At 38.3% G+C, this 72089-nt stretch overlaps 1 protein-coding gene across 1 annotated transcript; it reads right to left on the bottom strand.

Annotated features, from left to right (window-relative positions):
- Positions 1-7196: 7196 nt before the first annotated feature.
- LOC127804754 (chromatin assembly factor 1 subunit FAS2) lies at positions 7197-29551 on the bottom strand. Its single transcript, XM_052341730.1, has 12 exons — positions 29211-29551; positions 28498-28609; positions 10588-10614; positions 10407-10479; positions 9720-9823; positions 9419-9633; positions 9233-9329; positions 8480-8552; positions 8164-8252; positions 7933-8071; positions 7758-7852; positions 7197-7673 (listed from the first exon to the last, which is right to left on the bottom strand). The coding sequence occupies exons 1-12, from the start codon at positions 29322-29324 to the stop codon at positions 7438-7440; spliced, it is 1374 nt and encodes a 457-aa protein (XP_052197690.1). The 5' UTR covers positions 29325-29551; the 3' UTR covers positions 7197-7437.
- Positions 29552-72089: the final 42538 nt, after the last annotated feature.

The following is a 72089-nucleotide window of genomic DNA, read 5'->3' on the forward strand; positions in this document are numbered from 1 at the left end:
TATAAAATGTGATAATACTAGTGCTATAGCTTTAACAAAAAATCCTATATTTCATGCAAGAACCAAGCACATTGAGGTAAAACATCATTTTATTAGAAACCATGTTAAAAAATGAGATATAAGTCTACAATTTATTGATACAAATCATCAAATAGCTGATATTTTTACAAAGTCTCTTGACAAAGAAAAATTTGAATTCTTTAGAAGTGAATTAGGATTAATTATGTTGTGACTGATGATCTCTGAGTTTTTTATATCTTGTGCTCTCCGAAAATCATTTTATGATATAATTTAAATGTTATATGTATATGAGTGATTCCACGGCCAAGTATCAGAATTTGTCGTCAAAATAAGATAATTTGTCGACAGAGTGTTCATCGGCCAAAATTTCATATGATAAAAGCATCTCTATTTGTCGACAAAATTTCTAAGTTAGTTGACTAAATGTCATCTATCGGTCGACCAAGCATATGTTTTCTTTTCTGTTGGTCGACAAAAAGCCTAGCATCGGTCGACCAAGTCTATGTTTTCTCTTCTGTTGGTCGACAGAAGCCTAACATCGGTTGACCAAGCTTGCGTTTTTTATTCTGTTGATCGACAAAACAATCAATGTTGGTCGACCAAGTGGGTCGATTTGTTTAAGGGTTAGGTGACCATTCGCATTCCAAACCCTAGCCTTCTTTTAAATTCGACCGATTTTTCCCCTCTCTCGCTCTCTTGATCGATTTTTTCCCTTCCTTATGTCATTTCTATCCATTCTCGGTCATCTCAATTTTTTTTCCTTTTCCTTTCCCTTCCATCTTTCATCTCTTTGATTTTCTTTCCTTCGATTGTCTCGGACAATCCCATGCCAAGGGCATCCATTCCATTTCTCATAGCAAGAACAAATAATCTGAGAAAGGACAAACGGAAAGGCAAGGAACCTGCATCTTCAAGCCATCCACCGCCTCCATCTATACCTCGAATTCGTCCCTTCATCTCTGCAAGTCAACAAGAAAGGTATTCTACGAATTTTATCCAGGGAAATTATGGCAGGACGATACTTGGATATAGGGTTTTTGGAATCAACTGGTTTTCCATATATTGAAACCTTTAAGGAATTTGGTTGGTGGAATTTTTTGATTATCCATAGAAGTATCTATGAGGATCTAGTCAGGGCTTTTTATTCAAATGCCAACAATACGTATCATAAACGTTAATCAGATAAGAAATTCAAGACAAATATAGGGGATACAAATTTTGAAATTACTACTCTTGTGATCCATAACAAGTTTGGAATTCCATTGGATGGTGAAGATTATGCCTCTTGGTCCCAGGATTATGTTAAGGCTAGTCAAAAAGTCACTAGAGATGACACCCCCACTACTAGAATCACTGACACAAACCTGATGGACTTGAACACTCGGCTCTTACATCTTATTTGTTGCCAGATGATATATCCTAGAAATGGTAGTTTTTCATTTGTCACTAGAATGGATTTATGGCTGTTACAATGCATTAAGGTGAAAAGAAGGCTAAATTTGTGTCTGTTGATGATCCACTTGATGATAGAATCATTTTCAGGGAAAAATAGATCTTTGCCCTATGGTATGGCTATTAGTGAATTATTGGATAAAGATGTGGGTAATCTGGACAATGAGAGAAAAACCTATTTAACTCCATTTCAACACATCACAAGAAACATAGCCATTAGAATTGGATATCATAGGGTGAAAGAAGTCTAGGTAAAATCTGTGAAGGCAGAGAATAATGAGAAAAAGAAGAGAAAAACATATGAAGGACCATCAGTAGATTCTCAAGATGAGACAGTGATTTAGGGACTAGTAGATCTCAAGTTGGATATTGCAAGAGTGAACCATAACTTTTCAGAATTTAGGGATGAAGTCAGAGCTGATTTGCAGAGCCTGCATCAGTAGCAGCAGGAGATGTCATCCTAGTTGGGCAGTTTAGTACAAATGATGCTCAGGCAGTTTCCTCCTTCTCCTACTTCATCCGCATCTCTGTCGTCTGCTTCTCCTCATCCATTAGATCCATCCTCTTCTTCCTCCATTTCCCTTGATCCTTAGATGTTGCTTTTATCAGACATTTAGCTCTATGTATATTTATCTTTGGTACTTCAGCTTAATGCATACTCTTAGAGATATTTTGTATCTTGACTGCATGACTTTTGACTTTACATCGTGAATGGTAGTTGTCTTTTATTTCATTGTTATGAAATGTAGCCTTTCCTGTTTGCCAATCTTTTTGCAACCTTATCATAAGGGGAAGTCTGTCTTTTTATACATAGTTCTTTTTGATTATGACAAAAAAGGGGAGACATATTTAGTTAAATAGTTAAAAATGGAAATTGATTTTTTTGTGTTTTGTCATATTTTTTTGTGTTTTGTCATCATCAAAAAGGGGGAGATTGATATCTCTTATGATCTATGACAAGGTTTTGATAATGAAAAATCTAATGACAAATAATATAAGATTCATTATGATTGGAAATTAACATATTTAATGATTCTATGTGTTCAAAAATCAATTTCATGAAGTTGTGCAAAAAGAAATGAAGTTGGGCTATGTTATTGTTTTCATCTTAAAGCAATGCAAGTAGTTAAGATTCCAAGTTTTTTTTTAGGAGATTGGTCGACTAACATATCATTTATTCTTCTTTAAAAAAGTTGGCTTGGTCGACTAACCATAAGCCTTGGTCGACTAACAGTATGTTCTCTTTTAAGCCTTGGTCAACCAACCTTAGGCCTTGGTGGACTAACAGTATATCTAATATATCTTGGTCGACTAACTCTTTAATTGGTCGACATAAGGTCAGCCTTGGTCGACTAACTGCTATGCCTGTTTTTGTCTTGGTCGACTAAATGCCTTAGTGCTTTTGTGCCTTGGTCGACTAACCCTCTTTGTTTGTCGACCAAGCTTATTATTTTAACAAATATGTCGACTAACCATTTCTCTTTTGTCGACTAAGTCTCTTGCAAAATTCATAACGGCTAGTTTTTTACTGCATTTAATGCTACCCAACTACCCCAACGGCTCAATTTTTTGTATTTTTCTGCCATCATCTATAAATAGGTGGCTTGAAGGAGTTGAAAGGAGATGAAGAACATTTATTACCATCATCTATTGAGCATACACTTTGCATTTGTGCTTTCAAACTTGTACTTTTTCTCTTGCGTTTCTTTTAGAGGCTTTGCTATCTACTGTTTCATTCATTAACAGCCTCGTATTTATTGTAGAGAGAATTTGTACTAAGAGTATTTAACTCTTAGATTTAGCTTCATTGTATTTATCACAGTTTACCTAGCGCAAGCTAGAAGGCCTATTCGAGTGGGAGGTTTGTAATTTCCTAGTGGAGTACTAGAGGACCTACTTGGTTTGAGTAGGGGGTTAATAGTGAATTTGTTTTTGAATCCTTAGTGGAAAGTTAAGGTAGTGGATTAAGCTTGGAAAGCTGAACCACTATAAATCACTGTCTCTTGATTTTGTGGTTTTTGCTTTGTTTCTCTTTTTAACTTATATATATATATCTTATCAAATTTGTATATTTATCATCTTGCCTATAAAGATTTTATATTCATTACTATCTTAACGAGATTGTCTTCACACAGTTGATACCTCATCGTGCCATTTTAAGGTCGTGAAGTTTATCAAATCCGTGGTCTTTGCAAATGACATCTCTAGTTCCCAATTTTTTTTTATTATACCAATTCACCCCCTTCTTGGTGTGTGTCATAGCAAGCTCAATCCTATCAGCTGGGACTTGATTTCCAACCCTAGTTTGACTAGGGTTTGGGTTTCTCCTCTATTTAAGGTCATGAATAGTCTTTGCCTTTGATGAACAACTTTTGAGAAATGTTGGAATTGCTTCCAAGAAAGTTGAAAAGAGTTTTCAAACAGGTAAAGGTAGTGAATCTTGTGTTCTTGATGTAAGAAGACTTAAGGGGCATGCTTGTTGACATTAATAGAGCTTTTTCTTTAGCGTAGATCACTTATAGAGGCTGGGTGACACCTCGCTGTACAAAGATTCAACTTTTCATGCGTCGAATAACCAAAGGTTGGTTCATCGTTTTGTAATTTATATTCATAAAAGATTATATATATGCAAACTAGATCTAGTCTTTTTGGGTTTCATGATCAGACAAAGAGTTTGGTGGGTTAAAGAATTTTAAATTTTCGCTTGTTTTTGTTTTCTGAAACCCAAAATGCACTCCACCCAATCATGGGTCGAGTAGAGTCTTTTCCACTTAGTTTTGTGGTTCTTTTATCCTTCTTTTCATTTGTGCTTGCTTGAATGGCTTGTTGCTTGGCGAGATCTTCTTCAAAAATGAGTTTGTGGGGCATTGGAATGGTTAAGTCCATGAATGATAGTGTGGGGTGCACCCACTCGACCATGGTTAGGCTCTTGACTTCTTTAGCTTCCACTTGGGCTTTTGGCCTTTTTAGCCTTGGATCTTCCTAGTTTGGTTTTGGCTTGCAGGCCACCTAATCATTTGTAGTTCTATCATTTGGATACTTGCTCATTTGCAACTTTGCCACTTGAATTCCATGGACCTTCCCTAATTATTGGGCATAATAGACATAAAGTTCTTTAAAAATGAATGAATGTATACTCAAGTGATATAATCCGTTTAATATAATCATACTTGAGTTTTGTAAAATTATTTGAAAGTTTTTTAAGGAGTTCAAATTGACTGTTTGATGTTTAGAAGGAAAAACATCAAGTACTTAAGATTTTTAATGTTATGATAAATTTATTCAAATGTTTTGAAATTTTATGATATTTAAAAAAAATATTTGAAGGACTTAAAGTTAAATACTTGTTACTTGATAAGCAGCTGATTCAAGTATTTGAATGATTTAAAATATGATAATCGAGTATTAAATGATTAATACAGAGTATTACTCGAGTAACTTATAAAACTACAAAGAACTTTGAAACATTACTTGAGTAGCACTCAAAATTATTCAAGTAACAAGAACAAATTAATTAGTTAATTAAACCATATTGGGAATTTAAGGTTCAAAGTCTAATCTAAAACATTAATTGACAAATCATCTAACTTGGTCAAGTAAATCAAGTTGTTAATCAAGTATCATATCAAAATACTCGAGTAAGAAAATCGCTTGACATATACATTGAATATTCTCAAAAACTTAATCGATGACAAGTCTATTTTAAATCAAGTAAATATATATATTAGTCAAGTAATTCAATTTGTCGAGTAACCAATGTTAAAACAAAAGCATAATCAACCAAGTATATTAAGTGAATCAAGTAAAGTCTTAAAGGTTTATGTTTCTCAAAGATTAATTGACTATTTGCTAAAAATAGTTGAGAATAGTTGATTAATTATATATGTCTATGAAAGACTTAATCGAGTAAAACCATTAATTAGTTGAGTAATTAGTTTTTTAATCAACAAAAATTTGTATTAGTTGAGTAATTAGAGTTTAATCAACTAAGAATTTGTATTAGTTGAGTAAACAGATTTTTAATCAACAAAAATTTGTATCAGTCAAGTAAATTGAGAGCATTAAAAGTTTTAATCAACTAAAAATTTATATTAATTGAGTAATCAAAATTTTAATTAATTAAAAATTTGTATTAGTTGAGTGAACTGAGAGCAACAGATTTTTTGATCAACTAAAAATTTGTGTTAGTTGAGTAATCTAATTTTTATTCAACTAAAAATTTATATTAATCAAGTAATTATATTTTTAATTAACTAAAAATTTGCATTAGTCGAATAAACAAAGAGCATCAAATTTTTTAATAAACTAACACACAAAGTTAGTCAACTAAATATCTTTCTATTACACAAAGAAAATATAACCGTTGGAGCTAAAATTAATGCTATTGTAATTGCTTTTAAAGTTATTTAAAATAATGTAAGACAATTTTCTATTGAATATATGATTAATTTAATTGAGAATACACATACTAAGCACATATATTGTGCAAAAAGAATGCTCTTCATATATATATATATATATACAAAAAAACTAATTTGACCAATTTTTTTTTTCTAAAGAGTTATTAGAGATTTTAGGTGTCTTAAAATTCAAATTCAAGCTCCTATAAATATCATGGGATGCACAAAATAGCGGGGTGCTGGTATGATGGAAAAATCTTCTTGAGAATAATGAAAAAGAAAAGAAAGAGATGAACTGAAAGTCTTAAATTTTTATTGTTCCTATGTTTTTAAGTTTTTCATACCTAAAGAGAGTAGAGAGTTTTTATTGTTTATCACTCATACTTTTTATTTATATTCTTAAGTCCCTTTATCTCTTTCATATTCTTTTAAAGATGGCTTGTTTTGTGAGCTTCTATTCTATTTTTTTCTCTCTCTAACTATTGTAAGGATTAGTAACTTATCCCCATAAAAGGCTTGAAAAAGTTTATAGTCAAGCCTTGCAAAAGCCATTGTAATAGAAGATAGTATCGTCTATTTAAATAGGCATTAAGTTGTGAATTTTCAAAAATTATTTGTAAGTAACTAAGGTAGCGGAGTAAACTGAATTGAGCTTAAACACTCCAAATTTTGTGTGCTTGCCTCTTCTAAATCTCTTACTTTTAATTTTCATATTTTGAATACTTTCAATTCATGTTTACTTCATTGATTTCAAAGTTATAGAAAGATTCAAAATAATTTTTGTATGAGATCTTTTTCGAACCGAAAATATTTTGAAACACCCAATTCATCCCCTTCTTGAATATATATTCGTACATTTTTCAGCAAATTCCAATTAGGATTTCACATCTGGTTATAGTATGAAATCTCTTATGCATTGTTTCCTTTTCGTTACCTTCTCGTGTGCTGTCATTTCTAGTGACAGTAAGGGACCATGTGACACGTGTTGCACATTCACTAGGTGACTTATCCCAGTTAGCAAGTGTGCCGACAAAGCAATGCTGACATGCACTAATACTGATCTAGTCAACACCAGCTTACCATCTCTAGCAAGGGAATTGCTAGAAAATTCAAAATGTGATCACATTGTAAAGAAAATGTTAATATTAGGTGATACATCAGCAATAAATTGAAGTTTGGTAATGAAAGTAGAAATAACCTATAAATATGGTGACGGTGGGTACCTTTGACCCCCAAGATGACAGGATTGATTTGATTGATTATAATTTTAAAATCTAAGTCCTTATGAAGGACCACAACCAAGCCGGTACCATCAATTGCTACTTAGAAATCAAAAGTGTTGCCTACCATCATATATAATAACTTAAACATAACACCACGGGCAGGCACAAAGAAGCAACCGAAGAAGAGAATAGCTGGCAGTTGAGTTTACTAACTACAAATGAGCCCACATATAAAGAGGGGAAAGGAAAAAGGACAATATAATGCCAGGTGACGCCTAGAAATCACAACTTCTTCAGCTACTGAAATGTACATAATTAGTGTAAAGGCCGACTAACTTTGCTCAATCTATTGCCATAGGAGTAATGCGCCTCTTGGCAGGCCTACTCTGCGAGGGGGTTGCCGCTGGACTCGCTGATGATGGCTGTTGCTGTTCTTCAATTTTAACTGCTGCTGCTGGAGCTGGAGCTGCATTTGTATCAACAGTTCTAATGCCATTGTCTGTAACTTCTCTAATCCCTGTATCCTCTGCTTTCTGACTCGAAATGTCGCTCTCCTCCCCCACAACCTTCTTCCCTTCTGAGCAGATTTGTAGCATAAATTTTTCAAGATCTCAGATAATTGAAGTATAGATGGAGACACACAAGTCATCAGTAACTTTACCAGATACAGGTGTTCCTAGTTCATCATTCTCGAATTCTACAAGAGTGCAGTAACCATCTTGAGAGGACAGTGCTAAATATTTTCCAGTAGGTGACCTGTTAAAACAAAATATAAAGTAACCAATCAAGAACTTCAAAGCACGCTTTGATTATTTGGATAAGAATAAAGACAATACCATGTGATGTCAGTTATTGCTGCATAATGAAGTCCAGCCATGATTGCTATTGGCTGAATGCTTTCTGTGTCGTAGATGTATAAAGAATTCAAAGTAGCCAAAGCGAAAACAAGACGATAAGGGAGCTTGAAGAAAGCAGCTGCTTCACACAAAAGAGTTTAGATTATTACATCATAACCAAGTCACCACACACATCCTCTTGTCAATTTTATCACTAGATTTTTTAAGTACCTGGATTTGAAGCCCTCAGCCTAAATGTCACAGGGCAGAAGCGCATTGCAACCACAGGTTTGCTGGCACCGGGGAGAAGTAGAGCAGGCCTGCATGTTAGAGAGGATCATGAACAGAGACACAAGAGAAATACTAACCTATTCTGAACTTTAAATCATTAATCGAATCTGACTCTCAAAAACACACACATATGTTCTGGCCATCTTATATTACAAGAAATCAGGGTTTTGTCCCAAATGACTTTTCATCACGAAATAAAACTGATTATGTTGAATCTGGTAGTACACAATATGATATTTTGAAGCAAATGCCATACCTCGTAAAATCTTTTCTAGAGAAAACATAGCTGGTGTTAACTGGTTCAGATGCAGGTGAGAATCTGTAAGAACCTGTTTCAAGATTCATTTAAATCATTAAAGTTCATAAGAGACTTAAATAAGAGCCTGAATGTTTGTAAGTGTCCTGACAGATGAGACAAGAGCATAGGCTACTTGGACAAAAATCAATAATTGGCAGGTCATAATGGTGTAAGAAAATACCTTCACTGTCTAGGTAACACAACTGAAAATCAGCCCCCCACACATGAAAATTAAATCAAGAAGGCAACAAACTAAAATTTCAGACAGTTGGAGTTGAAATGTTTCAAGAACTTCCTACAAATATAAAAAAGAACCCAGCTTCCCTACTCAAGGCCTAGTCATCACTACACAGAATGGGTAGATTGAAACCACATAATGATGGAGATAATTGCATCCTTATGATCATGTCAAATAAATTTGTCATCACATGCTAGATTTACATGGTAACTGTAAATGAATCTCAGATACTTGTTCTTAAAATCTTATGTCCATTGGCCATGATATCAGAAAGTATATCCCCTTGGTCTAAATAGCAAAACATGAGCACTAAACAAAATGGAAGAACATTAATGATCACTTGCAACCTCAATTGCTAATTTTCACACTCACAGGCACTGGCATACATCTATGCCAGACTACTGTAACACTAAACATGAGAACTTTATCAAAATAAAAACTTTACCAAACTAGATATCTGTCTAGGCCCATACCTGCAGGCACCAGCAAAAATGATCCGTCATGTGACCAGGCTAGCCTTCGGAAGAAAGATGGTAATGTCTCATCATGAAAGAGATGGTTTTTAACTAACTGCAATACATCCATATCCATATCTTATTATCATATCTAAGCAATCAATCTTTGAAGCAGGGAATATGAAAGATTGACTAATTTCTAACCTTAGACTCATCCATCGTTTGAGGCTCCAACTTGGAGACAACATGCTGACAAACATAATTCATCTTCTCACTTCCTTTTGCTCTAGTTTGAGGCTTGTTGACATATATCCGGCAAGTTCTGTCTGAACTAAGTGAAGCAATGTATTTGGCTAATGGGTCCCACGCCACACCTTGAACATAATGGAGATGAGCATCTAAAATTTGATGAACAGAACCTGAGGAAAAGAAATGCAGAGAATGAAAGTACATTAAAACATGGAATTTTGATAAATAAATGCTAGTCATGGAATTTCTTCCTCACCTTTGTTAACATCCCATATAATGCAAGAATTATCAACTGATCCAGAAACAAGAAATGCACCATCAGAAGACCACTCGAGGTCTAACACATCCTTACGGTGAAACCTGCCCAGCAATTCACTAGTAAATGCAGGATTCATAAACTGTTATGGTGAAGTTGCTGTCGTTCTCCTCAAGATGGCCTAATGCAAGAATTACTGATATGTGGAGAGGCGATAAATGCCCTCAAGTAGACAATCACAGATCAGCCTATTCTTTTTTCCTGATCTAACACAAGTGTCTACCAACAAGTAATGTCTGTCACTCATAGTTTCCCTTAAATAGTCATTGTTATTAACCCAGTATGATTTGTTTTTCGGTTGACAAGGAAACCATACAAAACTGTATGGGATTCAATTTAAGAAAAAGCAAGAAACCAATTCCATTGTTTCATCTCAATCCTTACACTTAGGTAGCAAGTGATGCCATTACACTTGCTGATTTTTAGCCTAGATTAATTGACACGTGGCTCAAATTCACCACCTATATAGATGGATGGCATTTGAATAAAATTATCAAGCACAACTAACAATGATTAGACAGTTTCTTCAGACAGTTTATGGCCTAACTTGAAAATCAACAGTTGCCAACTCCTTGAAAAACCAATTTTGTACTCCTATTAGAAGCTAATTAGAATGAAAGGCCTTACGATAATGTCTTGAGAACTTTCCATGCCCGACCTGGATCGGTTACATGTAATTTCCATATAACCAGTTCACCTCCTACATTCAGAAGAAGTCAATGTAAACATGGGGAAAAAATTGGCAAACACAGAATTAGAAAGTTCCAACATTTTTTAGCAAACATAGGAGATCCCAGTGAATTCATACCATCAGCACTAGAGGCAAGGTATTCCCCTGCATGGGTAAAGAGAACATCATTTCCATCTTTCAAAGATAGTATTATTAAACAATACAAACAAACTATAAATCATTTTAGCAATTATATCAAAAAATTATTTTCAGAGAAAACCATTTACTTCATTAAAAGCTTCATATAATCTATGAAATCTGAGAAACAAATGACAGAGTCAATTTAAACTCATTAGTTGTTGAGTTTGTCTTGAATTCTAATTATGATAATCCAATCCAAATTATGGTAGAAGAGAGGATTTGTATACAAAATCCAAAACTCACTCAGTGTTGGATTAAAACCTATCTTATTCTGTCTAATTAAAGAGCCATATATCTGGTTATCAGATTGTCAGGCACACTGTCACGGCCCCAAGGATTGCAATGATAGATTAGTAAATATAGTAGTAGTTAGCCTACTTGCATTGCACAATAATTGTAATTCTCTTTCCCTTTTTTGATTATAGGGCTTTGTCCTTATCTATAGGCAGTTATGCTTATAGTGTACTGCACATGGGTGCATGTGGGAGGCTGTTAGGCTATATATAAGCCACAGCTGATGATGGGAAGGATTATGTTTGAATTGATGAATGAATTATCTGATTTCCCTCTCTGGAATTCTCTCTCAATCTCCCTCCCATTTCCCTCTGCTCTCTCTCTAATCTCTCCCTTTCTCTGTTCAGATTCCCTCTCCTTGCTATTCTGTTTGTAATCCTTTCCTATTTCTTGCTGCATTTTCCTCCCTATCTGTCTAATTCCCCTCTGATTTCTCTCAATTCCAATCCAACCCTAGGCTAAACCCTAGGTACATGACACACCAATTAGTTGCTTAGATAGTGGTGAATTTGGATGTAATAGGGTTATGGAGTTGAGTGAGGTTTATCTCTTGTTGTAAGCCTGATATTCATATAGTGAATTTTGTTTCTTCTGTCTATGGATGTAGGCACATTGTTGAACCAATCTATGCATCTTTGATTTTGATCTTGTGTGGGCATTGCAGAATTTATTTTTCCGTGTTTTGTGGCGATTTTTCCTGCATTGCAGAATTTATTTTCCTGTGTTTTGTGGTGATTTTTTCCCAATAAGTGGTATTAGAGCCCAAATAATTAGAGATTTTGATTTACACAGAATTTTGGAGAAGGTGCATGTCATGAGGAGACCCTTTCCGAGACTTGAACTTAATTTTTCTGCTTAGCTTAATTGCTGTTAGTTATTAGCTGCTGTTGTTTTTATTCCTTAGAGAAGCTGTGTTTTTCTGTTAGGCTTTCTAGAAGGATTCGGTACAGCTAGGCAGGGAATCCCGAGTTTGTTATGGGAGTAGACCCCACCTGGAAGGGAATCTTCCCCAGGCGTGAGCATATATCCGCTTCCCTTTTACTGAGATACATTATGAATGAACAACAGAATTTCTATTGTTTCCTTCTCCATTTCTCTCATTCCCTCTATTCTTATCCTCTCTGTTCTTTCTTTTCTGATTTCTCTCTCTTCTTCTCTTTTTCTTGCTGGATACTGCTTTTGTGCAAGCATTAAACTATCCTAATTCGCATTAGACTAGGATAAGGCGTGTTGTCTAGCCAAGCTGTGACAATCTTGGTATCAGAGCCCATCGGTTCTTGGCGGAGTCTGCAGCTGGTGAAATGGCGGAGGGCACCCGCATGAAGAACTTTGAGACGCAGTTGCAGCAGGTTAGCTCGACTGTGTCGGAATTTCAAGGGAGAATCGACCAACTAGAGATTCGAGGAGAAAGGAACCATGAAGCGATCGTAGCAATGGATCGCAAGCTGGAAGGATCGTTGGCGGGACTAGAACAAAGGTTGGAAAGATCCATGACGAGGCTACGGGAGGACATGCAGCAGTTTATGCTCATGTTTACACACCAGAATACGGTAAGGATGGCTTCTGACTTTCCTCTGCCTGAGAGGGACAACCTAGTTTTACCGAGGAATAGAACGCACAGGAGGGAAGGTACATCTGAGATTGAGGTAGAGCAAGACGAAGAGTTAGAAGGGGTCGTCGGCAGAGAGAGGATTGAGCAGCCTCACGGCCATCCTCTGGGGTTCACCATGCCTAGGATGGAGATACCCGTGTTCGAAGGAGCTAATCCTCAATGGTGGTTGAGGAAGTGTGAGAGGGTGTTCAGCTAGCACAATATACCCAGAGGGCAGATGGTGCCATTAGCCGCTACTTACTTTAATGTAGCAGTGGATGCCTGGTTCCAAGGATGTCTGAGTGTGAGGGGAGATTATACGTGGGAGGAGTTCTCTGAAAAGCTTTGTGAGCGATTCGGAGAGAGGAGCATGGCAGATACGATAGAAGAGTTCAATAAGCTTAAACAAACGGGAAGTGTAGATGCCTATTTGCAGAAGTTTGAGGAGTTAAGATCATTTATGATCGATCACCACTCATATTTCTCTGAGGCTTACTTCGTGTCAAGCTTCTTGAGCGGCTTGAACGAGGAGCTACGACCAATGGTCAAAATGATGAAGCCGAGGACAGTGGAGCAAGCGTCTGAAAGCGCCCAACTGCAAGAGATGTCGGTGGAGGCATTAATGAGGAAGCAGAGGCTGCAACAGCGGGGAGTGAATATCGGAGCCAACCCTGCCGAGGGAAGGAGTTACCCCCGCGAGGCAGCAAGGGGTAACCAAATGATAAAAGGTGCGGGCGGATCAAGCTCGGTTCCTTCTGGGGAACAATTAAGGGAGCAAAGGAGGTTGGCTGGCCTTTGTTTTCGATGCGGTGACAAGTATCACCCAGGACAGCCTTGCAAGAGGCAAATTCTCTCATTGGAAGGAGACGAGGAAGGAAACCAAGAAGAGGAAATAGGTGGAGACAGCAAGGAGGAAGTAACGGAGGACAATGGGGAGATTTCCATTCACACTCTGAAGGGAGTGGCTAACAACAAGATCATTAAGGTGGGAGGACGCTCTAAAGGTAATGATCTTATGATCTTAATAGATAGCGGAAGCACCCATAGCTTCTTGGATGAGAACACCGCAGGAAGGCTGAAGTGTCAACTCACAGGGACTCTCTCTTTGAGTGTAACGGTAGCTAACGGCCAAAGGGTGATGAGTAATTCAGCATGTAACGGGTTCTGTTGGGAAATGCAAGGAGAAAAAATCGAAACAGACCTGAGGCTCCTGCAGCTAGGGGGTTGTGATGTAGTCCTAGGGGTAGATTGGATGAAAGGGGTGAGCCCCATTAGTTTCGATTTTAACAGGATGGAGGTGTCCTTTGAGAAAGAGGGGAGGAAAATGACATTGTCCGAAGGAAAGGAAGTGGGAGTGTGTAAGATGATGTCGGGAAGGAGACTGTAGAGGGCGATCAAGGGAAAATGGGGGCGCTGGCCGCAACTTTTCTCAATCACAGCAGTAGAGGAGGTCCAGCCAGGTCCAGCATTGCAAGAAGAATCGTGCTTAACGGTTAGTATAAACTTAGAAGGGCCCGGACAGGTACGTTACTTAGATCTCCTTAATAGATTGCTGGCTGAGTACAAGGATCTCTTCTTTGAGCCTCAAACACTTCCCCCTACCCGAGTTCATGACCATGCCATCCACCTAAAACCACTAATTGAGCCTGTCAACATCAGAGCTTACCGTTACCCCCCACTCCAGAAAAATGAAATTGAGAAATTGGTGAGGGAGATGCTTAAACAAACCATCATCCAACCCAGCCAAAGTCCCTTTGCTTCCCCTGTCCTTTTGGTTAAAAAGAAAGATGGAACATGGCGGTTTTGTGTGGACTACCGCCAATTAAATGCTATAACCATCAAAGATAAATTTCCCATCCCTTTGATAGAAGACCTGTTGGACGAGCTACACAATACTCAATTCTTTTCTAAGCTGGACTTGTGCTCGGGCTACCACCAGATCTGAATGAAACCCAAGGACATCCACAAGACAGCTTTTAGAACTCATTATGGGCATTTCGAATTCTTGGTGATGCCCTTTGGACTCACCAACGCCCCAGCAACTTTTCAATCCCTTATGAACACCATTTTTGAACCTCATCTTCGAAAATTCATACTGGTATTCTTTGATGACATACTCATTTATAGCCCCTCATTTGAATTACACTTATCTCACCTTAGAGTCACCCTTGATATCCTCCAATCTCACCAGCTATTTATTAAGAGGTCCAAGTGCGCATTTGGCCAAGGGCAGGTGGAGTATTTGGGACACATTATATCCCAAGGAGAAGTGAGCACAGACCCCCGAAAGGTGGAGGCTATGGTGTCTTGGCCAAGGCCAAATTCAGTAAGGGCTTTGAGAGGATTCTTGGGTTTAACCGGGTATTATCGCCGGTTTGTAAGGAACTATGGAATAATTAGCAAACCGCTAACGAAATTGTTGAAGAATGGGGGTTTCAGCTGGGGGCCCAAGGCAGAGGAGGCTTTTGAGGAACTGAAAATGGCCATGAGCAAGGTGCCAGCCCTTGGTCTGCCAGATTTCAGCAAGGCTTTTGTTCTGGAGACCGATGCTAGTGGAAATGGAATTGGTGTGGTCCTGGTTCAGGAGGGAAGACCACTAGCATTCCTAAGCCAAGTGCTTGGTCCTAAACACTTGGAACTCAACATATATGAAAAGGAGTTCCTAGCAGTTCTAATGGCTGTGGAGAAATGGAGGCACTACTTAGAAGGAGGGAGATTTATAATCAAGACTGACCATGAGAGTTTGAAGTTCTTGCTACAACAAAGACTTCAAACACAGCTGCAAAAGAAAGGGATGGCCAAGCTCATGGGGTTGGACTACCTTATTCAGTACCGGAGAGGGAAAGAAAACGTTGCTGCCGACACACTATCAAGGTGCCATGAAGTAGGAAGTTCAGCAGCCATTACCGAAGTGATTCCCCAGTGGTACCTTGAGGTGATTGACAGTTATGATGGGGACGAGAGGCTTAAACCTCTGTTGGAAGGGCTAGCATTGGGGGGAGACGTGGGAAAAGGCTACACATTAAATCAAGGGATGTTGAGGTACCAGGGAAGGATAGTAATCGGGGATAAGGCAAACCTAAAGGAGAAGATATTTCAGGCCTTGCATGCATCGCCCATGGGGGGACACTCAGGAGAACAAAACACATATTTGAGGGTAAGGCGAGTCTTCTATTGGCTGAGGATGAAGCCGGAGATTAAGGGGATGGTGCAAGCTTGTGACACTTGTAAAAGGTGTAAATCAGAGACAGTAGCCTACCCCGGGCTATTACAGCCTTTACCTATTCTTGATCAGGCTTGGTCAAGTGTATCTATGGACTTTGTGGAAGGATTGCCAAGGTTTGAAGGAAAAGATAGCATCTTAGTGGTGGTGGATAGGTTGACCAAGTTTGCACACTTCATTGGATTAACCCATCCATACGCAGCTCAAGAAGTGGCAAGAGCCTTCCTGGATAGGGTGGTTAAATTACATGGGACTCCCAAGACTATAATTTCAGATCAGGATCGAATCTTCACCAGCATAATGTGGCAGGAACTGATGCGATCAATAGGAACGAAGCTGAGCATGTCCACTGCCTATCATCCTCAAACAGACGGCCAAACCGAGAGGGTGAACCAAAGTCTTGAGACCTATTTGAGGTGCATTTGCCTAATGCAGCCCAAGGAATGGCACAAATGGCTAGCCTTAGCTCAATGGTGGTACAATACTTCCCACCATTCCTCCATCAAAATGTCTCCATTCGAAGCCTTGTTTGGGTACCAATCGTCAGTTATACCTGCAGCAGAAGGCGAATCTAGGGTAGCTACGGTGGATGATTACTTGCGAAGGAGGAGAGAGGTGACACAACAGCTGAAGCAGGAATTGGCCTCAGCTCAGAACCGCATGAAGCAGTTCGCGGACAGAAAAAGGAGCGAACGAGAGTTTGAAGTGGGAAACAAGGTATATTTGAGGTTAAAATATCCTCACCTCAAGTCCCTCACTCAGAAAAGGGTGACCAAGCTCAGTCCTAAGTACTATGGGCCGTTTCCTATCGAGGCCAGGGTGGGCAAAGTGGCATACCGACTTCGGCTACCAGCAAGATCGCTCATCCACCCGGTATTTCATGTATCTCTTCTTAAGAAGGCAGTGGATGAGCAGCCTGTCAGTTCAATCCTACCAACCATTCTCATGGAAGTCAGGCAAACCGTGGAACCCGAGGCCATTCTAGAGCGAAGAGTGATCTACAGACATGGGGCTCCATTCATGCAAGTGTTGGTTAGGTGGCAAGGAAGACCCCCGGAAGATAGCACCTGGGAGTATCTACCGATCTCCTCAAGCAATTTCCAAGAGCCGTTAATCTCCTCAGCAATTCTTGAGGACAAGAAAATTGTTAAGGCGGGGGAAATGTCATGAGGAGACCCTTTCCGAGACTTGAACTTAATTTTTTTGCTTAGCTTAATTGCTGTTAGTTATTAGCTGCTGTTGTTTTTATTCCTTAGAGAAGCTGTTTTTTCTGTTAGGCTTTCTAGAAGGATTCGGTACAGCTAGGCAGGGAATCCCGAGTTTATTATGGGAGTAGACCCCACTTGGTAGGGAATCTTCCCCAGGCGTGAGCATATATCCGCTTCCCTTTATTGAGATACATTATGAATGAACAACAGAATTTCTATTATTTCCTTCTCCAATTCTCTCATTCCCTCTATTCTTATCCTCTTTGTTCTTTCTTTTCTGATTTCTCTCTCTTCTTCTCTTTTTCTCGCTGGATACTGCTTTTGTGCGAGCATTAAACTATCCTAATTCGCATTAGACTAGGATAAGGCGTGTTGTCTGGCCAAGCCGTGATAATCTTGGTATCAGAGCCCATCGGTTCTTGGCGGAGTCTGCAGCTGGTGAAATGGCGGAGGGCACCCGCATGAAGAACTTTGAGTCGCAATTGCAGCAGGTTAGCTCAACTGTGTCGGAACTTTGGTCTTTTGATACACAAACACGACCAAGATGAGTTGTGGTGATGGCTAGATTTGATTTGGGTGATGTTTTGATCTGGGTTGATCTATTAGCTATCTAATCGGTTTTGATTTGCCGACTCAGTTTGGGTTGTTCCAATTTAGATTTGACCCAGTTTTGGTTTGAGCCATTGAGATTTGATTCAATAAGGGCTCGTTTGATGCAACCTAGTTTGGTTGTTGGATTCACTGGTCCAGAACCTATTTTAGGGCATATTGGAGAGGGTTGAGTTTTTGTTTATTTCACCATGCTTAGGGAATTCAAGCCATTCTGGAGATTGTCAAGATTGTCTTGAATTTCCAATTGTGATAATCCAACCCAAATTATGATAGAGATAGGATTTGTGTACCAAATCCATAACTCGGTTTTGAATTTAAAACCTATCTTATTCTGTCTATCTATAGAGCTGCATATCTGATTATTAAATTGCAGCAAGGCACACCAATTAGGGTGCTACTTAGATAGTGGTGAGTTTGGGTGTAACAGGGTTATGGGGTTGAGTGTGAGAGATTTATCTCTTGCTGTAAACCCAATATTCACATAGTGAATTTTGTTTCTCCTTTGCTCGTGGATGTAGGCACATTGCTGGACCATGTTAAATCTGCATGTCTTTGATTTTGATCCTGTGTGGCATTGCAGAATTTATTTTTCTGGGTTTTGTGGTTATTTTGTCCGACATTAGTATTTTATACTAGATTGGCTGGAGTCTCAAGAAGTTAAGACAAAAAGCTTTTAGATTTCATTTGACCTAAGTAAATTCTGAGATTATTACTATTAGAGCCATGTAATGAAGAAAAGCTAAGAGCAGATGAACTCTGAACAAAACTCATACAATCAAGCAAAGAGGGGACTCCATGTGGAAGCTGTAAACCAGACTACAATCCCCCAGGGAGCTTAAGTTTCTCAATTATAAGGGTGAAAGAAGAGTTGGTACTTTGTCACATCCCCCTCTACGAGTTGTGAGGCACTTAATGGTACCAGAGCAAGATTCTGAGGATAGAGCTAGAGAAGGCATAGATAGAACTAAGTCCCCCTAAGTCCACTGAGTAAACTTGAGGTCTCAAAATAGAGTTACCTATATACCTGAGCATTTAGTTGAGATTCTTATTGAATGGTTTAGGATGCTCGTAGCTGCTTTCAGAAGGGACTATCATAGAATTCTGTCACGATCCTAGGATTTAGCCTAGGAATAGAATGACAATCGGAGGAGCTGATGGAATAGAATGAAAAACAGAATATTGGGAGGAAGAAATGGGGGGAAATTAGAGAGAATTGAGGGGGAGCAGTAGAGAGAAATGAGAGGGAGATTTGAGAGAATTCTTAGAGAGAGAATGAGAGTTTTCAATTATCAATTTCAGCATACCCTCTCCTCTTACAATGGGCCTTTTTATAGGCCTTAGCTAGCTCCTTAACTAATTTCTAACAGCACCCATGTGCTCCTAACAAACACCCAAATATCTCCTAACAAACTAATATAACTAATTACATTATTGCCCTTCTAATTACCCTTGGGACATGACAAATTCATTATTGGATAATTTTAATGGATTACATGTTGGTTATATTTACCAATTGATGATGGATAATGAACTAGAACCTTAGCATAAAAAACAATTAGGATGTCTAATTGTTTGGAGACCTTGTGAAATCATACAATCTGGTAAGCTGAAATTTTATTTGGAACTTTTTTTTTTTGCCAATCAAATTTTCTTTGGAACTTTTTGAAAAATTACTTGAAGACTTTTGTTTCTCTACGTCTAATTATTATAGGATGTCTAATTTGGTGACAAAAGTAAGCTGAATTTTATTGAGTAGAAAAACAAGACAACTATTGAGTCTGAGGTAAATTTTTAGGCATGTTTCAAGGATGAAACGTGATTCAATGAGGGGAGAAATTGTAACACCTGAATTTATATATATATATATATATATATAGTTTCAAAAGGAAATAGGATTTCTGAAGCCATTATAGATTAGTATAATTTAATCAAAATTTTGAAAAGATTGGGAATTGAGTTCAGATGCTAAGTGGAGATTGAAATGAGATGATTATCATAATTGTGAAGGGATTAGGATTCAAGGTTTAAAATTGGGGATGAATTAGAAAAAGATACAGATATTGATTGAAGAGGATTTGATAAGGATAAGGATAAATTAGAAGAAAAACACATGTATTATCTAATTAGGATTTGTGAAGAATTATGATTAATTGGAGAATTAGAAACAAAAGGGGAAATTGAATCCAAAACCAAAGAGGTATTGGATGAATCTAAGAAGCTTAAGAATATGAGCTTAGAGGAGGACTAAATCATCAAACTTTGAGCTATGAGAATCAGTGAGAAGCAAAGTTGCTCGATATTTGTGGATTTTCTCTACAAAGGGATGAAGTGGTCGTTATTTCTGCTGTGGTACATGTTTTGAAATTTATTCACATTCATGATTGAAAAATTATTTTGACATGATATAAATTCTCAATCCTGTTACTTGACATACATACAAGAATTGTTGATTTCAAAACAAATTGAGAATGTGGAATGGAGAAATTGTATTGAGAAACACGAAAAGATTTTTATGAGTGGTTATACAATGTTGTGAACTTGCGCATTGGTAGGCTCCAAGAACTAGGATTACCAGCTAGATCCAAGAAGAGTACTAGATTACCTTGTGTATTAGGGAATCTAGGAACTAGGGGTATTGGCTAGATTCAGGAACAGTATTGGATTACTTTGTACATTGATGAACTCCAAGAAGATAGGGATATCAGCTAGTTATTGGCTAGAACCAAAAAGAGTTTTCCCCTCTTTGCATCGATGAATCTAGGCTATATTTCCATTGAAATATTTATGGAGATGATGACTTATACTGTGTAAATTTGATAGATAAACCGTGTGAAGAAGTTACATGAATTGATTCTTTTGTTGATACATCTCATTGCATGGGAAATGTTTGCTAATCTTTGATACACGTTAAAGTTTAGTCCATAATATTAGATTGAACTCTCTAAACTATGTTACTCTAAAAACATGGTAGCTTAGGTGATGACACTTCATTCTATATATATCTTAAAACACTGGTTTACCTCAAGAACACGAAAAGAAAATACTAGGAGACACAAAAAGGAAGAACATAAAGCCTTCATCTCACATTAGGAGACAAAAATATCAAGCCATATGCTTGAGATCCTAGACCTGTGAAATAGATCAATACTTTCCCCGCTACAAATATGTAACCACCACCACGGCAGATTATTCAAAGCTAATACAACAACAAGAATCACAAGCCTTTATCCCACTCGGTGGCAACTGTAAAAAGCTAATTAAAAAAAAAGGGTGAACCCGGTGCATGAGGCTCCTGCCTGCATTGCATAATTCATGTAATTGCAATGACTAGCCTTTTTCCACCTTCTTGTCTACATATTTCTTGCAGTCTGGGGACAGTTTGGTCAATAACATTTTATGAAGAAATGAGTTAGCAAACAAAATGTGAAGCTTGTTAGATCCTGAGCCAAAAACTGTATCAAAAAGAATTTGCTCCTCAGTTAAAACTATGTAAAAACTAAGAGTTTTCTGGAAAAACTGGATCTCCTTTTGAGTCCTTTCTCATTTTTATGCATCTCCTTTTGGTTGCTAGCTTTGAATCCCCCCCTTCCAACCACACCACACACACACACAAACTGATGCCAAAAGCCAGCAGCAATTTGTTCATGAAAAATTCATATTGCCTTCAGCAAAGCTTTGTATAGACAAAGGTTCCACGAATCAAGTGGCAGTAGATATGTTTGATGATTTCATGATAAACTGGAGTTGCTGTTTTGAACGACAATTGTATTCTCTGAATGCACAGGAGAAGGAACAGATTGAGCATATGCAAGTTCAGATTGCAGCAAAATGCAACCAAATAATTTCCAAGCAAGCAGAGTATGACACAGTATTCAACTTTAGTAGATGATTGAAAACTCCAATTATGTTTCTTGCACTTCCATGAAATCAAAACATTGCCGAGATACATGCACCAACCTATTTTAGAACGATGTGTATCAGGGCACCTAGCCCATCCACGTCACTATAGGTAGCAAGTACAAGAGGGAAGTCAATAGGGAAAACATAAGCAATGTGTAGACCCTAGAAGATATCCCAAAATTCAGTAGAAAAAGGCCATGTGAAGATCTTGAGGAAAGACATCAATTGACTGACTTGATAAATTGTGTAAGAAATCTCTAGCCAAGTTACAAGTAAATAGAAAAGGCTACCAAAAATTTTGCAATACAGTGCGGGGCTAGGAAGAGGATTACACTTTGGTTTAGAAAAAGACCTTAAGTAGAAATATGCACCTCTAAGCCTATAAATAATTTAGGGACCCAAGATCTTTTTCATATGACAGTAAAATGGACCCTAAAGTTGATCAACTAAAGATGAATGAGTGATTGCATCATGATGTCATCTGCACGGGAAGGAGGACAACAACATCCATAGACATCATGTATAGACACAAATGATGGCTTTGCAGTTTTGCACAAAAAAAGTGCTAGAAGTTTATATCTAAACTTTTTAAACTCTAGGTGTTTGCTTTGATCCACAAAGTGTAACATCCGAGATTTTTAGACTCAAATGTGATGTAATACTCAAGATTTTTAGATTTAGATAATTGAGGAAATAGATATTTCAAAGGATTATGAAAGTCTGGTGATAAAATCTCAGTTTTGAAACAGGGGCAAAATTGTAAATATTAAAGTTGGCCAAGGTGGTATTCTTGAAATCTTGTAACCAAACCATTGGGGTAATGAACCGGGCCAACTAAACCATTTGAGAGTCATGATTGCGGATCTCAAATAATAATCCATTTCAACTTTGGATTTTAAATGGATTTTAAATCTAGATTTGGATTTCAAATATTATTAAATATAGCTTTGGATTTAAAATGGATTTCAAATCTAACTTTGGATCATTTTGAAGTCCAAGTCCAAGTCTTTTGCGTAGCCACCAAGATTTCTTAACCTCCAAGTTTGGGACACTTGGCCTCAAACTATTGGTCACACATGGAAGGTAATAATGAGGCCTCATGATGATGGGACACATGGCACCATTTGATAAGAACACATGGATAGAAATGATTATATGGGACACATGACACCATTTGAATGGAAATACATGGAAGTCATGATGAGTCCCAAATAATTATTGTAACACATGGCAGGTAATGATTTGTCGGGAAATTCTATAAATAGGACCTTTGGGTTGAGTTTTGGGCATTCCAAATCATTCGAAGCCAACTTTATGCCATATTGAGAGGAGGAAGGTGAAGAGTGTGTTCTTGAGAGAGAGAGAGAGAGATTCTGCAAGAAAAACGAGGGAAATCGGTGAAGGAACAAAGGAGATACGAGCCTCGCCAGAGAAACAGAGTGTCGCTAGAATCTAGGCCTGAATTACTGGAAAACAGTGAGGTAAGTCCAGTTTATATTCTTGTAGAGGGACGAAAGAGGAGTATGTAGGAAAAAACGACAGTCAAATCAGAGTTAAATGAGGGAGATATGGCCGAAAAACCAAAAGGGTGCTAAGCTGTTGCGAAAATTAAGGGTGGCGCGTGCCGTTCAGCCGGGAGGGGCTACGTGTGAAGACGCGTGAGCCACCTTCTGTCGGCGCGTGAGGGCGTGTGACATCCCCTTTTCCCCTGAAATTTCAAGTATCAACCCCTTATTTAATTCCCTACAATCTTATGTAAAATTATTTTAGGTTTAGTTCATGAAAATATGTATTTTCTGCAGAAAAACAAACGCGGTAAGGTGTGAAGCCTTGAACATTCAGATCTCATCTAACCAAGTTGAGATAAGTATTGTAACACCCGATATTACCGGTGTTAAGAGAAGAAGAAAGGAAATGAGAAACTTCCAAAAATACCCTTGAGAAGGTGATGGATCCTTGAGAATGAGGGTGCCCCATGAGAGGGGCATTTCGGTAATTTGGATAAGTGAAGTCCAATAAAGGGTATTTTGGTAAATTAAAAATAATTCTTAGGTGGAATTAAGCATGAAGTGAATTAATTTCCTATTTTTGTATTTATGTGGAGATAAGTGGGATTAATAATTCATAAAAGGCATTTTAGTAATTTGGAGTGAAATTCCATAAAGGAATTTAATTATGGAAAATAAGAAAAATGGAGAATATTCAATTATTTGAGAAAATAATAAATTTTCCCTATATTGGTGAATAAATGTGGTGATGCCATATGGATGGTGGAGATGGAAGCTAAGCTTAATGTTTAAAGGTGACACTTGGCAAGCTCTTGTCCAAGTTAATGGGAGATTTAAATAAATGCAAAAGAAATGATAATTGGTCTTGTAAGCATTTAATGAGAGGCATGATGGTGTTAGATTAAAGGGAAATCCAAAAAGAAATGAAATTAGTCATGCATTAATGGTGGAAAATAGTCTTATTAATTTAAATGAGAAAAAAATGAAAATTCAAGGGATGAGATTAATTCTTGGATTTGGAAAGTGATATACGGCCACCATTAAATCTTAGAAGTTGGCATGGATTGCCAAATGGGTGGAGAGATTTTAAAGAGAGATGATTGGAAGGTGGAGATCTAATCTCCAAAATAAATCAAAGGCTAGGAATAAAACCTAGCAAAGCACATGGATTGTGCTTCCTTTGGATGGCTAAGATCTTGTCTTGTAAAGTGAACTAAAATCCAATGGTGGATATTAAGCAAGACCAAATGCCATGGATTGTGTTAGTTTGGAGGGTGAGGATTTATTCTCACCAAATAAATCCAATGGCTAGGATTTATTCTTGAAGTGGAAAAATTGGGTATAAATTGGCAAGTAAGGAAGACTTGTCTTCCTTTGGCCATTTGAAGAAAGAAAGAAGAAATTGGAAGAAGCTTTCCAAGGAGAAGAAAAGAGAAGAAAAGAAGGAAAGGGAAAAAAGAATAACAAGAAGGTAAGTATTATTCCCTTTGGCAGTGTTAACTCTTTTATTTCTCTTGATGGGGGGCTTAGTTTCTTTAAAATTTGTATCAAGGATCTCTTAAGGAGAAGAGTTGGAAGGAAGCTAGGAAGAGTTAAAAGCTTCAAGGAATGGAAAGAGGTAAGGGATGGCCCCATGAGAGGGTGACCTTGCAATGTGTTGTAAGTATGATTCATAAATGTGTATGTTGCATTTTGCATGTTCTATTGTGTACATGAGACCTATGGCCATAGGGTAGTTTGGGAACATGGTGGGAATAGTGGGTTGATGCCTCTAACCTTGGTGGGTTATGAGGGCAAAGAGACCTAACCATACTTGCATGCATTTGGCATCATATAATCTTGTTATGTTCATATTTACTTTGCATTACACCCTTATTGAGCTTTGAGCTCATGAGGTTTTTACCTCACATATAGGTTGCCAAGTAATGGGGAAGCAAGATTTTGGATGGAGAGCATGGAAGTTGCATGGAGAGCACTTCAAGAAATGTATTTTGTTAGTTTTGGCTTGATTGAAGCCTAAAACGTTAATATATTCTTATTTTGATGTATGTTGTGTAATCATCAAGGTGGTTGTGTAAGCCTTATTTATGGAAAAATGGAGGCAAATTTCTATAATTGTGATGTGTATTTAATGTATTTATATTCTGGAAAATAGGGGTTTAAAAGCCAAGAAAAAAAAATGTGAAGAAGGCAGCAACTGCAGCAGCCAAGGCCCGGAGGGGGCCACAGTAGGCAGCGGGGGCGCGCGGCAAGCATGCGCAGCTCGCAGCCAGCGCATCATGGGGCCCCAGGCGTGCCAGCAGGCCCTCTGGCCAATTTTTTTAAAAAAATTGGAATTTTTGGAATTTTTGGGGCATTTCTTAATTGATTTTGGGCCGCGGAGGAATTTTCAAAATAAAGAGATTTTTCGGGCATGTTTTTGAGATAAATTCCGAATTTATGAAAAATTGAAATTTTGAGTTTTTCCTCCAAAAATGTGTAAAAATCAATGGGTTGATGAAATGGTGATTGTTATGGAGCCTGGTAGAATTCTTGGAAAGAAGAAAAATTAAAATAAATAAGAAAATGGCGATTGGGCATCTTAATGAGATTTTTTGCCAAGTGCGGTGTGGTTAAAGCCCAATTCTACTAGTAAATCTTGGAGTTGAGGGAAGGGAAGGACGAAGCCTAATTCCCACCTAGTGCGTTTCGTATTGAAACATAGTCCGCCTTTCACAAATGGTCGAGCAGGTGAGTAATTCAGGTAATTGTTCACGAGTGGCACCCATAAGTGGGAACGGGGCCTCACAAGTACACTATGAACTATCTACGATGTTTAAGCACGCTCATGGATCATGTTTATGTGGTCCCTCATGTTATGTTCCAAGCAAGTTTCATGTTCTTAAGCAAGTTACGGGACTGGGGTTTAGTAGCACTACGCACGGAGGTTCTTACCCCTGCAAGTTGGTAGAACCTATCGTGTCCCCTTATATTATACGTTCATGTTTCAAGTTCATGTCATGACATATTTAAATATGCCTGATGGTTCTCTTGTACTTACTAAGATTTGCGTAATCTCATCCCTTATGTTCCCCCCCCCCCTCCCAAGGTGATCATGAATGAAGAGATCGGGACGTGGACGTGGAGCGTGGTGGCTCTTTAAAAAGAATTTTCAATAATTGAAATCTTGTCTCTCTTTTTGTTTTAGAAAGATTTTTAGTATTAAAACTCTTATGATATATGTACACTATTGCTACATCGTGTGTCCTTAAAGCTTATATAAGTTTATGAAAAGGCCGAGTCTTATTTTAAGTCCGAATTTCTTGGTATGGATGCTATTGTTACAGGGCATATTTGCCAAGTTTTTCTTTCTTCTATTGAAGCCATGTTTTCAGTATCAAACTTTATATTTACCCGAAACATGCTTTGAATTTTATTATGTCTGAAACCTTACTTAAGTTTATAAAAGTCTTACTTCTTAAGTTTTTTTGCGCTAAACCTTGAAGTTCATATGAATATTATTACTATTAAGCATGATTTTAAGTTACGGGTGTCACACAAAGAGACTTTCTCAAGCACAAGTTGTTAGTTTGGGAAGTAATTCTAACACCAGGATGAAGATGCATAAAAATTTCTTCCTTGAGGTCCCCGATAAGAAATGCATTTTTCACATCCATTTGATGAACTTGTGAGGCAGCTATACCCTATAGCAATATATTGTAGTCATGGAAATCTAGAATTCGTGTAGTCGACCCCACATAGTGGGATAAAGGCTGGATATGTTGTTATAGTACAGATCATATTATGTTGCCAAGGGCCACAAACTTTTGCCTTATATCTATCCATTGATCCATGAAATCGTCAGCAAAAACAGCCTTTGGACATTATAGAAGACAGGCATGAAACTATCTCCCGTGTATCATTATTAAAGCATTGTGTTCCAATTGCATTACTTTTTGCCAACACTCATGCCTCACAACCTACATATAGCAATGGATAGGAATAATGGACAATGTAGCAACTAAAGATGTGGAAGAGTTTCCATACCTCTCTTATGAATGCGTTTAATATGCTTTAGCTCACACTATAAGGCACAAAAAGTGGAAGGTTATCATGAACAAATAGAAGATGCCAGATTGAGACCTCTAAACCCTCCCTACAATCCATTGAGACCCTAAAACCAATGCTCCCACCAGTTTTTACAACACAAGACTATCTGTTGCCAAAATGAAGAAGAAATGCACAAAGGATCACCATGCTGAATCCTTTTTTCTTTTCTTTTTTTTACTTTTCTCCTTAAATACAAGTTAAAGGGAAATTCTAACAGAAAAATATATATACGAATCAAAACTTCCTTATGTAACAAGAAAACCAAAATGAAGTCCATCTTCTTCAGCTCGTGTAGCAAAAGAAATCTATGCTTTACCCTTCTTGACATTATGCTTGCATTAAATCCTTCAGTATACTCAATGCCAGAGTCCATGAGTTTATTAGCTACTACTCAAGTCACTGGTAAATCTTAAAGAAATCTATATATTTCATGAAAAGAATGACTCGTGCAGAAAAACCAGGTATGTGCTCACAACATATTAAAATACAGATGTTGACTACTATATATTCCCTCTATATATCCACAGGGGAAAAAGGTGAACACACTCTGACTTCACAATATTGAATACCATCAACTTTCATTGGATTCTGAATATTCAGTGTGAAAACAAAAGACGAATCAGCCATGAACAGGTTCTTTGAGTCAGCAGGTACAATCTGCCTCTTCGATCCATTTTCCAATATCATGGTCATAAACACTCCCCCTCCCCTCCCCTCGCCCCCCCCCCCCCCACCCCCCCCAAAAAAAAAAAAAAAAACACTTGCACACACCTAGCAATATTGGTTTTAGCAATGGTCTCTCATGGAGAGTGTATTAACTTGTTTATGTCATTATCATCCCTTTTTAGGACAGTAGAGGTCTTGGTAGCTCCCCCTCATGGGCCTTTGTCCAGGTTCCTTGGCCTGTTAATGGAATTGGTAATCAGGGTGGTCAGATTTTGCCCACTGTTTACTCTTTGAATGCAGAGTGCAGAGCTGGTGATTGGGTTAATAACGAGCTGAATTACAAATTTATTACCCTGTCAGATCCTAGGTTGCTTGTGATGTTTGAACCCTCCTCTTTTGTTTGTTGGGTGTTGCATTTGTGGATTGTTATGATCTATGTTATTTCCTTTTCTCTCTTTGTACAATCCTTTGGGAGCAGCTCCTTAGGATCTGGATTCTGTAATGCCTTTGTATAGGTTGTCAACGTCTTTAATGTTTACTTAGCGAAAAAAAAAAACAGAAACACAAAAGTTGAATCTTGAGTAGTTGTAATAAGAGTATACGTGCATAAAACATAGTTACCAAGACAAGAATAATTTGAATTTCTAATTCTGGTGTGTTCCATTAGTTATCCAAGTTAGCTTCTATGGAACTACCGTTGTCCTCAACATAACAAAGTAAAATAATAATCCATAGCTGAATAAAGGTGTTCCTTACCTGAAGGTGAGAAGCGAAGAGCGTTCACAGCAGAACCATGGTAAGCAAGGCTACTCTCATAAGAAGCAGTGGGGATTTTCTTTCCCACTTCACTTGAATTAATAATCCATAGCTGAATTTGCAGTTTAACACAATAAAAATAAGTGCAATACCATTTCAGAAAATGCAGCAATATCAAAAGAACATTCCATTTGAGCAAGAGAACAGTAACAATTTCAGTGAGAAGCAGATTCAAGAGACATAGATCCCAACAACTCATACCTGAACACAAGACAGGATATACTTGAGTTTGGGAAGCCTTAATTATAAACTAATAACAACAACAACAACAACAAACAACAAACAGAGCCTCAAAATTCCACCAGGTGGGTAGGGCTACATGCATTCGAACTCATCAGTCCTCTAATAAATACTCAAAAATGACAAAGAAACCAACCCATAATATCAAAATCATAAAACAAACATAACCAATCAACAGAAAATATAGTCTCACGGACGAATTAGAAAAAATCTACCATTTTTATTTCGACAAAGACGAACTAGAAGAAGCGTTCATTAGCGCAAAACAAAGAGCCCATAACACAGGTCAAATTAAAAGGCCAAATAGAGCGTTGACACAAGAAAAGGGAATTACAATAGAAATTGATGGGCCCTGAACTTAACAAATAAACGGACAAATGTTGAGCAGAGGAAAGAGGGGAGAGGCGTAAAACCTTGACGTCGAAATCGGCGCCGCCAGTAGCGAGAATCCCGGAGGTAGGATGAAAATCAAGGGTTAGGACGGGCTTAGTGTCGTGCCAATTGATCTGAACAGTGCCACCGCGCATTGCCGAAGGCTCTGTAACAGTTTTAGGGATTTGAGAAGAAGAGAAAAGGGGGAGGTGAGCTAGAGAAGAGAGAGAGAAGAGGGATGGGCTGATCCTTGTTGTTTTGGCGGGAAATCAACAAGACCTCTTCATTGCTCTCCCATCCCATCTATTATATCTATGTATATATATGTACGACGCGTCTTCCCCCCGCCGCGGTCACGCCCCCTTTCCGACCCTCCCTCCCTCACTCAGTCACTCACTCAACCAATCGTACCTTTTTTACTATTCACAATTGGAAATCCTATTTGTGTAACATATCTATGATGCACGTTTTTTAAATATTTTTATTTTTAAAAATGTCAAAAAAAACTAAAATATATTTTTTATAATTTTAAAAATATTTTAAAACTGTTTCATAATATTAAAAAAATATTAAAAATGCATTCCTGATTTAAAAACTGATTTCCACACTTTTTTAAAACGTTTATGTTTCTAAAATGTCAAAAAAACCCAAAAAAAGGTTTAAAAAACATTTTCGAGCCATTTCTATCATTTTAAAAACCTTTTGGGATCATTTCATAATATTAAAAAATATCATAAATGCATTTCTAATTTAAAAACCTATTTCTTTCACGAAGAAATTAGAGACAGAAAAATTTTTATTTTTAACTCAAAATTTTTAAATTTATTGTTTGTTCTTAAAAGTAAGTAAATTTTTAAATTTATTATTTTTATTATATTTGATTATTTTCTTTTTTTAAAATTTATTATTATTTTTAATTAATAAGTCATGGTTCATAAATGATAAACTTATATTTTTGTTTGTTTGAATATATTATATAATTTATGTTTATTTTTTTATTAAATGATTATTTTTTTAATTTTTTATACTAAAAATTATATTTACAAAAAGACCCCTATATTTTTTTATTTACATTTTTTTCGGCATTTTAATTTCCTATTTTTTTTGAAAAATGTCGTTTCTCATTTCTATTTGGTATCGTGTTTGTAACGCCCCACTTTTCTTTTCTCCAAACATGTATATAAAGATGCATGATGATGTTAGCATCCATAAAATTATCAAAAGCATTTATGGAAGCCTTTACTGACAGAAGTAAAGGATCGAACTTGAAAATTTTTAAAAATCCAAAAGCTAGACAATCAAGTCTCCCACTATATGCTTTTAACGTAAAAATAACATGACAACCCCTTAAACAAAATAGGGATCAAGGGATCATTTAGACTATCTTTTTACAACAATTAAAACTCACACTAAAGTCACATGACAACGTTTTTACAATTAAAACGTAAAGAAGCTAGCTATCAAATGACCACTTTATTTCTTTTCCTTTGGCTCGACTCTGGGGCACCTATTACGACTAACCCACTTGGAACTTGAATGTTCCAGGGGTATGAGACACTCAAATTAGACAGTTATATCTAAGTGAGTGCAGAAAAAAGAGAAAGCATGTGTGTAAAAGAGTTATGCAAAATGTCATGAAATCGCTTGTGTGGAAGTGACGCCGAGGTGTTGCAATCACCCCCGCTGATCCATCATGTTCTCACATCTCCTTGACCTTTCACCAATCTAACATGAGATTCTGACTTCAACTAACCACACACACCAAGTGATGCATGATAAAGAAAGAGAAAATGCTTGGTTTAAAGGAAAGTCATGCTTATGCAAGTAATCACCCCTACCCATGTGAAGAAAAAATGTTCGGTATGTAGCACAAGGATGCAAGAAGCATTCACCTTGCTGGTTTGGAAGCATTAAGGCATTGTTCATAGGGTTCAGGAATATTTTTTTGCAAAAATAACATACTTTTGTATCTCAAACCTAAAATATTTTTACATAGAGTTCTAGGAATAAATTTAAGGATCAAATCTGCAAAATTTTGGGTCAGAAGGGCCCTACACGCACCCACACGCACTGGGGGAAGGACCCCCACACGCTGCACTCACAGCAGGCAGGTGGCGCGTGAGCTGCATGCGCCACCCCTCTATTTTGACCTCTTGATGTTTTTCGGCCCGTTCTCCCTCGTCCAGACTTCGATTTGACCCCCGTTTGAACCCACTCGACCCTTATTCAATTCTCTACTGAACTACGGAAAGAAATTTAACTTACCTTTCTATTTCAATGCTGATTCACTCCTTTTATGGTAGCGGTCCAAATTTTCCAGCGAAGTATTTTTCCACCTCCTTCTTTGGCAAAGTTTCTCCTCTCAAACTCACCACATTTTTCCTCTTGTTTAATGGTGAGAATGTCCCTTCTAAAGGCTTAATATTTATAGGCATCCTCGGCCAATCCGGGTGTTCCATGTGTCGCTTGGATAAATAGGTCATCATTGCTTCCGTAGGATTGCGTCACGTGTCCCTAGAGATTTGTGTTTTTTCATACTCTTGCGACAAGTGTTCCTTGAGATGTGTGCCACCACATGCTTAATTTGATTTTTAAGATTCCCCATCATTGCTCATGATTACATTTCCAACCATAAGTTAGCTCATTTAGTTCTCTTAACCACTTAGTTACAAGATATTTTAAACTTCTTACAAATAAGTCCTTAGCCTAAAACTTCTTTGCACTTATATCACTTGAGCCCCTCAAACCTTTCAAAATCCCTTAAGATGATGCCTCCTCGCGGTAGTCTCCATGATCTTTTAGAAAATCCTTCATTTGTTCCTCAGCGATTACCCAAGAACTTATATCAACCGTATCCTTCGACTTCCAAGGAAACGCTTTACTTCTTGAACAACAATGCCTAAAAAAACTTCAGGTATTACAGTGTTTGTTTTCCTTTTCTATTTCTGTGCAACATAGAGACTATCACTCTTTTGAAAATTTAATCTCAAAATATTACATTTTTTAATCTTATTTCAAAAATACTATTTTCCCTCTCATTTGTGTGTCACACCAGACAATGCATCCAGTATAACACAACTCTATAATAAAACTGCTAGAAAAGAAGTGGCTATAGAATAAGGTTGCTTATTCTTTTAGTGATTCTCTATTCTCTTTTCATCGCTTGTCCTTTTCTATAGCCATCAAATCTGAAGCATATTGTGCTAAGGCTAAGAATCTCTTACTCTTCTCATGTTAGGAGTTTGTCATAGCCTCTCAAACTCAATAGCCTTTACCTCCATAACACTTTCAAGAATAAGCCTTTCAACATCGAAAACTTGAACTCATCCCACTTGAGATAGAGAGCTTTAATGGGTCTTGTAGCTCTTATGTCTATATACTACTTGCGAGTTGATTTTCGTAATCTCTAGGTTACTAGTTCCATCGTCCCTTACTGGTTAGCTCTAATAACTTCGAAATGTATTTGGTATTTTTCTAAGAACTCCTCCAACTCGATGGGGTCACCGTCTCCACCAAAGATTTGCAAGTTATACTAAGAACCTAATCCAAATCTAGCTTACCCTCAAATATTGATAAATTGACAGATCATGATCCTACCTCTAATCCATAAGCCCTTTGCATTTATTGACCTTCTCTTAATTGTGATCCTGATACGAAATTTGATTAATCCAAGTTTTTCAGTATTGCTATGTTTCTAAAGTAATTTTGATGATGAAAAACTTGATGATTTTAGAATTTGAAATTGAAATAGTTGGTATATGTTTAAAATTTCCAAATGAAGTTTTTATGGTGTTGAGAAATTTATATTTTAATTTATTGAAAAAATATTTTTTAAAAATATATTTTCAATAAATTTAGTTTATTGATGATTTTCAAAATATTTTTATAAATATTTTAAATTGGAGAACTTCATGTTCATATATATATATATTTCAAAATATCCAAATATGATTTTATATTGATAGAGCATGATATAAAACTTATAAGAAAATATTTTTGAAAATCGACTAAATATAAAAGTCATTGGTTCAACTAAATATATGTATTGAGATAACTGATAAACATCTAAGAAGAGGGTGAATTGGATTTTAACGAATTTTTCTTGACTTGAAAAGACTTTAAGAAAATAGTTTAGATTTTTCAAACTAAAGCTTTGAATATATCCTTTTGAAAAATATGTGAGATAAGTGAAAAATAAGGACAATGTAATAAAACTTAATGCTTTAAGAATCATAAATGAAATTGATCTTAAAGTTTCCTAAAAGATATATTTTGCTAAAAAGAAAATGACAATGCTGAAACAAAGAAAGAAATAAGAACGTTGCACACAAGGATTTTTATAGTAGTTTGACCAACCAACTTAATCCACTCCCTTAACTCTTCACTAAGGACTTTAGCAATCCACTAAGGATATTAGCTTTTGCAGGCTCAGCTATAACCTTGGCTTTCATAGATGCAATTGTAACCTACACTTTTAATTAGCTCAGCAGTAACCAATACAACAGTTTTTCAAGACTCAACTGAAACCATTACATTTTCACAAGATCGGGCATAACCTCTTGCCTTTTCAAAGGATCAGGCACAATCTCTTGCCTTTTAGGGATCAAACATAACCACAACAAGATATAAGAAGTTTACAATATGTAGCACTTGAGAACCTCTTACAAAGATAGAGCACAAATGATAAGAATGGCTTCTCATAATGAAAAGAAAGATAGAAAGAATAAACAAAATGTAAGCCCTCATTCTCTCTTTTTCTTTTTGAGGATGAAACCTTGACGAATTTCTTTAGCTTAAATCAATAAGAAGTATTCCAGAACAACAACCTTCTTTTTCATCTTCATATCCTTTTATAGTTGTTGTTTAAAGGATGGAAATATGCAAAGACAACTTACTTTTTCCATAAAATAATTATTAGAATATTTAAATATCATTCCCAATTATTTATGGAATATTTAGAGTCTTTTTGGAGCCTAAACGGTCCAATCTAAGCCTTAAAAGCATGTGCAATGACTAGTTATAATGCCCCGCTCCCACTTACGGGTGTTACTCGTGAACAATTACCCAAATTGTCCACCTGCCCGGCCTTAGGTGAAGGGTGAACTATGTTTCAAGATGAAACGCCCTAGGTGGGAACTAGGCTTGTCCTTCCCTTCCCTCATTCCCAGGATTCACCAGCGAAAGTGGGCTTTAACCACACCGCATTGGCTAAAAAGAAAACTCATGAAAATGCCCAACCGCTGTTTCTTATTTATATTTAATTCTTTTCCCATCCAAGAATTTACCGGGCTCCATAAATCACCATTTAAAACCAATCCATTGATTGATTACCACTTTTGGAGGAAAAACTTCATTTTTTAATTTTCCAAAAATTTCGGCATTTTCTTCAAAAATGCTCGAAAACCCCTTTATTTTTGAAAACTCCTCCGGGGCCCAAATTCAATTTAGAAATGGCCCAAAATCCCCAAAAATCCAATTTTTTTTTAAAAAAATTGGCCGGCGGGGCCTGCTGGCCTACGCGGGGCCCCACTGGGCGCTGGCCGCGCATGCCACGAGCGCCCTCCTGCGCGCGTAGCCGCCCATGCGGCCCCGCCTACGCGCAGGCTGCTGCCTGCTTCCAATTTTTTTTTTTTTTTTTTTTGAGCTTCCCAACTCCCAATTTTCCAGAAATTTCACACACCTCTAAATACATCAAATCCTCCACTTTTCTCATTGCAAGGCCTTATTTCTCAAACAAAACCCTTCTTAATCTTTATTTATTACAACATACCTTAACAATGAGACTTACATCACAACTTAGGCTTCAAATGCCATAAGCCAACATCTCATCTTAATATAAAATCAAATACTCTCAAGTTATGAAATACACACATGATCTTAAGCTTTAACAAACCATTAATAATCAAGTTAATTTACATCTCATGACTCAAACACAATAACATAGGCTTCCATAAGCCATAACCTACGCTTGAATCTTCTTTCCAAGCTTCCACATGCCATTCCACCATTTCTTTTACTTTACCATGCTTTCACAACCTACATGTGAGGGTAAAAACCTCATGAGCTATTAAGCTCAATAAGGGTGCATATGCAAAGTAAATACAAGCATAACAAGTCTATGTAATGCAAATGCATGCATGCATGGTTAGGTCATTCCATCCTCACAACCCAACATGGTTTGAGGCATTAACCTACCATTTCTTTCCCACTCCCATGGCCATAGGTCTCATGAACAAATAAAGCATGCAAAGAGATACATAAAGGTTTATGCAACCTACTTACAATGCAATGCAAGGCCACCTCCACATAGGGTCATCCCTTACCTCTTATTGAATAATTAAATCTTCACTTCAAGAGAGCTTCCAACATCATTTTCTCCCACCTAAAATGGCATTTCAACAAGCCACTTACTTTTTTTTGCATACTAACATATTAAAGTAAAGAGAAGGAAGAAATAAACTTACTTGTTTCCTTCATCTTCTTCTCTCTTTTCTTCTCTTTTCTTGGAAGACAACTCTTTCCTTCCTCTCATTTCCTTTCTCTCTTTGAAATGGCAAAACTTGAGACAAGGGCTTACTTTCCCTTTAAATACTACTCTTGTCTTGAAATCTCCATTTCAAGACTTCATCTTAGCCTTTTATTTCCAATTGCTTTTTGAGAAAAAATCCCAACCATCCATCTCCTTGGATTAAATACATCTCTCTTGGAAGAAACACAATCCATGCCATTTCCTTCCTTTAAATCTCACCCATTGGATTACCTTTGCCTTTACAAGACTTCATCTCCACCATTAAAAGAAAGCACACTTTTAATAGGATGGCAATCCATGCCATTTCTTCTCTTTAAATCCCCACAATTGGATTTATTCTCTATTTCAAGAATACATCTCATCCATTAGATCTCTTGAATTTCTTATTTATTTTCCATTTAATTAAATGAGACTAATTTCCACCATCACATGAGAGACCACTTTGAAAGACATAATACTTTCTTTTTCATTTAAATAAATCCCACAATTTTTCAAAGCATTAATGGGAGACCATTTTCTCATTTTCCTTTAGATTTATTTAACTCTCATATTTTCCAAGGCATTAATGGTGACCATTTACCATTTTCTTTTTGATTTACTTTAATCCATATAATTATGCCTCTCATTAAATGCTTGAAAGACCAATTAATATTTCTTTTGCATTTAATTAATTCACCCAATTATACTTGAACCACAAAATACCAAGTGTCACAACAAGACACTAACCTTGGCTTCCAAGTTTAATCTCATCTCTCCAAGTGGCATTACCACATTAATTCACAACTTAGGGAAAATATAATTATTCTCCTCAAATAATTTAATATCCACCATTTTTCCTATTCACATAAAACATTCATAAGTCAAGCATCTTACTATTACTTGACTAACATAAAAATGAATATGTTGCGCACAAAATATCATACTCAACTACAAAGCATAATATATATCACAAAGATGCTCTAGCTTAAGAATTTTGATGACTCATTCATATTTATCAAACAAGAGCACACATTGGTCAAAACACAATAGACAACATTAAGATGCTCTAGCTCTAGCATCATGATTTTTCAATCATTCACAAGAACACATATACACTTAACAAAGCATACATGATTTCTTATTCTATAAGCCCTCAGCCACAAATGCTACTAATGCATACATTGAATAATTCTTGAAAAATAGAAACCTTAGAAATCTATTACTCGAATGCATTTAACCTAAACATATGCAACACTTAGGAAGTGTTCCTTCCTGACCAAAGAGAGCAACTGGAGGTGGGATCACAACGGAACGGTGCGGGCTCTAATGACGGGTCCGTCCAAGTGGCGGTTGGCACTTGCATGCACTCTGATACTAGAGTGAGTAAGAGAGTAAGGAAATAGTAGTGCATCAGTAGGTCAGAGGGTAGAATATACATTGGCTCTGAAGAGAGCTGGCTGATATAGGAGGAGGAGATGTCCTCCTGCATGCAACCGTCATGCATCTGCAGGTGATGGGACTACGTATTCGGCGCTGGTGGAGGTTCCTAGGTAGCAGCATGGTGGTGACAGGGCCTTCATTAATGTGGATAAGATCTGTCATTAATGAGGATGGGATCTAAGACGACCATGCCGATACCCAGTGGGGGTTGCAATGATGTTGCGGCAGGCTAGTGCGGGACCAAGAGATGGGCCGAGATTGGGCCAAGAGATGGGCCGGGATTGGGCCAAGAGAAAGGACTAAGAGATGGGCTAAGGGATAGGCCGAGATTGGGCTTAGACGGTTCAGAGCCCCCCAGGTCGAATGCTCAAGAAATGAGCATTCGAGCTAGAGAAGGGAGGCTAGGGTAATTTTGCTGCATATGCTAGTTTTGGAGAGTTGGATTGTCATTACAATTTGACCAAGGTAGACGACCGAGTTGACTTTGGTTTTGTTCGAATAAATTTTGGCTCTAGAGTTATCTGAAGTCAGCTTGACCTCCAAGGTAAAGTAGTTTTCCTTATGTGTTGACCCCATAACATGCGTGGTTTTGGGATTCGAGGCGTTGTGCCTGGGGGGCCAAGGTAATGTCTGGGTGTGGTGGCCGGCTGGCTATCTTGAATGTGCATCGATAAAGTCTTATGCTATTGTTGGGACGTGTTTAGGATATTGTCGAGCTCTCATTTGGTTTTTGCTATCTAAACTCAAAAGGAAGAGGAAGAGATCGCGCTACCCTTGTTGAGGTTTTGAGTATACTTATGGGGGGTGGCACTTTAGTTATGGCTGTCCTCTTAATCCTTGCCAGATAGGGATTTAATTCGGCAGCGGGGAAAGTTCCTCGATGTTCTGGTATATGAAGCGTGGAACTTCGAGGTATGAAGCATCCTACTAGGGAGACTCATTAACATAGGTATGAGTGATGGCTCATGATTTCCCTCAAAGTTTTGAATGTGTAACACGTGGTACCCCCCTGGGGCTTGCTAAGTGTCTGATGGCATTTTTCTTTCTTCCGGAAGAGACGTATGGGCACAGTATAAAGGGTGGGTCCCATTCCTTTTGTGTTTTCCATCATTATTTATTCTTATTTCTTGTGTCAAAGGTGAGCTATTTTTTCTAAGTCTTCCCCTTCAATTGTTTCTTAGTGCGAAATGGCTCCTCGTTTTAACAAGGAAATGCTAAAGGCCATCTTTGAGGGAAGAAGAGAGATTTCTAACGGTGCCATTGAGGGAGATGTCGCTCCTCCAGTGGCTGATCTTATATCTTCTATCATTGCTTTGGTTCTTCTAACTGCCTTCCTAAGGACTTATTACTGATGAGGGGCTGTCGTCGATTGGGAAATGCCCAAGGGATGCCAGAGGGGTCGAGTCATCTGCTGGCGTGCTTTCTATGGGCATGTCTGGTCCTTTTGCTATAGGGGATCGATGGGCGGCGTACCGTCGGGTAGAGGATCGGGTTTTGGAGGTTTTATCGGAATGTCGTGCACTAGAGTTCGGGTTCCGAACAGAGATGGCTACTCTCAAGTGGTTGCATCGAGAGGAGATAAGGCGTGTCCAGGAGACGGGGAAAAGCAAGGTGGGGACTAAGGTGGCCAGGGTGATGGGCAGCTTGAGGGCTGGATGAGGCGGAGGTATCGTTGATTCATTTTCATGAGATCATAAGTCGACTCGGCCGCCAATGCTAGGACACTAGGGGGGAGCTTCATGATTTAAGGACGGAGATTGCCTATCTGAAAAAGATGCTTTAGGTCTCCTAGTCGAAAGTAGATGGCAGTAGAGCTTAGATGTTGGAAGCCGCGAACAATCATGTGAAGGGCTATGAGAAAGTGCTACTTCACGTTCGAACGTTGTTCCCAGGCCTAGACTTGCAGCCTTGCAAGCCCTTCACGAGGATCAAAGGCGGCCGACTTGTTGATTCAACCGAAGAAACACGCACTAGGACTTCAAAAGGAATTCCTGGAGCTGAGGTGGACTGAGTTAAGGAAGGTGTTGCCGACGACGCCGAGCCTCCGGCCAAGTTGGGCTAATTTATTGCTTTCTTCTTTTGTAGTAGCATAGGTTTCTTAGCATTTCCTTGGTAGCCCGATTTTGTCAGGGCTAGTGTTTATTGCGGCCTGCTATTTTTGTCATCTTTTGATCTGCTACTTGTAATGAAATGTCCAGTTGCTTTTCTTTTTCATAAGACGTCTCCTTTGTGTTCTTTCTAATGTGTCACGCTTTCTCCTAGCCGAGCCGGGGCCCTTGAATGCTAACGCAGTGGTTCCTAAGTTAAGTGCTATGGCTGGTGCTTAATCTTAGGTTTTGGGGAAAAATGTTTTGGAGTGCAAACTCTGGAGTTTTGTAGAGGTTTGGGGGAATTGTGCGCGTAGCATGAGATTTGAGCTTATAAAGGAGGCAACGATTTGGCGGCGTTAAGCATGGAACCTGTGTAAAACATTTCGCTATCTGGGCATTCAATCAACACATGGAAGGAGTTGATTGGTCATGATGGGAGTGACCCTTCAATTTTTGAGGTGGCAATTTGACTGTATTAATGGCACAACATTTTCAGAAACTGACTGTATTTAATTTTTTGGAGACGGTGAGGATTTGTTGACCGTCAGGTGATTGCGTTTATAAAAGGGGGGGGGGGGAAAGCCCTTGGTTTCTACCCATGCTCTCTATGTTCGTTTGCGTTCTGGTTCTGGGAGACTAGGGAAACGGGGTCAATGGCTTGCAGTAGGGATTTTTTTTTATCTAGGGGGGTGTTTCTACTAGTGACTTCACGGATGGCATAGCAAGGGCCGAAAGGTCTAAGGTTCAGCGAGTTTGGACGAGACTAATACTAGGATGAGTGAGACATATCGTGTCTAGAATGGGTGATGTGGCTTTCATGGAGTTCTCCTCCAGCAGAAGCACCGTGCTCTAGCGTCCAAATGCTTGGATCTTTGATGTCGACATCATTAGGTTGGAGGTGGGGAGTCATTTGATAGCTCCAAGGTTGAAAGTGGGAAATCTCGACATCACCTAGGCGCTAAGTCGTCTTAGATTTTCTTCAGGAGTAGTTGCCGCACTGGCGGAATCTAGCTCCTTTGGGGACAAGATGCTACGCGGTACAAAAGAGTTTAAGCCTTTCCTAAGTGGCTCGTGGGGAAAGCGGTTACTGATGATTATAGGAGGAACGCGTCCTGCAGCGACTGCTGCTTGGCCTTGCTTTACTTTGGTTGTGTTTTTAGGCATTTGTGCAGTGTAGCGGTTGTAACGTGATAGGCGAGTGTGACATAAAATTACTATAGATATGAAGCTTGTAACCAAATGTAAATTTTGTAATGAAATGTAGGTGTCTTCTAGGTACCTTGTTTTCTATTTGTGTCTAGCATGCTCTTTTTGGTGATAGCTAAGCAACACTCTTTGGAATCGTCTGTTTTTGGGATTGGACAGAGACATGCTCGAGGTCTAGCGTGCCTATTTGCTACAAGGCACAGCTTCAGGCTAGCTCGAGGTCTTGTGCGCCTATCTGATACAAGGCGTGGCTCGATAGGGCCGAGGTAGGCTCGAGTCGCCTAGAGCAATGGCGGGGTTGTGCCCAAGGTCCGCGCGGGGTGGACTGACCATGTCAGTCTGGGTCCTGAGGACAGCTTAAAGGAGGACCGAGTTTGGCTCAAGGTTCTATGCGCCTATCTGATACAAGGCGTGGCTCGATAGGGCCAAGGCAAGCTCGAGGCGCTTAGAGTAATGGCAGGGCCGTGCTTAAGGTCTGTGTAGGGCGGACTGACCGTGTCGGTTTGGGTCCCGAGCACATTTTAAAGGAGAACCGAGTCTGGCTCGAGGTCCTGTGAACCTGTCTAATACAAGGCATGACTTGATAAGGCCGAGGCAAGCTAGAGGCGCCTAGAGCAATGGTGGGGCTATGCCTAAGGTCCACATGGGATAGAATGACCTTATCGTTCTGAGTCCCGAGCATAACTTAAAGGAGGACCGAGTCTGGCTCGAGGTCCTATGCACTTGTCTGATATAAGGCATGGCTCGATAGGGCCGAGGTAGGCTCGAGGCGCCTAGAGCAATGGCGGGGCTGTGCTTGAGGTCCGCGTGGGGCGGATTGACCATGTCTGTCTAGGTCCCAAGCACGACTTAAAGAAGGACCTAGTCTGGCTCAAGGTCCTGTGTTCCTGTCTGAAATAAGGCATGACTCGATAGGGCCGAGGCACGCTTGAGGGGCCTAGAGCAATGGTAGGGCTGTGCTCGAGGTCTACGCAGGTCAGATTGACCATGTCATTCTAGGTCTCGAGCATGTTTTAAAGGAGGACTGAGTTTGGTTCGAGGTCATGTGTGCCTGTCTGATACAAGGCATGGCTTGATAAGGCCGAGGCAAGCTCGAGGCGCCAAGAGCAATGACGGGGCTATGCCCGAGGTTCACGTGGGGCGGACTGACCGTGTCGATCTAGGTCCCGAGCACAGCTTAAAGGAGGACAAAGTCTACCTTGAGGTTCTATGTGCCTGTCTGATATAAGGCGTGGCTCAATAGGGTTGAGGCAGGCTCAAGGCGCCTAGAGCAATGGCAAGGTTGTGCCTGAGGTCCGCGTGGGGCTGAATGACATTGTCAGTCTTAGTCCCAAGCATTACTTAAAGGAGGACTCTCTTGTGCGCCATTTTGATACAAGGCATGGCTCGATAGGGCTTAGGTAGGCTCGAGGCACCTAGAGCAATGGCGGGGCTATGCCCAAGGTCCGCACGGGGCGAATTGACCATGTCGATCTGGGTCTCGAGCACGTTTTAAAGGAGGACCGAGTCTAACTCAAAGTCATGTGCGCTTATCTGATACAAGGCATGGCTCAATAGGGCCAAGGTAGGCTCAAGATGCTTAGAGCAATGGTGGGGCTGTGCCCGAGGTCCACGCGGGGTGAACTAACCATGTCTGTCTAGGTCCCGAGCACGACTTAAAGGAGGAATGAGTTTGGTTCAAGGTCCTGTATGCTTGTCTGAAACAAGGCGTGGCTCGATAGGGCCGAGGCACACTCAAGGTGCCTAGAGCAATGGCAGGGTTGTGCTCGAGATCTGCACAGGGCGGACTGACCATGTAGGTCTGGGTCCCGAGCACGTTTTCAAGGAAGATTGAGTCTGGCTCGAGGTCCTATGCGCCTATCTGATATAAGGTGTGGCTTGATAGGGCCGAGGTAAGCTCGACACGCCTAGAGCAATGGCGGGGCTATGCCCGAGGTTCGCATGGGGCGGACTGACAGTGTCGGTCTAGGTCCTGAGCAAGGCTTAAAGGAGGATAGAGTCTACCTCAAGGTTCTGTGCGCCTATCTGATACAAGGAGTGGCTCGATAGGGCCGAGGTAGGCTCGAGTGGCCTAGAGCAATGGCGGGGATGTGCCCAAGGTCCGTGCGGGGTGGACTGACCATGTCGGTCTAGGTCCCGAGGATAGCTTAAAGGAAGACCGAGTCTGGCTCAAGGTCCTATGCGCCTGTCTGATATAAGGCATGGCTCGATAGGGCCAAGGCAGGCTCGAGGCGATTAGAGCAATGGCAGGGTCGTGCTCGAGGTCTATGCAGGGTAGACTGACCATGTCGGCCTGGGTCCCGAGCACGTTTTAAAGGAAGACTGAGTCTGGCTCGAGGTCCTATACGCCTATCTGATATAAGGCGTGACTTGATAGGGCCGAGGTAAGCTCGAGATGCCTAGAGCAATGGCGGGGCTATGCCCGAGGTTCGCATGGGGCGGACTGACCGTGTTGGTCTAGGTCCTGAGCAAGGCTTAAAGGAGGACTGAGTCTACCTTGGGGTTCTATGCGCCTATCTGATACAAGGCATGGCTCGATAGGGCCGAGGTAGGCTCGAGTCGCCTAGAGCAATGGCAGGGCTGTGCTTGAGGTTTGCGCAGGGCGGACTGACCATGTCGGTCTGGGTCCCGAGCACGTCTTAAAGGAGGACTGAGTCTAGCTGGAGATTCTGTGCGCCTGTTTGATACAAGGTGTGGCTTGATAGGGCTGAGGCAAACTCTAGGGGTTTAGAGCAATGGTGGGGTTGTGCCCGAGGCTCGCATGGGGCAGACTGATCGTGTCGGTCTAGGTCCCGAGCATAGCTTAAAGAAGGATCGAGCCTACCACGAGGTTCTGTACGCCTGTCTGATATAAGGCGTGGCTCAATAAGGCCAAGGTAGGCTCGAAGTGCCTAGAGTAATGGAGGGGTTGTGCTTGAGGTCCGCGCGGGGTAGAATGACCTTGTCGATCTGGGTCCTGAGCACAACTTAAAGGAGGACCGAGTCTGGCTCGAGGTCCTGTGCGCCTGTCTGATACAAGGCATGGCTCGATAGGGCCGAGGTACGCTCGAGGCGGCTAGAGCAATGGTGGGGCTTTGCCCGAGGTCCATGCGGGGTAGACTGACCATGTTGGTCTTAGTTCTAAGCACGGTTTAAAGGAGGACCGAGTCTTGCTCGAGATCCTATGCACCTGTTTGATACAAGGCATGGCTTGATAGGGCCGAGGCATGCTTCAGGTGCCTAGAGCAATGGCAAGGTTGTGCCCTAGGTTCGCATGGGGCGGACTGACCGTGTCGGTTTAGGTCCGGAGCATAGCTTTAAGGAGGACCAAGTCTGTCTCAAGGTTCTGTGCCCCTGTCTGATATAAGGCATGGCTCGATAGGGCCAAGGCAAGCTCAATGTGCCTAAAGCAATGGCGGGGCTGTGCCTGAGGTCTGCGCAGGGCAGAATGAGCTTGTCGGTCTGGGTCCCGAGCACAACTTAAAGGAGGATTGAGTCTGGCTCGAGCTCCTGTGCACCTGTTTGATACAAGGCATGGCTCAATAGGGTTGAGGCAGGCTCGAGGCGCCCAGAGCAATTGTGGGGCTGTGCCCGAGGTCCACACGAGGCGAACTGACCATGTCGGTTTGGGTTTCAAGCATGGCTTAAAGGAGGATTGAGTCTGGCTCGAGGTCCTGTGCGCCTGTCTGATACAAGGCGTGGCTCGATAGGGCCAAGGCAGGCTCAAGGCAACTAGAGCAATGGTGGGTTATGCCCGAGGTCCGCACAAAGAGCCAAGGGAACTCACTACCTGACCACTAAACCTCAATTAAGTTCATGCCTTCCACACTTGACAACATCATCTCCCAAGAAATTATCATTCATTACATTTCATCAAAACACATTTTTCAAAGTAAGCCATAAGGCTCGACAAGTGTATAAAAAAAACAAAAACTGGATATGACTAGACTTACCCCAAGCATCAAGCATAAATGACACACCAATCCATGTCATCTACATTAACCATGAATCAATTTATATATGGCATGCTTTCTTTTCTTACCAAAAATTCCCACACTTTACCATGGGATATAACATTCACCCACTTAGACCATAGCACAAAGCCATTTTATCAACATAGCTTATAGCACAAAAATAATTCGGACACACCGCCATTTTGCGAACACACCACTCTTGCAATATGATTACGTAATGCAATGCAACATAACCACAAGCACAATTACAACAAGTAACATTCACACACTTGACACCATAGTGTAACACACTTAATCAACATAATCCATATCATAAGAAAGTAGATGACGGACATACCAAAAACAAATGTGGGCCAACTGCCTTGTTGGATATCCCCCTTTCTTTCTTTCTTGCGGACGAGCTGCTTTTTTTTTTCACATTTCTTTCCTTGTGGACGAATCGCCTTTCTTGCTATGGCATGCCTTGGGGATATCTACTTACTTTCTTCTGCGCAAAATAATAGGTGTGACAAGGTAATATATATACATGCATACATATGCTATGCATACATATTCCAACATCTTCACAACTTCACAACAACATGCCTAAAATCACCCACTAGGATTCTAGGCCATATCACATCATGATATGCATGCATATGACTTCATTCACATTTATTTATGGCAATTATTCTTATAGTGATAGTCATGCATCACACATGAGTTACCATAGACATGCCACCCAAGAACATTTCTTATTAACTTCCCAAATGATAGGTGTCTTCAACCACATCCTATCATTTTAGAGGATTGAGGGATATCAAAGGAAGCATTTAAAAATAATTTACTTTAACAATCTTATTTGATTTGGATTAAGAAAAGTCTTAACCAACTCAAATCATAACCAAAATATATTATATTATATATCAAATCGAAGCCCTCGAAGTCTAGTGTATGATACTTCAAACGGATTGCAATTCCAACTTCTACATCAAAAGTTATGGGTAAAATAGAGAATCATGCACAGTGTAGTCAAAATGTAGTCAAGTCGACTTGGGGCCAATTGACTCGCCCAAAATCGAGTCGACTTGACCTCCCAGACGAGTCGACTCGATTGAGAATTGGGGAAAACGGCCAAAAAAATTATCTTTAGCCGAGTCGACTTAACCCACTACAAGTCGACTCGATTGAACCAAAATGCATGAGATGGACACAAACCACCCAAAACAAACAACACTAGCTTCCTAACCTGCAAATGCCATTCCATGAATGAAATATGGGGTAAACAAGCCCCAACGAAACCATCAACAAGACCCAACAAAAGTTTTGACATGACATACGAATCAAAGGAAAAAAATGGAGAAAATACACAACCAATACCAAAAATATTTTTTAACAATAAGGTAGAGGAGAATCATGAAGCATTTCATTGCTACAACAAAGGAGAAAGCTTGCACAAAATTCCATAAAAGTGCAAGGAGAACTTGTAGAACCATTTTTTAAAAAATAGAGTGCAAGAGAACTTACTTTCATGATGCTTAAATCGAAGAGACGAAGAAGAAAAAACCTCCTCCAATTGCATCCTTCAAGCCCCAGCAAGAAGAAGAAGAAGAATAAGAAGAAGAAGAAGAAGAAGAAGGGGAGTCACGAGAGAGAGAGATTGGGAAATGAGGAGATGAAAAATTTGATAAGGCATGGAGAGGTGAGGGGAAGGGAGTGGTCTGCCAACCATTCTCCCCTTTGCTTTTACCATTTTTCCCTCCACAACACACACACACACACACAAATATCTTAAGCCCAATTTTGCCATTTTTCTTCATTTCCATTTCTTTTTTCTTTTCTTTATTCAACCCGTTATGCCAATTACCATTTTATCCTTTTCTTTTTCTTACACAACATATAATACATAAGCCCACTTTGAACATTTTGCACTTTTTTATTTCTTTCTCTTTTTCCATTTATTTCATTCCACTCATATAAATACATAGGTCCAAGCCCAATTCAATGGCCCAATTCCATCATAAGCCCCAATGGGCTTTACAACTTCACTTAATTAGATAAGCAAAATTTCACACTTGGGCTTAACCCAATTTCAAAGCCCTAAATTCATTAGAGATGGGCTTATCTTAGCTTCCCACATATAATAATAACACTTATAATTTATCCACAAAATTTACTTACATAAATTTTCCATATAAAAATATTTTTCACATTTATTCTAATAAGGAAAAATTTCCAATGCTTGAAAATAAAATACCCATAACGTCTAGGCCCATTAATGAGTCGTTACATTTGGTCCTGAAACTGTCGTTTGGTGGTCTCCCACCAGCACCCTACATCTCCTTTCAGTAGAAAAGTACCCAACTAAATCTTTTGATTGTGTAGGCATCTTAGGCGAATCCCACATCGGCCATTAAAATGGGGGGGGGGGGGAGATCTGGAACCGGTTGTAAGGTTACATGACAAGGACGTCATGTGCTCAAGGGGGGGAGAATGTAATACCCCGAGAGCCCAGAGATGGGTAGTATATATCGAGGATAAGTAAGGAAGGAAACAACACCAGCTGGATATCTTTTGAGCTGAATGTAGACAAAGAACTCCCAGGTTAAGCGTGCTTGAGCTGGGGAAACTCAAGGATGGGTGACCCCCTAGGAAGTTCGCGTAGGCCCATTAGGGTAAGTTGTCCGGTCTTTCCTATCGCTCGATGCGGGATATTACAAATGGTATCAGAGCCGACCCCCGAGCCTTTGAGCGCAATAGTGGGGCAAACCTCAGCGAGGACTTTGAGTCCTTAGGGGGGTTGCATGTAAGCACTTTAGGCGAATCCCACATCAGCCATGCAAAGGGGGGGAACTGGGCATATAAGTGCAGATGATGTTTTACATAGTGACGCGCATTTTGGGATTAAATCTCAGAGCGACAAAATCGGGGATTGGTTGCGACCTGAATCGGACAATACGTTGCTACGTGGACCCCAACCGTTACATAATCCTTGAGCTTCCTCAGCTCAAGCACGCTTAATCCCGGAGTTCCTTGTCTACATTCAGCTCAAAAGGTATCCAGTTGGTGTTGTTTCTTTCCCTACTTATCCTCGATATATACTATCCTTCTTTGGGCTCCCGGGGTATTACATTCTCCCTCCTTGAGCACATGACATCCTCGTCATGCGACCCTACAAATGGCCTTAGATCTTCTCCCATTTGGAGCTACCATCCTAGAAGCCTGCTAGGAGCAGTTCCTTGATTAGGCCTCGTGCCCCGGCGCCACTCCTTGCCCTCATTGGACCGCCTTCTCCAAGGGTTGGCTCTGATACCATTATGTAACAGTCGGGCTACATGTAACAACGTATTTTCCGGTTCAGGTCGCAACCAATCCCTAATTTTGTCTCTCTAAGATTTAATCTCAAAATGCGCGTCACTATGTAGAATACCCTCCGCACTAATATGCCTAGTCCCTTTGCATGGTCGATGTGAGATTCGCCTAAGGTGCTTACATGCACCTCCCTTAGGGACTCAGCGTTCTCGCTGAGGTTTGCCCCACCACTGCGCTCAGAGGCTCAGGGATCGGCTCTGATACCACTTGTAACATCCCGCATGGAGCAATAGGAAGAACGGGAACAACTTATCTTGATGGGCCTATGCAAAGTTCCCAGGGGGTCACCCATCCTTGAGCTTCCCCAGCTCAAGTATGCTTAACCTCGGAGTTCCTTGCCTACATTCAGCCTAAAAGGTATCCAGCTGGTGTTGTTTCCTTCCTTACTTATCCTCGATATATACTATCATCCTCTAGGTTCCTGGGGTATTATAGAAAGTCTTTAAAAGAGCTGCCCCGGAACTACCCTTGTCTGCCGTTACTACTAGTTTAGATGCCTCACCTCGCCCCTGCTCCCACTACCCCTGCCTCAACTGAGCAACGGTCAAGGCCTCCACGGCACGTGCGAGACTCGCCAAGGTAACTTGCACGTCGAGAATACCCTGTTGTTCTGTCTCACCAGCATCTCTAGGAGCCTCGGGAGGAGGTATACTTTACCCATGATCTCTAGTAGGTGGTCGTCCACTATGCATATTCATGCTTCCTACATAAAGAAAAATACGTAGAAGCAGAATGCATCCTCAAAGATTAACTCAACAACAAAACAACCTAACTCTACCCGACAGCCTATGTGTACAGGGACATCTTATCCTTAATAACTCTAAATAAGCTCTGATACCACAAAATGTAAAGCCTCCACCCAAGTCCCCAAAGAACTAGAGCAAGTGCCCTACTAAAATAAAGACAACCTAAGTCTAGATGAACATTTCATGCATGTAACTGATGGAAACCAGAAAAAACCTGATACAGGAAACTTGTCATCCCGATATGAATATCAAAACCTCAACCTACTATATAACAATTGATTTCTAGGTTTACATAGCCCAGGCATGCATAACATACATCATGGACACACTGGCCACAAAATACTACATAGTCCATACAAACCCAAATAAACTGAAGAGAAATACAATCTGGAAGCCACAAAATTGCATAAAAAAGAACCCTTAGGCTGACAACTGCTAGGTTTGCATGGCCCTGTACATTGCCTAACTAGGAAGTCAGGAACCACTAGATTCGCCCACAACTGGGTCCTTGCCTTTATTTGCAATGAAGAGGAAACAAAGTGAGTCCAAATGACTCAACAAGCTCATAAAGAAATAAAGGACCGATAGAGTAGGTGCTAACAGTAAACCTATATCTCAAGTGCATAACAAATCGAAACTCATGCATAATGTAATACCCGAGAATTTTCAAAGGACTCGAGAGTAATTTTAACTTGGGCCATAAATGAAATTTTCAAAAGATTTGGGACTTAAGTATAATCTCATACAGTTATCAATATCGAATCAACTATAGGGAGTGCCCTGGAGCCTAGATACCCTAGGAAAAAAGGTATCTCATTAACGAGCATTCCGAGATACGATTTATTATATTGAAAGAAATTGAAATTGAGACAGTTTTCGGTACAGCTTTGGTTCAGGCTGAAAAACTAAATTGTTGTAGGGGACCTCCGAGAAATCAATGGAACCCTGAGGGGGCTCTGGTTTTTTGTAAGGATGAACCCTAAGGTGGTTTTGGGATGAAAAAACAACCCGGTGAGGACGTTGGGGCAAAATCATCCTTGACAAGTAATCTTGGAATTATTAATTTTGCGTTTTTGGTATTGTAATGCAAATTAATTTGAGATTTGAGGATGTAATTGTAATTAGAGATTTACCTAAGTGAATTTAAGATGAAATTTGGGGTTTAAATATATAATTTCCTATATTATAGTGTATTATGTGATATATATACATAAATATATACATAGTGCGTGTGTTGGTGGCAGCTTCTGTGAAGCTTCGAGATGGAGCTTCCGCCAGCTTAGGGCTGAGGTGGCTTCAAGAAGTGGTGGCCAAGGCAAGTTGAGTCGGGGAGTGGTGGTCAAGGTAAGTTTAGGTGGTGGGTTTGCTATAAATAGGTGAAGAGATTGAAGGAAAATGGAGAGGAAGAAGGAACGTGGCCAAGAGTTGCAGCGAGAGAGAGGGTGGCCTAGAGCTTGGAGGGAGATTAAGGGAGTGCTAGGAGTGATGCTAGTGGCCGGAGGAAGCCGTGAGGATGGCCGGAAGCAATCGAAACTAGCCGCAACAAGCGGACAACATCCATGGTCGTAAGCCGTGGCCATGGTAGCACGAACCAAGGGCGACCAATAGCGGCCACGGTGATGACCTCAAGTGCGGCAGCGACTGATGAGGTCGGCAGGGTCGGTGGAGGTCCAAGAGATGGCTGGGGTGGGCGGAAGTGGCTGGCTAGCGACGGTGCGACGGATGGGATGGCTGGTCACGTAAGTAAGGGAAAACAGAGAAGAAGAAGATGAAGAAGAAGAAGAAGAAGAAAATAAAAAGAAAATAAAAGAAAATGGAGGAAAATGAGGAAAAATAGGGAAAATCTTCCAAAAAATTTTAGAAAATGTTTGGAATTAATTTGGGGCTAGATGAGCATGCTGAAGTTAAGAAATTATCCGAGCATGCATTTCAAGGTCAAGACAGGCATACTAAGGAAGCCTGTGAGGCTAAGTTAAGGTGAGTGGTTCTATCCCAAAAGCTTAATTTGGTTTTGTATAAATGTTTTGTCAGAATTACTCTTGATTTATTAGCATATTGTGCATATCGAATTTCTTGAATATTGCATCAACTGGTTATGTTCATAAAATGCATGGCGTGTGAGTTTTTCATGACATTGTTATATCTAAAATCATATCGTTGTTATGATGTCTGGTGGGACAGGATGGGGTCTTTTGAGAATAGGGCAAGGTTAATCTCAGCCATTGAGTTACGTTGTTGGGCACCCGGAGATTAAGTATGTCGTAACAAGGTTAATCCCAACGGTGTGTGGAATGAATTTTCCACGAGAGATTGAGTATGCTAGGGAGATTTCTCAAATTGACATGTTGTGTCGTTTGTATATGCCATGCTCATGAACATACATGCATTCTGTAAACTGTTTTTATGCCATCACTTAGATGATTCAACATCTAATTTGGGTTATGCCCCTGGAACATTCAAACGTTCCAGACGAGGGTTGTAGTAGGGGCGAGGACGTGGTTAGTTAGAGTTGATGGAGCACGAGCATGACAATCGTAGTTTATATTTTTGAAGTTATGTACTTCTTGTTTGATGAGAAGACACTATGTATGAAACGATTATAGTATTTTATGATATTCAGTAATGTTTTTATCCGCTACATAATGTTATGCCTTGTTTAGCCTAAGTCTATTGACCTTGTTAGTTAAACGGGCATGACTGGGGTTTTTTTGGGGTTTCGTGAGCATGTGAATATTGTTCTTTGAAATATCGCGTGTGTCGAGCGGTGTATGGAAAAGAAATCCTAGTAATCCCTTATAGTGGCATGCCCGGTAAGGCGGGGTGTTACACATAACATACAATGTAATCTCATAAACTGATACAAGTACCAACTATATAAGTAACAATGCACACATACAGGATCTTGGGGCCTAAATAAGAAATGCATTAACACCCAAGTCCTTATAACAAACCTGCTACTATCTTAAAAGTAGACTGTACCTGTACTACGAGCTGAAGCTCACTTGGGTGAGAGTTACCACACCCGTTGGCACGCATAAGTGTCTAGGATAAAAACTGGGCACGACAAGGTGTCCTTAAATAACTCGGTTTGGAAAACCCGACACCGTACAGCTGTATCTTAACACTGGCACCATGACTTGTGCAGATGCAACAAATAAGGGGTGGTGTAGTAAACTAGATAGGATACAAAGCCCCCATAAGCCAAGAATCCCAACAAGCCTCGCCCAACTAGTAAAACACACGCCAAATGCAAATGCTCATGCTTAACAACTAATAAATAAATATCATGGTCGTGTGATAAGTACTCAAGTCACATGGAAACCCCCAATGCATATCCCAAGCTCTTGCATGCATATGAACTGATCGTGTACTGGAAATAAAAGGAACATATACAAATACTCTTAGCCACAACAACCTTTACGAGAACCTACCCACAATAACCTAGCTTCATTCCACAACAAACAGAATGGAGGACCGAACCCTTCAAAGCTCACAAGAATAGACTACTCAAATGTTGGCCAAATGGGTTGAGTTTTATACCAAAACAAATCATATCGAGTCTAGTTTACAACACTTTAGATGGTTCCTAAATCGGACATCTACAATAAACGTTATGGCCAAAATAGTATAGGGTGCACAGTGCAGTCTATCGTGGGAGTTGACTTTGACACCAGCACAATCGACTTTCAAGGCATAGTTGACTCCGACATCACCTTAGGTGACCTAACCGAGGGAAAACCTTGGGGTGTTGACTCTTAGCCCCTACCAGTCGACTCTTAAACCCTTAGAACCCAAAAATGATGAACAACACACCCCCAAACTCCCCCAACTCTCCCAATACTCAAATCTAAACCCAAAAATATATCATTCCCAAATAAATATAGGGTGGAGAAGACTCTATGCCAAAGTCCAACCAAGATGAACAACAATAAATAAAGATGAAGAAGGGTTTACATATCTCTACCTTAACCAACAACATGAATTTTACTCGCACAATCATAGAAGTTTTCAAGCTCTATTCATCAAACCAACAATAACAAAAGGTATAGAAGAGAATAGGAGAACTAGAACTTGCATCCAATACAAAAGGAAACGAAGAAGATCAAGAAAGAGCTTTCCTTGACTAGCTTCACCTTTGATACTTGCTTAAAGGAAATTACCACAAGGAGAAAGTCTCTCAACCACCACCAAAATAGGGGAAAAGCTAAGCAAAGAAGAAGAAGAAGAAGAAGAAGAAGAAGAAGAAGAAGAAGAAGAAGAAAAAGGAGAAGAAGAAGGGGGCTACGGGGCTGCACAAATGAGCCCCAATTCCTCCCTTTAAACACCATCTTCTTCCTAATTTACCCTCCTCACTCTTTGCATAATTCCCCACATATCCCTCCTTAAACTCTATATATATATACACACAATTTCTTTCTTCCTATTTCCCTTTTTATAAATGGGCTCAAGCCCAAACCCATTCATCCTTTACATATAGTTTAATCCTAACACATTTAATTAGGCCCAACATCTTATAAAACCCAAATGGCTTATTGCCAACTTAGCCCAACACACTTCTTTTAAAATCAACTATGGACTAAATCTATATATAGTTAGGCCCAATCTAACTTCATTAAACCCTCAATCTATTTTATTTAATTTTAAAATAATGCCATTATATATATACCAAAATGAAATAAATATCAATAATGGCATAGACCCAACAACGGATCGTTACATTATAGCTGCACCTATCAAAAGCTGAGGTTATAACTGATCATGCAAAAGCTATAGTGGATTTGTTAAAATCCTTGGTGAGGAGTCAAGGGAGTGGATTAGGTTAGTTGAAGCGAACCACTATAAATTGTTGTGTGCTGCCTTGTTTATTTATTTTTTTTCATTTTAGCACTTTCATTCTACTTTCATCACGTTTAAATTCTTCTTTCAGTAAGTGTTTTCTTTAAGTAAAATTGTTATTAGTTTTAACATTCTCAACAATAGATTTCTAAAACTTTAAAGGATCAATCTTTTTGTGTTGAATTTATTTTATGCTTATCATTTTCTATCAAGGATATTGTAGGTCCCTTAGGATATGGCCACTCAAGAGATGGTGAATGGAGTATTTAAAATTTTGACAATTTACTTAATTAAAATTCTTGTTATTTAATTTTAAAAAAAATAAGATTTTGTAACTATGTATATGTGAGTTTGAGATTAATAAATTGCAAGCCACAAGATATAGCAAGAATAAATAAACGAGGCATAAGACAATTTATAGTGGTTCGGTGTCTCCACACACACTTACTCCACTCTCCCAATGTCTCAACCACCCTTGGAGTTATACTAATCTTACCAAGGTTTTCACACTATCTCACATTAGAAGCTAGATACATTTCTAGATTACAATAGATTCTAGGAAAATCACCAACACCAATGTTTCTCCCTAGCTTACTTTGGAAACTAGATACACCTAGATTTTTTATGGTTCTAGGAAACCAGTACACCAGGATTTTCTCTCTATCTAGATTTTTAAATAGTTTTAGGAAACCAATACAATCCACAATAAAAGTTTATGTGAATACAAATATTTGTCCACAGTTGGACACAAATGAATAAGCAATTAAGAATAAATATTCAAGACAATGAAAAATAATTAAATAAGTGACATCGATTTGAATGAAGAAGATCATATTTAACTTTGCGATCTCTTTTTCTCCACTTGCTTTGCGGCTCTTTAATGGATTAGCTTTGAGAGTCTCGGATTGATTGATTTTTTTGCTTGAGAGTGTTTGGGAGCTTGTGGGTCATTTGAATGTATAATATGTGCAATGAATTATGTTACAAATGAGTTTGAGGGTATTTATAGATATTTTCAAAAAATCATTGTTCACAACGATTCGATCATCGTTCACAACGGTATGATCACTGTTCACAAGGGTCGAATTACAATTCATAACAGTCAGATCACTGTTCATTAATCATTTTCAAAAATATATATTTTTATACCAAAAAAATTATGCATTTTAAAATTACTTAAAAAAATATTTGTAATGAAAAAGAATAGTTTTGGTAATACATACACTATGCTAAAATATTTTATAAATTAATAAAAATAATTAGGTACAAAATATCATTTTTGTTATTGTTGTTAGCAAAATACAACAATTAGAATTTTTAAGAGTAGGATGCCCATGGATGCCAAGGTTTCGGGATTCAATCGAAGTTCCAACACTGAGATAAGGTGAGCTTCCGAAGGAGCCTTCCGAAGGGTCCTCTCGAAGGGCCTGATTCATTGATGATAGGCTTGTAAAATAGGCTTTCAGAAGTGTTGTTCCCAAAGGGTTCCATCCGAAATATCCCCCAAAAGGTGACTTCACACGAGCGAGAACTTTGCAATCAGGGGTGCTTGTGTAGGGTTGCTTCCGAAGGAACTGGTGCTTGAGAGGAGTTCTATCCGAAGGAACAAGGCAAGTCTTCTGAGGTATCTTCACTTCCCCTGGAAACAGGTCTTCCAATGGAATGAATGCAATGTTTCCGAAGGATTTGTAGAGGGTAAACAAGGATTAGAAGGCTTGCGGGATTTTCCTCCCGCGGAGACCCTTCTATGCTTAAGTCAGTAACGGAAGGAAAATAACCTTGCAGAAAGGAAAATAGGCTAAGTTTCTAAAGAAAAATGAAAGTGATATATTGATATCTGGATCCCCTTTTCGAGAACTATAGCTGGCTTTTATAGGGCTCGAGCTTCGAGGACACGTGCCATTTCTTCCCTACGATCCTTCTGATGGGGTCGGTTAATAGCTTGTTTTCCTCAAGAATCAAACAACGAAAACTTCCTTCTGAATGAGTGTCTCTGGGTCCTTCCGAAGGACCCTTCCAAAGCAACTTCATATTTTTTCTTCACAATGCTCGACCTTTCTTCCTTCTGATTGTTGAGGCATAATAATTAATCATCAAAACTTAGCTGAAAATTAAATAGAGCAAATTAGCTCAACAGATATATTTAAAGCATTAGTTTGAACAAATCTAAACTATTTTATCCAAAAATTCTTTAAAAACAAGAAAAGTTTTTGAAAATGCAATTCACCTCCCTCTTAGGTGTCTATTATTTCTTTCAACTAACAACTAAAACTATTAACCAATTAAAATTGATACTCAGTTGTTTGTTGTTGACTGATTCTGTAAACTTAATAGTCGAAAGTTTTTACCAAACTATTGACTGGTTTTACAAAACTATCGACTAAATTTCAATATTTTGAAATAACTGTCGATTGCATTAAGAAAACCTATCAATCATTTCTATCGAGTAATTCTCTGATGGTTAGTTTTCTGATATCTAAGAATTACAGATTTGACCTTCAATGGCTAGATTAAATGAAGAGTGATCAAAAGCTATAAATAACAAGAAGTTTGAAACTCAATGATAAAAAGAGATGGATTAAATGAAGAGCAATTCTCTTGTGCCCATACATTGTCTCAAAACTTTCTATTACCTTGCATTTTATTTGTTATAGTTCTAGCATTCTTACCTATTGTTTTCAAAAGATCATTCTTCAAAAAAATGTTTTTTAAGCGCCCAATTCACCCATCTTCTTAAGTATGTGACGTAACCAAAGGGGACTAATGTGATAATATTTTCTACATATTTTCTATACCATTCTTACTTTATTTTATGTTTAATTATTATGCTTTTATATGTTTTCTATATTAATTTTAGATAATTTATTATGTTAACAGGATTTGAAGGAAAGTGAGAAAGAAGAGCAAAAGTTATGGATTTTCGCTACTCAAGGGGTCCGATTAAAAATAAAAGTTGTACCAATTGGAATTTCAAAAAATTCTAAAAAAAAATTATGTGAGATCTCTATATGTCTACTTTTCTACACTTCAAACGGTACATAAATATGAATTTTCTATAGAAAGTTATGGCTGTTAGAGTTACAAAAGGTCAAAGTTGTCAAAAATTCAGTATTACTTATAAATTTTTCATTCCATTTTCTCCAAGTTGGATTAAGAGGCATTTTAAGGGTTATTTTGGCTGCCTATTTCATGAAGAATTAGGACCAAGTGGACCTAAGAAGGCTAGCCCAAAATTCTAATCAAATTAAGACCATATTTTACAAATATTCCTAGATTGTAATTATTGATATTTTGAGAGATTATTTTGTATTGAGTATGAGACCTAAACTTTTGAGTGGACATGGGTGGGATGAAATATGGAGAGAAAAATATGGAAGGGGAAAATATGGAGAGGAAAACATGGAGGAGAAAATTATGGAGGTAGGTTATGCCATGTTTTAAGGGAAAAATTAAGGAAAACAAGAAATTGATGAGTATAAATTGAAAGGAAAGCTGGAAAAATAGGAGAGTTGGAGCTGAAGAACTTAAAGGATTGGAGAATTGGAGCATTCTTGGTGAAAGATTTATTGTATTTTCTTCAAGAATTGGTGACAACATTTTTGAAGAAGAAAATCCTACACATCAAAAGAGTTTTATTCTCTTCTTCCATTTCCTTTAAATTCTATATTTTTATTCATTTGTTTTGTTATGGATTCTATCATTTGTAATATGAACCAAACTCTATAACTAGGGTGTTTTGATGTAGTTTAATTATAATAATTTGATTTTCATGGATTAATTTTTTTTATTCATGCAAGTGTTTATTATTATGCTTAATGTTATCAAATACGTGGCCAATATTTGATTGATATGTTGATATAGATTTAGATCGGAAGGAAAAATCTATAACTTGATCTAGATAATAAACACCACAAGAATAAAATTGAAACGGAAATACAAATTTGACTTGTGTGGTTAATTATATTGCATGAATAATTAAATTTAGATTATTAATCATTTAAATTAAATTATATTAATTAGGTGAAATCGAAATATCCTAGTACTTTTCAAATCTTGAAACTCTCCATATTTACTTTATGTGTTATTATTTTATTTTTTTAAATTAATTTTTTTTAATCAATTATTTAAATAACATTTGGGTTAATATAATTTTGGTAATTATCACCTAATTCTCATGGGAACGATGTTCTACTCATTACTCTATTACTTGTGTGATCCGTACACTTGTGAAAAATCACCATCAAGTTTTTGGCGCTATTACCGATGATCGGTAGTTGATAATATCTATAACATCACGCATCGAGCGATAGGAAGGACCGGATCAACTTACCCTGATGGGCTTATGCGAGCTTCCCATGGGTCACTCATCCTTGAGGTACCCTAGCTCAAGCATGCTTAACTCGGGAGTTCTTTATCCACATTTAGTTCAAAAGGTATTCAGCTGGTGTTGTTTCCTTCTTTGCTATCTTCGATATATATACGAGCTTTTCTAGAGTCCCTTCTTAAACCTGACTTTGGGATTTTAGGGTATTACATTCTCCATTCCTTGAGCACATGATGTCCTTGTCATGTAACCTTACAACTGGTCTCAGATTTTCTCCCCTTTGGGGGCTACCATCCTAGAAGCTTGCTAGGACCCGCTCCTTGTTCAGGCCCTCGCGCCCCGCCGTCACTCCCTGCCATCATCGGGCCGCCTTCTCCAAAGGTTGGCTCTGATACCACCAGAAAGCTCAAAATCGAATACCATCAGTACATGCTCGAGGTTCACTAAGAGTTGAGGAGGAAAACTATGAAGAGAGGAAAAGCTTGCATCGAGGAGAAGGAAAGAGAAAGGACTTGCAAAGAGGGATAAAGAGCTTGCATGTGCTTCCTTCTTCATCTTCATCTTCTTCTTCTTCTTCACTGCGCACGCCTGACCTTCTCTGTCAAAAATAATTCCTATAACATCTCGCATCGAGCGATAGGAAGGACTTGATCAACTTACCCTGATAGGCCTACGCGAACTTCCCAGGGGTCACTCATCCTTGAACTACCCCAGCTCAAGCAAGTTTAACCCGGAAGTTCTTTATCCATATTCAGCCCAAAAGGTATCAAGCTGGTGTTGTTTCCTTCCTTGCTATCCTTGATATATATACTAGCTTCTCTAGAGTCCCTTCTTAAACCTAATCTTGGGCTTTCGAGGTATTATAATATCACTATCAAATAACTCATTTGTTAATTTAATTCTATTTTTTTTTGTATTAATTTTTCTCTTGATTTTGCATTTTTTATCTTTTGTGTATGTGTAAGGCCCCCACCCAGGTCCCTAAAGAACCAGAGCGGGTACTCTACTAAAATAGAGACAACCTGGACATGGATGAACCTGTTATGCATGCAACTGTCAAAAAGCAGAAGAAAACCTAATAAAGGAAACTTGTCATCCCAGCATGTATATCAAAACCTCAACTTGATACACAAGCCATACGTAGCCCAGGCACGCATAACATACAACACTAGCACACCGGCTACAAAATAAAATATAAACCATACAGACCCAATAAACTAAATCAAAATGCAGTCCGGAAGTGACAAAATGCATAAAAAGAAACCCCCAAGCTGGCAACTGCTAGGTCTGCATGGCCCTGTACACCGCCTAACCAAGAAGTTGGGATCTACTAGACTCGCCCCCAATCGGGTCCTTACCTTTACCTGGAATGAAGAGAAAACAAGGTGAGTTCAAATGACTCAGCAAGCTCATAAAGAAAGGAAAGACGGATAGAGTAGGTGTTAAGAGTAAACCTGCATCTCAAGTACATAACAAACTGAAACTCATGCACAACATGCCATGCAATCTCATAAACTAATACAGGTACCAACTGTAGTAATAATAATGCTCACATATAGGATCTTGGGGCCCAAATAAAAAATGCACTAGCACCCAAGTCCATACCACAAACTTGTTGCTGCCCAAAAGGCAAGCGATACCTGTTACTTGAGCCAAAGCTTGCTCGGGTGGGAGTGCTTAAGACCCACTGGCATGCATAAGCGTCCAAGATAGAAACTAGGCATGCCGAAGCGTCTCTAAATAACTCGGTTCGGGAAACCCGATACCGTACAACTATATCTCAAGAATTAGCGCAAAACTGTGCAAATGCAACAAATAAGGGGTAGCGTAGTAGACCGGACATGATACAAAGCTCCCATAAGCCAAGCATTCTGCCAAGCCTCGCCCAACTAGTAGAACACACGCCAAATGCAAATGCTTGTGTCTACCAACTACAAATAAATATTGTTGGTTCCTAATGATGGCAAACATATCCCAAGAGAGATAGACAATAATGATAAGCGAAAGTTAAAGAACACTTGCACACAAGATGTATAGTGGTTCGGCACCCCACCTAATCCACTACTTTCAAGCTTACCCACTTGAAGGATTTTTCAATCCCAATCACTTTTTACTAGTGATCACCACAACAAGGGTTTTACCACAGTTTACCCTAAAACCTTACAATGTGAGTTTTTACGGGCTCAACTCAAACCTAGCACCATGTGAGTTTTAAGGCTAAAATCGAACCTTTGACACAATGAGTTTTAGGCTCAACTCAAACCTTTACACTACAATGAGTTTTAGGCTAAACTCAAATCTTACAATATCAACAAGATAATAAAGTTTATCTTTACAACCCAATGAGTAATAAACGCCTTACCATATGGTTGTACAAATCTCTTAACTTGAGGTGAGGAGAGCTGGAGAGATGAGACTCGATGTTTGCACTTGCTTCTCCTTTTTCACATCAAAATGCACATCTATGAATGAATGGATCTTCTTTGAATGCTTATCAACTGGATTTAGATCATTTGTGCTTGTGTGTGTGTCTCTAGTGTGTGCTCACTTGTTGTATCTTGTTCTTGCTCGATCTATCTCTTCTTGTCTTCAAATACCTGCTATTTATACCAAGATATAGAAATCTAACCGTTTATAGCCGTTAGAGATAAGACAAAAAAGTAGGTTTCGAAATATACAAAGTGTGTTTCGAAACATCACATAAATAGACCAAGGTTTCGAAACATAGACAACAGGTTTCGAAACATACAAGCTTCCAGCTGGACAAAACACTTAGAGACAGCAGACAAGTGGGAGACAAACACTTATGCCCACTTTGAATATTTTAAAAGCACTCACATTCAAATTCAAATTTGAATCTCTTAGCATGGAGAATGCATTTAAAAAACATGATTGAGAAGCTTTTAGATAGATACAAAAATGCAAAGCAAAAAGCATTTTGGATCTCTACTGACAGAGACATAGGTTTCGAAACATACTATCATATGTTTCGAAACATACTATCATAGGTTTTGAAACACACCTATCTAGAAATGAGGTTTCGAAACATGATATATAGGTTTTGAAACATAGTTCAAAACCTAAAACAAATGCTAATACACAGATGTTTCGAAATAGCATATGCACTTTAGAAAACATGAAAGCTTTTCAAAGGGGTTTCGAAACATGCATAGAAACATGACAGATATGAGAATGATTTGTTTGACAGCACAATCTACAGCATGTATACATCACAACTTATTTACGTTTAAGTAAATATCCTCATTTTATTTTATTTATATTTTACCTCCATTTACTTTAATACATAAATATAAATAACGAAGTACCCCTATTTGGATTCAATAAAAATATCTAGAAAATCAAAATCCAAAACAATAAGAAAGTAAATTTTGGGTTTTAGTACAAATTTACAATTTTGGGATTTAACTACCTCCAAAATATATACTTTCTATTTGATGAAAAATTCATTAAAAATCGTTTTAGCACTAATGAATGTTAGATATCAAATTACCGGGAGATAGTTTTCCAAAAAGAAAACTCTTTCTTATATGTCTCCTTATAAAGTGCTAACCTTCCAAACTTAGTCAAGAACAAGGTTTTGAAATCTTGATACTTGAAATGCTTTTGGTTTTCATTTTCACAAAGAAATACATGATATTGAAATTGATGTATGTTGAAAACCACACACTTGACACATGACTTAGGGATTAAACCAATATATGTCTTTCATCATTAAAACTAATGTACAAAAAGTACAACAACAAATATAACATGATCATATAACAAGCACTCAAGTGTAAATGAACCACACAAAATGCATAAACCCAACTTGAGTATACGTTTAGCACTTGGACGTGTCGTATGAGTTTAACTGGTTGGAACAAGGAAAATAGTGTTACAAGACGTACACTCGTTCCCTATGGACACTAGCTAGCGTTTAACCTGAATGTACTTATCTTCATTCCATTTAGAAGGTAGAGAGTGAACAAACTCTCTGGAATACAGCCATGAAACGCTGGATACATTTACATCCTTTATTGTCCTATTAAATTATACCTTTATATTACAACAACTCGGTGAGTTATTACATATAATATATAGCTATTAATAACATATTATAATTTATATAATTTAATGAATTATGTCACACAACACATATTATTTACTAACATTATTACTATTATTATTAAGAAAGAAAGATAATAATAAAAATAACATTACATGCTCTTTACTAATAGTGTCTATAACTATTATTATTTATTTAGTTACCTCAAATTGTACTTATAGACTTTAAACAACACTTACACAAATATATATATATATATACACACATGGGTCACATTCATTCTCCAACCAGAGTAATCACGAGGAGCTAAAATTTGTGTAAACTATTATGCTAACAATAATAATTAATATTTACTATTAACCATCTTATCTTTACAACAACAATAACTATAATAATAATAATATTAATATAAACCAAAACTCCTCTAGTGAACACACCCATTAGTTATCTTAAACTTTCACCAGTGAACACACACACGCACACAACAATTCACAGCGATACACACTCACACACACAGCAAGCTCACTTAGCTCACAGCGAACTCACTCATGGATTGCACACACACACACACAGCGAGCTACACACTCACGGCCATGGCGGTTACATAGCTCGTATGTCTATATGTATATATATATAACAGCTTGGTTTACTTACTGTATATACGCTATATATATATAATCTTGTACACTCAACACTTAAACTCACGCACACTGTAAACACCCATACAGTAAACTCACGGCCAACATAGCTCACCCGTGTTCACACACACATACAAATATACAATAAACTCCCCTGTTGCACAGCCCGCATGCTACAGTTTATATATATATATATATATATATACCTACGTTACATATATATACAGCTTGCTATACATTACACTCACAGCCACTGTTTATATCCAGGCCATTACTGAGAACAACAAAAGATGGAGAACCAACCGAAGAGGGAAAGGAGAAGAGCTTGCCTATTTGCGGAATCAAAAGCCGCAGCAATGCACCCGTCCCCCTCTATTCTGCAATTCCTTCTTCCTTCTTTGCTTCTTCTTCGTTTATTCCTTCTTCTCACTCGGCCAATCACTCTGTTCTCTCCCCTTCCACTTAACACTCTGCTAAACACGTGGCTAACCCTCCTTAAGCTCAGCCACACCACCGCCTCAATCTAGCAACTTAGTGGCTTGGGAATCTGGAAGCAAATGGAGGTGGGCAACAAAAGCTGTTGGGCCTTTCAACTAATAATAATAACAACAATAGTAATAATAATAATAATAGTAATAACAATAATAATATTATCTATATTAACAATAATAGTAATAAGGATTATTCTACTTTACTCGAATTAGTTGACGTATGGGATGACTAAAAATATCAAATGTCAAAAATATCCTTACCTCGAAAACATCGCACGCACGTTTAAATAAAATTCGAGTGGATTTCATCTATGATGAAATCTGTCAAAGTGAACTGGACGGACTTGTTGAACTCCGCCCAGCAGATTTCATCAGTGATGAAATTCGCCCACAGAGTGTGGGCGGATTTCATCACAGATGAAGTCCGCCCAATAATTTTTCGGTAAATCTGTGCGTCAACCTTTTTCGGGCACTGTAGCACGGCTCTAGTAATAAATAAATTTAGGTCATTATAGTATTTGTCAGTATATATGTTGTATTTTTAGTATTTCTTATTCCATTAACTACTATTTAGATTCCATTTATCAATTCTTATTCTAGTTAATTTACTATTATAATTCTATGTTTGTGTACTTCATCTTATATTTTTATTGTTATATATTTAATTCAAAAAAAAGTAAAAAATATAAATTATATATATATATATATATATAAAGTAAAACGTTATCAGCAACCCACTACATCACCTTGACCACCATCAAATATGCTCACTAAAATTGGCACATTTGCTTTTCCTTACCATAACCCATAATAGTAAATTAAAATAAAAAAAATTATAAAAAAATTTATATCTATTTTTTTTTTCTTGTTAAGCTGTTTAATTTACTATTAGCTGCAATTTTTTTTCTATTACTTTATTTTTTTATTAAAATAAAGTGTAGAAAAATAGATTTAGAGATGGTGGAAAGAGGACTTGAATCTAAGACCTCATAGTTAATAACTACATACTCTAACTATATGAGCTATTCTAGTTATTTGTCTATTAATTGCTATATTTGTTCTATATCCCTATGACGTTGCATAGGTTGCATATAATTTTGTTGTTGTTATTATTATTATTATTATTTGGTTACTATTTTGTGCTCAAGTTTTATTATTATTATTATTATTATTATTATTATTATTATTATTTGTCACATAGCATTTAGATCCAAAACTATTATTTAAATTTAGCTACACTATTTACTAAAATTAAATATTCTAGTTGTATTTTAATTTATTTTATTTTTTTATATTATGTTTAATATTTTTATTTTATACTTTGGTATTTAATTTTTTTTATTATTTCTTGCCTTCCATTTTATTTGATTTCAATTTAATTTTTTTTCTTCTCATTGTTTACATGTGATTATTTTCTATATTTTTGTTGAACCAGGTAATGTGCTTTAATTATGTATGTAATGTGTTAAAATCCTTGATCTTGTTTCATTTGATCCTAAAATTGAACGGACTATTTATGGGTTAAGAATAGTTATAAAACAACAAGCAACCATGAATAACGAAATAGCGAATAGAACATTGAGGGAATATAGTATTCCATCATGACCCATTAAATCTAAATCCTGCAATCCATTGATTTTAATTGTTATATTAATACATATCATATCAGTTAGGGATGGCGATTGGGTAAGGCAGCCCTGCGTCGTCCTTAACCTCGAACCCCAATACCCTACTCCATATCTCGCCCCAAAAGGCATGAGGTGTGGTTGGGGTGCCCGAAACTCAATGTCTTTTTTGCTAAAAAATTTAAAATATTATGTTACACATATGCAAATAGTTTCTGAAATGATTTACAACTTAGGGCTATATCTTATGTTATGCATGTGCAATTAAAAAAATACATTTCAAATCATATTGGCATAAATTTTTATTTTTTAAATAAATAAAAAAGGATATTTTAGAATTCACATTCTCAGCATTAATATTCCATAACTTCAAAATGACGTATTTACTCAATTAATCGAATATAATATTTAGAATAAAACTACTTTCACTTCGGGTTGCACTAATTTTTTAAATACTTGTTAATAAAGTGTATAATAATAAAGAATTTTTAGGAATATTTAAAATATTTTATAACCTGAACTAGAAAAAATAAGTACAGCTAAAATAAAAAATTGTCAACTTCTAACATTTATATATTGTATATATATATATATATATATAAAATATGAGATTGACTATTTTCAGTTTGAATTGAATTTTCTTTTTGCAGTGCCAATTATGAAATGTTTAAAATGTCTCAATAATTTTCAGATCTTGTACACTTTATTAAAGGTCATTTAAAATATTTCGTAACTTGAATTGTAAAAAAAAGAAAAAGAAAAGCACAATAAGTAATTTCATACATAAAATATAAAGAATAAATTATATTTTTATATTTTTTATACATTTAAAAAATAAATAATATATATATATATAAATATAATATAGATGGAGGGAGCATTGGGGCGAGGTGGAAATGGTAAATATCATCCCCGCCCCTACTCCAGTCAAATAGCCTCTGACCCTGTCCCAATTGAGGAAAGTGAGACAGCTTCGGGAAGGAGAAAGATAGACAGATATGTCTTGCTTACATGATCATAGCTGCGAAGATCTCAGGATTGTTCCTCCGATTTCTCTCTCTACAAGCACATAGACCTCTCCAAGTTTGTCCCTGGGTTTCTCTAGCTAATCATCGTCATAGTCTATTCCGTTTTCGATCTCTTCCATTTGATTGGATTTGGGTACAATATATGGTTCTAAATCCTAATTTCCAGTTAACATGTTTCGTTATTTAAATTGTCAGTGTTGAATCTTCAGCGTTTGTTTGTTGTCGTAATTTAATATAAAGTTGAACAAATTGAGGATTCAGAGCTCAGGTTCTCAGATTATTACAGGCTATGTTATTAGATACCATGAACTCAAACTGTAATGGGCGAGTTCTTGAGCTTTGGTTAGTGGTTTATGCTGTGTTCTTCTGTTGCTCCTCGATTCACTAGTGTTCAAACTTGTGATGGACTTGATTTTTTTAAAATGTGTTTCTTGTTGCCAAAATACCTTTGTCAAAAAGGCATGGCTGCCTTTTGACAAAAGCAACCATGTAATTTGTGAGAAAAAGACGATGCGTGCAACAGTTGAAGTAAAAATCAAAAGCAGCATGTGGAGCGTCCAAATTTTTTGTGACTAAAGAAGAAAATTACAGTAACAAAAGAAATGCAGCAGAATCGGAGCGGCACGTGCAATGCGTAAGGGAAGTCTATAAATTAGCTTCCCCAACGCATTTGTTTGCAGTTCATGTAGTCGAAAAATAGAGGAGAGAGAGAGAGAGTGTGTGTGTTAAGTGAGAAGAAAAATTATGTGGGTGTATTTGGATTGAGGTTTTGTTAGTAGAAAGTGTTTGTAAAAACACCGTGTATATTTTTTCATATCGTGAAAATATTGCAGTAGTTCCGTGAATGTAGGAGAGTTTCTTGAACCACATAAAATTAAGTTTCCTGAATCACGTAAAATTCTTACGTTTATATTTTATTATTTCATCCTTATTTTTAATTGTGTGTCTCCTTCTTTCTCACTGCATTCCTAACATTTCCCATATCTATAAACATATGTTTCTCAATGCATGATCTTCAGGTACGTACTGACTTCAGTTTCTCATGCTATTAATTAGCAAGTTTTGGGTAAAAATTAGGAAGTTCATTAGTCAGCTAGTCTAGAGCTTTAATGACAAGATAGAACAGTTGCTTGGTTTATTGCTTCTGATAGGGGATATGTATTGCTTGTGCCACATATATATCTTATCTGACGTGCTAATGGAATGTGAAAAATTAGGTGAAACACCTAAAACATCTGAAAATTCCAGAAATCAGGAAAATTGTTCCCATACTCTTACAGTGTGGTTGCATGGACAAGTGAATCTATTGAGCTTACTGATCTGAAAACCTAAAAAAAATCAAAGCATGCTTAGCAGTCGGGTTGGAATGACTCAAAACTTTAACATTCTTCCAACTTTCTTGCTTTGGGTTCTACTGTTTATCCTCGTACAGGAGAATCATGTATATTACCACTTATTGTTGTCTTTGTTGAATTTGTATTTGTCTCACATCCCGAAGTTACTAAACTGTTATGTTGTTTACATGTGATTTGGGTATTCTACTCCTAACAATTAGTTGTTAGGAGTGAGTTCTACCCAGACCTATTTAACATGGTATTAGAGCAAATTTTTGTTTGCAGTATTGATTTTGGACTCTGCCCATATGTATTTGTACGCTACATGCGAGAGAGGGTGTTGAAGTTGCATTTGTCCCACATTGCTAAGTTACTGGGCTGTTATGTTATTTATATTTGATTTGAGTACCCTTCTCCTAATAACTAATTTTTAAAAGTGAGTTCTACCCAACCTCATTTGACATGGTATAAGAGCAGACTTTTATTTGCGATGTTAAATTTAGACATTGTCCATATGTATTTGCTTGGTATGTAAGGGTGGGTGTTCAAATTATATTAGGTTGTTATGTTGTTTATATGTAATTTGGGCACCCTCCAAATAGTTAGCTTGGTTAACTAAATTAAAAATTTTGTGACTTGTATGTTTCGTTTCCAGATAAATTGGGTGTGTCTATTTTCTTTTTAAGATATTGGTTTTTCTATATATATATGTGGCTCAGTTACTCTTAGTTATTATCTGCTAAAAATTTGGATTTATTAATTAGATGGTTTGGTGGTGGGAATGGTGCTTTTTTTTTTAATTCATTTATTTATAAAAATTATTAAATTAGGGATTTACGAGAAAAAATGGACAATTGTCAAAATTTTAATATTAAAATTATTCCAATATTGATAAATTAAATTAATGAAATAATATAAGTCAATGCCTACGATTATTTGAATATATATGCTTCTTTCTTTTTTCTAATATATTAAAAATAATCCAATTAATGTGAGGCCATTGTATGAAATAGACTTTGCAGAATTTAATTAAATTGCATGACCTAAGTTCAAATTTGGAAAAAAATGATTATTTGATTCAAACACTCTCTAAATTTTAAAATTCATTTAATAAATTTGTTGTTGCCAAAATACAACAATCTATTTTTAATTGCGGACAGACGCAAGAGTCTCGAGAGTCGTGCCTTCATTGATGAGAATCTTGACGAGCAACTGGATCTGGCAGAGGTCCAGATCGAGTAATCCAATAGAGCTGATGGTCTGACAAGGCTGATGATCTGGTGGGCTGATGATCTGATGGCCTAATGATCTAGTGGCCCAAGATGACCGAGTGACCTGAGGGCGACGAGTGGCCAAGATGGCCGAGTGACCTAAGGGTAGGGCTGGCAATAAGCCGAGCTGAGCCGAGCTTGGCCCAACTCGAGCTCAGCTCGATTGATTTTAGGTTGGATCATAGCTCTGCTCGAGCTCGATATGAGCTTATTTTTTTAGCTCGAGCTCGGCTTGATGATGACTACGAGCTGGCTCAGTTTGGCTCGGCTCTGCTAGAAATTGATTATTACTTTACTTTTATGTATATATATATTTAAATAATATATGAGGTATATATAATATATATATTTAAATAATATATTTATAAAATTATTAAGTATATATTTATATTATTGAGTATTAAGTAATAAATATTTTTTTATTTAATAAATTTATAAAATTAATATATATATATAAGTTTATCGAGCTAGCTCGTGAGCCAAATGAGTCGAGCTAATGGTAGCTCAAGCTCGGCTCATTTACTAAATGAGCCAAATATTTGAGCTCAAACTTGGCTCATTTGTATCATGAGCTAGCTTATTGAGTCAATTTTCGAGTCGAGTCTTGAGCCAACTCACGAGTAGCTCGGCTCATTGTCAGCCCTACCTGAGGGCGATGAGTGGCCTTGGTGACCGAGTGACTTGAGGGAGACGAGTGGCCTACAAAACGAGAGCACTGTTAGGACGCGGGCGGGGTCCCCGTGCAAACCCTCCGATACTTCAATCAGATCTTGAGAAAATATGAAATAATGCTTCCATAACTCAAAATTGTGTACCTTGTGATGAAGGCATTGTCTCATATTTATAGCGGATGAGAGAGAGAATACGTGCGAGAATCAGGGCGAGAATTTCGCGGCCCATTTCGATGATTTCGGAGCCCATTCGAGAGGGAAAAAAAGGAGAGATTGGCCCAAGCCCACTCGACCATGACCGAGTGGGGGGCCACCCGATCATGCCTTCTTTTGCCCTTTTCCTTGGCTCGGTTTTGAGTGGTTCCCATATCTTAACTTCAAGCCTGATTTTCACATTGATTTAGCATCTATCTCTCAAAACTCAAAACATAAAAGTTGTAGATAATTCTCGTAGTTTTCCATAAGACTTTGAATTAGCTCAATCAGAGCTCGTATTAGAAAGTTATGGCCGAAAAACTAAGGCAGTGTCGTACCCACTCGGCATAACCGAGTGGGGTCATGAAAAGTTGTGAAAAATTGGTCTCCCCATGATCGAGTGAGGGGCCACTCGGTCATGAACGAGTGGGGGGCCACTCGTTCATGCCTTCTCTTTGGCTTTTGTCTTGGTTCGGATCCATCTTCCTTCAATACTTGACTCTGAGCCTTGATAGTGCAGGTACATCAACTCCATGCCCAATTTACACCTTGATTCAACTCGAATCTCTTAAAACTCAAAACACGAAAGTTGTAGATAATTCTCTTATATTTTCATAGGACTTTGAATCACTTCAATCGAAGCTCATACGAGAAAATTATGCCTAAAAAACCAAAATAGTGTCATACCCACTCAGCATAACTGAGTGGCCCCTCCCTACTTGGTCTCGGCTCGGCCTCTTGCTCGTTCGTCTTATTTCCTTGATCTTCTACAATCCGTTGAGCCTTTGGGATTCATGTCCATGTCTCACGACTTTTTTAGATCTTGTAATTCTCCAAGTTTGTAGGGCATATCAAAATTCTTAGATTTTTTCAAAATTAATTATGAAAAATATCGTGATTAATTTTAAAAATTAAAAAAAATGATTTCATTAATTCTAAAATTGAGCGTGTCAAACTAAATGAAAAAAATTTAAAACGGTATTTTGATAAATTTACCCTTCAAAATTTTCAAATCAAATCCTCACTCTAGTTAAGTTAAGCATTCCCCATCCAAGTTTATCCAACAGGGCCATTTATTTTTTAGGTGGATCCATTTAATTTTTAAGATAAAAAACATTCATTTATTAATGATAAAAAACAAAGTCTTTACAAGAAATAATCGAATAAAAAATACATAGTCTTAAAGATCATTAATTCTAAGTTAGGAAGAAATCGTAGAGAATTAGACTCAATACAAATTTAAGAATCATAAATAGAGCAAACAACATGGAAAATAGTGAAAAAACAACAGGGTGGCCCCCTTGGCACAAGCCCAACAATTCCAAGGGCGTACTCTGCATGCCTATGTTGTCAGGTAACATGGGTTCAATTCTTGAGTCGTGCATGTGCATATCCTGATTTACTTCCCTCGTGATGGTCTAGGGGCAGGCTGACGGGAGATGCTCATGATGGTGCGTAATCCAAAAAAAAAAGAAAGAAAGAAAGAAAACAACAAGAGTGAAACTTTTATTGTGTAGTCATTTTATTCGGTTATATTTAATTATTTTCTTATTTTTTTCTCCTAAGATATATAGGCAACAAAAGTGATGATACTAGACTAATCACCGAGGTCTGCCTCGAAGCAAGTACCTACAAGGGCAGGGCCTTTAATCCCCCGGGAGAACTCCGACGCTCAAGTCAGTAGAAGAAAAATACCCGAAATGGAAAGTCACACAGTAATCAGATGATCCATACCTGTAGAAGTTGACCTCTATTTAAACATGGCGTAGAGCATACTCTGAAGAGATAGGATAGCCTCTGAACGGGACGTTGGAGAGAATCTCGGTTGATTGAGTCAACCTCATTCAAAATCAAATATGGGATGAAGATCTAGATGACATGTGGCGCTTCCTAAGACCGGCACGTGGCGGCACCAGGCTGGTAGTCTCCGAGGGTAGTATAGTAATTTTGCCCTTAGTAAAATATCCCTTCATCACTTGCCCCCCCAACTCCTTGAGCTGTGAGGGTGAGGAGCTCGGGTAGCTGAAGAAGTAGTGTAACGCCCCATTTTTCCCAAACGAGCGTTAACTCGAGATTTTGGGAATATATATATATATTTTTAAACATCAAACATAAGTCTCTCGATACATATACCTTCATCATGATCATTTCCCGACAATCCCGATCGTACCTTCTTAGCATATCAAAATTTAATAATAAATAAACTAAGACAGGTATTAACAATCACATCAGCGGAAGCAAGATCGAAACCTAAATGATATATAACTGACAATTCCTTTACAATAACCAAATCGATGTTTCACATGAAAATATCAAAATATTACATAATCTCTGAACATCGTAATCATAGACAAAACCTACGAAAACTAAACATAGCAACTACATCTCAATGACATTCTTTCCCTTGGCGCCACTGCTTTCACCTGGAACGTTTGAATATTCCAGGGACATAGTCCAAATTAGATGCTGAATCATCTAAGTGAGAGTTCAAAAACATTTTCATGCAAATGTGCAAATTCATATATAAAATCGATAAGTCCTGACATGCACCAGCCTAAGAGAATCCCACATAGCACTTAACCCTAATAAGGGAAAATGCAATCTCTCTAAAGGCGACCCGACCACTTCGGGCCATTGGCAAACATAATCCTGCTTAAGAGGGACAACCTCGACACATAAACCCGGGAATCACCCCATTATCATTGTTAGGCTTTACACTCCAACTCAAAAGCATTCCAAAACCCAACGCAACCCTAGCCCCAAGAGTGTCACATCAGCACTATCCTCGGAATCGACGTCACCTCGGCATTAATGCTATTGCTCAAAGGAACCTAGGGTGGTGTTTACTCGCAGCCCCGCCACTTGAGCCAACAACCGGGGTGGTATCCACTCTCAGCCCCGCCACTTGGGTCCCGTAGGGTGAAGTCCGTCTCAGCCCCGTCCCAAGTGGGTCACCTAGCATTAATCCTAGGTATGCATCCCGAGTGCTGTCACTCTGGGCTACGTCGCAGTTTACCAACCCACGTCCCACATGGACGACACAAAACAAGCCAATGCCGAAAAATCATAACATGCATAAAATCAACATCTCAATGTATGCAATTTACCGTATGAAATTCAATGCATGTGTAAATAACTGTTTGGACA

The sequence above is a fragment of the Diospyros lotus genome, chromosome 6 (assembly GCF_014633365.1).
Source record: "Diospyros lotus cultivar Yz01 chromosome 6, ASM1463336v1, whole genome shotgun sequence".
In the NCBI taxonomy this organism is placed as follows: Eukaryota; Viridiplantae; Streptophyta; class Magnoliopsida; order Ericales; family Ebenaceae; genus Diospyros; species Diospyros lotus.

Bases quoted from the DNA above. Each gene is read 5' to 3' on its own strand.
- LOC127804754 (XM_052341730.1), bottom strand. From the start codon at position 29,324: ATGCGCGGTGGCACTGTTCAGATCAATTGGCACGACACTAAGCCCGTC. The intron at 8,553-9,232 runs GTATGGGCCTAG...ATCTTGAAACAG, and splicing joins ATTTTTGCTGGTGCCTGCAG to GTTCTTACAGATTCTCACCT. The intron at 8,072-8,163 runs GTACTTAAAAAA...TGTGTGAAGCAG, and splicing joins GCTGAGGGCTTCAAATCCAG to CTGCTTTCTTCAAGCTCCCT.